Raw genomic sequence first — 72,089 nt, 5'->3', positions numbered from 1 at the left:
AAAACACCACCTCCATTGGGGCCTAATCCTACTTTGAATCAAATAAGGATGCATGAAGAAGAAGTGACCAAAGGTTTAAGAGCTTTGTCCACTATCCACCAAATAGTGATTGAAGTAGTTTTTACTAAAATTATAGCTTGTGAAACTACCAAAGATGCATGGGACAAACTCAAAGAAGACTCCCAAGGCAATGAGAGGTCAAGGCAAATGCTTGTTCTCAATTTAAGAAGAGAGTTTGAAGTCTTGAAAATGAAGGAAGCAGAAACAATCCAAGAGTACACTGATAGGACTATGAAGGTTGTAAATCAGATTAGGTTGATGGGAGAAAAACTATCTGATCAGAGAATTGTTGAAAAAATATTGGTATCCATTCCTGAAAGGTATGAAGCCAAAATATCTTCACTTGAAGATTCAAAGAATTTTTCAAAATTGACTTTGTCTGAGGTAGTAAATGCTTTGAAAGCTCAATACCAAAGAAGAGCTTTAAGGCAAGAAGAAACTGCTAAAGGAGTCTTCAATGCTAAGCTTACTAGAAAACAAGTAAGCTGCAGCTCCAGCAAGAAACAACCTGGAGAAAAGAAGGAAAAGTGGAAGCAAGGGAATGATGGAAACAAAAGTGGTGAGAAAAAAGGAAAATATCCTCTTTGTCCTTACTTCAAGAAAAAAGGGCACTCACCAAATTATTGTTGGTACAGACTGAATGTTAAGTGCAGGTTTTGTAATCAACTTGGACACATTGATCGAATGTGCAAGAACAAAGGAGGAAACCAAGTACGACAGATTCAACAAGCTCAAGCTGTTACAAAACCAGAAGAGCTAAGTGAAAATTTGTTTGTTGCAACATGTTATACAACTAATAGTAAAAACAATATCTGGCTAATGGACAGTGGATGCTTTAACCATATGACATTTAATGATGATTTACTTAAAGACTTGGATGTGACTTACTCATCCAAAGTAAAAATTGGAAATGAAGAGCTCTTGGAAGTTAAAGGAAAGGATGCAGCATTCATAGAAACTCTAGTAGGTACTAAAGTCATTAAAGATGTGTTCCTAAGATTAATCATAATCTGTTAAGTGTGGCACAAATGCTAGAAAAAGGGTATTCACTATATTTTGCAAATAAGTCATGTTTTATAATTGATCAACATGGGTGCGAGCTAATGACTATTAAAATGCAAGATAAAAATTTTGTAATTAAATGGATGCAAGCTGGTGATCATGCCTATTAACACACTGAGAGTAATTCAACTCTATGGTACAAAAGACTTGGTCACTTCAATTACTCAACTTTGAAACAAATGCATTCCAGGCAAATTGTGTTAAACTTACCTGCTATGAAAAATTATGAAACTGTGTATGATGTATGTCAGTTTGGAAAAAAAACTAAAATTCCATTTTCCAGCAATAATTCAAGAGCTACAGAGAGGCTTCAATTAGTGCACTCAGATTTGTGTGGTCTAATGAGTATTCCTTCTCTGAATGGAAGCAGATTTTTTTTACTTTTTGTTGATGATTTCTCAAGGCTGAGCTGGATTTATTTCTTGAAACAAAAATCTGAAGTTTTGGACTTGTTTAAGAAGTTTAAGGCAAAAGTTGAAAGACAAATAGGATGCAAACTTAAAGTGCTTAGGTCTGATAATGGCAATGAATACACCTCAAAGGAATTTATTTCTTTTTGCAATACATAGGGAATAGTGCATGAATTGACCACCCCTTACACTCCATAATAGAATGGAGTTTGTGACAGAAAAAACAGATCAATTATGGAAATGGCTAGATGTCTTTTGCTTGAGAAAAAGCTTCCTAAAAATTTATGGGCTGAAGCTGCTAACTCTTTAGTGTATCAACTGAATTTACTTCCTAATAAGACACTGAATAATATAACTCCTTATGAAAAGTGGTTTGGATTAAAACCCTCAGTTGAGCACTTAAAAGTGTTTGGGTGTTTATGTTATGTGTATGTGCCTAATGAAAAAAGAACTAAACTTGATAAGAAGTCAGAAGTGGGTGTATTTGTTGGTTACAATAAGGTCACAAAGAGGTATAGGATCTTCAATCCCAAGACCAAAAAGATAGTAATCAGTAGGAATGTTAAATTCAATGAGCAAGCAGCCTAGAACTGGGAAACCAAATAAGAGAATAAAGGTGACTCTAGCCATCAACATAAAACCAACATTTGTCCAGATGATGAAACTTATTCTAGTGATGAAGAATTTGGTCCTGCAACTAGAATGAGATCTCTTGAAGACATTTATGATAGGTGCAATATTGCAAGTGTTGAGCCAAAGTCATTTAAGGAAGCCACCAGAAATGAAGAGTGGAGATCTGCAATGAGGACTGAAATAGAAATGATCAATAAGATTTCCACATGAAGTCTTATTGAAAAGCCAGAAGATCAGAAGGTGATTGGTGTAAAATAGATCTACAGAACTAAATTCAATCAAGATAACTCTATAAGTAAGCTTAAGGCTAGGTTAGTTGCCAAAGGATATCAGCAGCAACCTGGCATTGATTTTTTTGACACCTTTGTACCTGTAGCAAGATATGGCACAATCAGATTGCTTGTGGCTTTGGCAGCTAAGCTGAGCTGGACTATATACCATTTAGATGTCAAATCTACATTCTTGAATGGTATACTAGATGAAGACATATTTGTAGAACAACCTGAAGGCTTCAAGGTTCCAGGCAAAGAGCAAAATGTGTACAAGTTACATAAAGCACTTTATGGCCTGAAACAGGCTCCAAAAGCCTGGTATTCTAAAATTCACTCATTCTTACTAAGCCAAGGTTTTCTATGCAACCTAAATGAATCAACACTTTACATAAAAAGACTTGGGAATGAAGTAAAACTTATTGTCTCCTTGTATGTAGATGATCTCTTGGTGACAGGAGGAGATATAAAAACTTTAGCTAAATTCAAGAAGATCATGCAACAAGAATTTGAAATGTCAGATTTGGGAAAAATGAAATATTTTTTAGGCATGGAAATAGATAAAAAAGGTGTGGTATATTCATTTCTCAAAAGAAGTAAGCTCAAGATCTTTTAAGAAGATTTCAAATGGAGAATTGCAAACCAGTTTCTACACCTCTAGTTGTAAATGAAAAACTGAAGAAAAATGATTCAGAGAGTGAAGCAGAAGCCACTACATACAGAAGCTTAATTGGCAGCCTATTATATTTATTTTCCGATAGACCTGACATTATGTTTCCTACATCTTTCTTGTCCAGATTCATGAAATCACCAAGCAATGCTCATATGGTTGTTGCCAAATGGATTTTAAGGTATATAAAGGGAACATCAGCTTATGGTTTGTGGTTTTCTAAACAAGAGAGCAACAAACTTGTAGGATTCTCTGGTAATGACTAGGCAGGAAGTTTGGAAGATGCAAAAAACACCTCTGGTTATTGTTTTTCATTTGGAAGTGTAGTGTTTTGTTGGAATTCAAAAAACAAGAGGCTGTTGCTTAATCATCTGCTAAGGTAGAATACATTGCTACTGCAAGTGCAGCAAATCAAGCCATTTGGTTGAGAAAACTTCTCAAGGACTTGGGCCATGTTTAAGATGAAAGTGTAGTGCTTTTTGTGGACAATAAAGCAACCATTGCAATTACTAAAAATCCAGTTCATCATGGTAGAACAAAGCATATCAATGTGAAATTTCATGCAATTCGGGAGGCAAAAAAATCGAGAGAAATCAGCCTAAAGCATTGCAACTCTAAGGATCAAGGCAAAAGCAAATACAGGAAAAATGACTTCTCAAGGCAAAGGCAAAAACAATAATAATAATAATAACTGTTGACTGACCTGCTTATCATTTATCAAGGATTTGATTGACGAAGACCTAAAAAAGGTTGAACAGTCCAAGGCAAACAGCTAATCAAATTGATTAATTTTCTTTGTTGATTATATTACTCCTACAGTTGGGCTCATGTGACTGAATAAGCCAATTCAGGAAATTAATTATGCACTAATGAAGCTAAGTAAAGTATGCAGTGCTGCTGAAATTTATTTTTGATATATTGAATATGTTGACAAACTTTCTTATCCATTTTGAATTGTTTTAGTTTGAATTTAGTTGGAATGTAACCAATGCAGCTTGGAGTTGTTAGAGCAGGTAAGTTTTTGGTTTGCTTTGTAAGAAATTGGATGGTTTAACTTAATTTGAGCTGCTGTGTACTTGTATTTAGTAAGATAGGATGTATATAAATGTATTATTAAAGTAATGAAAATAGCAGTGACTTTTCACAGCCAAATAGACTTCCTCCGTTCCAGTTCTGATTTTTCTTCTTTTCTCCTCTGTTTTTTGCGTTTTTTCATGCTTTCTTTGCATACAAATCTCCATTAAAAACCAACAATTGGTATCAGAGCCTTCTGTCTTTGTAAAGGCCTGTGTCAAGGAAGATTTGTAGAAGTGTTAGAAAGAAGGAACTCAGCAGTAACCATGGCTTCCAGCAACTTTACAGGAGTGACTGCACCAGTTTTTTCTGGTGAAAACTATGCAACCTGGGCAGTAAAAATGAAAGCCTATTTGAGAGCTTTCGATTTGTGGGATGTAGTTGAAGTGGATAAGCAGCCAAATCCACTGCCTGAGAATCCAACACTGAACCAGATTAAACATCACTCTGAGGAGACAGCAAAGAGGTACAAAGCTTTGTCTTGTATCCATTCTGCTGTTACAGAAATTATGTTTGCAAAAATCATGGCTTGTGAAACAGCAAAGGAGGCATGGGATAAGTTAAAACTAGAGTTCCATGGCAGTGAAAAATCAAAGCAAATGCAGATTTTCAACTTAAAGAGAGAGTTTGCTTTACTTAGAATGAAAGATGGAGAATCAGTCAAAAGTTTCATTGATAGATTGATGAAGATAGTGAACCAGCTCACTCTTCTTGGAGAAATCACTTCTGAAAGTAAGGTTGTGGAGCAAGTGTTAGTAAGTTTACCAGAAAAATTTGAAGCAAAGATTTCCTCCTTGGAAGATTCAAAGGATATGAGCACTATGACCATTTCAGAATTGTCCAATTCATTGCAAGCTGTGGAATTGAGACAAGCCTTTAGAGATAATGTTACAATCTCTGAAGGAGCATTTACAGCAACCCAATCATCAAAAACACAAGCTGGTTTCAGTTCAAACAAGCAGTATGTTAACAAGAAAGGAAAGGAGAAGAAGGATGGATATGATAAGAGGCAAAGAGGAAAGAAAGGCAGGTTCCCACCTTGTCTGCACTGCAAAAAAACTAGCCATACAGAAAAATATTGCTGGTATAGGCCTAAGATTCAGTGTAGGGGATGTAAGGAGTTTGGTCATATGGAAAAGGTGTGCAAGAACAAAGGAAAAACAACTCAGCAGCAAGCTCAAGTTGCTGAAAATTTGCAAGAGAAGGAGGAGCATTCTGAAGAGCAGTTGTTTACTGTGGACTGCCATAATGCTCAATTTCATTCTCGAAATTGGCTACTAGACAGCGGATGCACTAATCATATGACCTTTGATAAAAGCCTTTTTATCAACCTTAGAAAGAGCAAAATTTCCAATGTCAAAATTGGAAATGGAGAGCTATTACAAGTGCAAGGAGTGGGCACAGTGGCTGTCAAAACAATTTCAGGTACAAGATTGATCAATGATGTGTTACTTGTTCCTGGTATTGCTCTTAATCTTCTGAGTATTGGTCAAATGTTAGAAAATAATTATTCTCTAAAATTTGACAATAAAAAATGCCATGTGTATGACTCAAAAGGAGTAGAAGTAATGATGGTAGATATGATGCATAGAAGTTTTTGTTTAGAGCTAAATGATGTGAATGCTCAAGCACTTGTTAGTAGTGGTGATGAATCAATTAAATGGCATAAAAGATTAGGCCATTTTCATGAACATGGAATCAAATTGATGACTGAGAAAGAACTTGCTGTTGGAATGCCAAAGGTGGCAATGATGAGGAAAATTTGTGAAGCTTGCCAATTGGGAAAGCAAACAAGGCTTGCTTTTCCAAAGAGTGAAGCATGGAGGGCCAAGGAGAAGTTGCAGTTAGTGCACACTGATGTGTGTGGCCCTATGTCAGAAAATTCCTTAAATGGCAGCAAGTATTTTGTATTGTTCATAGATGATTTTAGTAGGATGTGTTGGGTGTATTTCATCAAACAAAAATCTGAAGTTATTGATGTGTTTGTGAACTTCAAGAAGTTTGTAGAAAATGAATGTGGATGCAAACTAAGAATGATAAGAAGTGACAATGGAGGAGAGTATACTAATGAAAAATTTGAGAAATTTTGCAAGGAAAATGGCATCAAACACCAGCTCACTGTCCCATATACTCCTCAACAAAATGGGGTGAGTGAGAGGAAAAATAGGACTGTTATGGAGATGGGAAGATGTCTTTTGTTTGAAAGCAATCTACCAAAGAAATTTTGGGCAGAAGCAGTAAATACTGCAGTCCATTTGCTCAATAGGCTGCCAACAAGAGCATTAAAAGATAAAACACCTTATGAAGCTTGGTTTGGTTCAAAGCCAAATGTAAGATATGTGAGAATATTTGGTTGTGTTTGTTGGACTTTTATTCCGGAAATGAAGAGAGAAAAATTGAGCAAGAAGGCTGAGTTAGGTGTATTAGTGGGCTATAGTGACAAGTCCAAGGCATATAGAGTATATCATCCTTCAAATGGTAAAATTGGCATTCACAGAGACTTAAAGTTTGATGAAGAATCAGTGTGGAATTGGGAAATAAATGCAGCCCAAAGGAAGATAAAGGAGGAGCCAATTGTGCACAATGAAAGAAAAACAGAAAGTGAGCAGCAAAATAATTGTGATGATGAAGATAAAGCAGTCAAGATGAAATCACTTGCTGATATTTATAGCAGGTGTAATTTGGCAATGATTGAACCTACCAATTATGAAGAAGCTTCAAAGTTTTCTGGTTGGAGGGCAGCCATGCAGGAGGAGATAAAAATGATACAGAAAAATGAAACCTGGAAATTGGTTGATAGGCCACTTGATAAACATGTTTTAGGTGTCAAGTGGATTTACAGGACAAAACTAAATGATGATGGTTCTGTAAACAAGTTAAAGGCAAGGCTTGTAGTGAAAGGCTATGCACAAAAGGAGGGTGAAGATTATTCTGAAACCTTTGCACCAGTTGCAAGGTTTGATACTATTAAACTTCTAATTGCATTGGCTGCTCAAAAGGGCTGGTTTCTTCATCAATTAGATGTCAAGTCAGCTTTTCTGAATGGTGACTTGAATGAAGAAGTGTACATAGAGCAGGCTCCTGGGTTTGTAAGAAAAGGAGATGAAAGGAAAGTGTGTTTGCTGAAGAAAGCCTTATATGGCCTGAAACAGGCTCCAAGAGCCTGGTATAGTAAAGTAAACACTTATTTGGTGAAGCTTGGTTTTGTGAAAAGCTTGAATGAAGCTACATTATATGTGAAGTCTGAAAATGATGATGTGTTAATAGTGTCCATTTATGTGGATGATCTTCTGATTACAGGTAGCAATGCAAATCTAATCACTTGGCTGAAACTGGAAATGCAAAATACATTTGAAATGACTGACTTAGGAAGACTCAATTTCTTTCTTGGCATTGAAGTTTTGCAATCAGAATCTGGTATTTTCATTAGCCAACAGAAATATGCTAAAGAATTAGTGAAAAGGTTTGGTATGGAGAATGCAAAAGGGGTTGACAATCCTCTTGTAGTAAGTCAGAAACTGAAAAAGAATGATGGATTTCCAGAAATTGAATCTGCTGTCTTCAGAAGTTTGATAGGATGTTTGCTTTATCTAACAGCTACTAGACCTGATATAATGTATGCAACAAGTTTGCTTTCAAGGTTTATGCAAAGACCAAGCCAAGAGCACTTTAAAGCAGCAAAAAGGGTCCTCAGGTATGTTAAGAACTCTACTGATCTTGGAATATTATACAGCAGAAATTTGGAGGTCAATCTACATGGTTTTGTTGATAGTGACTGGGGTGGCTCAATGGATGATTTAAAGAGCACCTCTGGTTACATTTTCTCTCTTGGATCAGGATCAATCTGCTGGAATTCAAGAAAACAAAGTGTTGTTGCTCAGTCCACTGCAGAAGCAGAATATATAGCTGCTGCTTCTGCAGTAAATCAAACCATTTGGTTGAGAAAGATATTAGGTGATTTGCATGAAAAACAAATGAATGCAACACCTATTTATTGTGACAACAAGTCTGCTGTGGCTATAACTAAAAATCCAGTTTTTCATGGCAAAACAAAGCATATAAAGATCAAGTATCATGCAATAAGGCAAGCAGAAGAAGAATCTGAAATCCAGCTAATTCACTGCAGTTCAGAAGAGCAACTGGCTGACCTGTTGACAAAGGCTGTTAGCACAAATAAATTTGTTCAACTAAGGAACAAATTGGGAATGGTAAGTAAGTTTGTCAAGGAGGAGTAATGAAGCTAAGTAAAGTATGCAGTGCTGCTGAAATTTATTTTTGATATATTGAATATGTTGACAAACTTTCTTATCCATTTTGAATTGTTTTAGTTTGAATTTAGTTGGAATGTAACCAATGCAGCTTGGAGTTGTTAGAGCAGGTAAGTTTTTGGTTTGCTTTGTAAGAAATTGGATGGTTTAACTTAATTTGAGCTGCTGTGTACTTGTATTTAGTAAGATAGGATGTATATAAATGTATTATTAAAGTAATGAAAATAGCAGTGACTTTTCACAGCCAAATAGACTTCCTCCGTTCCAGTTCTGATTTTTCTTCTTTTCTCCTCTGTTTTTTGCGTTTTTTCATGCTTTCTTTGCATACAAATCTCCATTAAAAACCAACAATTGGTATCAGAGCCTTCTGTCTTTGTAAAGGCCTGTGTCAAGGAAGATTTGTAGAAGTGTTAGAAAGAAGGAACTCAGCAGTAACCATGGCTTCCAGCAACTTTACAGGAGTGACTGCACCAGTTTTTTCTGGTGAAAACTATGCAACCTGGGCAGTAAAAATGAAAGCCTATTTGAGAGCTTTCGATTTGTGGGATGTAGTTGAAGTGGATAAGCAGCCAAATCCACTGCCTGAGAATCCAACACTGAACCAGATTAAACATCACTCTGAGGAGACAGCAAAGAGGTACAAAGCTTTGTCTTGTATCCATTCTGCTGTTACAGAAATTATGTTTGCAAAAATCATGGCTTGTGAAACAGCAAAGGAGGCATGGGATAAGTTAAAACTAGAGTTCCATGGCAGTGAAAAATCAAAGCAAATGCAGATTTTCAACTTAAAGAGAGAGTTTGCTTTACTTAGAATGAAAGATGGAGAATCAGTCAAAAGTTTCATTGATAGATTGATGAAGATAGTGAACCAGCTCACTCTTCTTGGAGAAATCACTTCTGAAAGTAAGGTTGTGGAGCAAGTGTTAGTAAGTTTACCAGAAAAATTTGAAGCAAAGATTTCCTCCTTGGAAGATTCAAAGGATATGAGCACTATGACCATTTCAGAATTGTCCAATTCATTGCAAGCTGTGGAATTGAGACAAGCCTTTAGAGATAATGTTACAATCTCTGAAGGAGCATTTACAGCAACCCAATCATCAAAAACACAAGCTGGTTTCAGTTCAAACAAGCAGTATGTTAACAAGAAAGGAAAGGAGAAGAAGGATGGATATGATAAGAGGCAAAGAGGAAAGAAAGGCAGGTTCCCACCTTGTCTGCACTGCAAAAAAACTAGCCATACAGAAAAATATTGCTGGTATAGGCCTAAGATTCAGTGTAGGGGATGTAAGGAGTTTGGTCATATGGAAAAGGTGTGCAAGAACAAAGGAAAAACAACTCAGCAGCAAGCTCAAGTTGCTGAAAATTTGCAAGAGAAGGAGGAGCATTCTGAAGAGCAGTTGTTTACTGTGGACTGCCATAATGCTCAATTTCATTCTCGAAATTGGCTACTAGACAGCGGATGCACTAATCATATGACCTTTGATAAAAGCCTTTTTATCAACCTTAGAAAGAGCAAAATTTCCAATGTCAAAATTGGAAATGGAGAGCTATTACAAGTGCAAGGAGTGGGCACAGTGGCTGTCAAAACAATTTCAGGTACAAGATTGATCAATGATGTGTTACTTGTTCCTGGTATTGCTCTTAATCTTCTGAGTATTGGTCAAATGTTAGAAAATAATTATTCTCTAAAATTTGACAATAAAAAATGCCATGTGTATGACTCAAAAGGAGTAGAAGTAATGATGGTAGATATGATGCATAGAAGTTTTTGTTTAGAGCTAAATGATGTGAATGCTCAAGCACTTGTTAGTAGTGGTGATGAATCAATTAAATGGCATAAAAGATTAGGCCATTTTCATGAACATGGAATCAAATTGATGACTGAGAAAGAACTTGCTGTTGGAATGCCAAAGGTGGCAATGATGAGGAAAATTTGTGAAGCTTGCCAATTGGGAAAGCAAACAAGGCTTGCTTTTCCAAAGAGTGAAGCATGGAGGGCCAAGGAGAAGTTGCAGTTAGTGCACACTGATGTGTGTGGCCCTATGTCAGAAAATTCCTTAAATGGCAGCAAGTATTTTGTATTGTTCATAGATGATTTTAGTAGGATGTGTTGGGTGTATTTCATCAAACAAAAATCTGAAGTTATTGATGTGTTTGTGAACTTCAAGAAGTTTGTAGAAAATGAATGTGGATGCAAACTAAGAATGATAAGAAGTGACAATGGAGGAGAGTATACTAATGAAAAATTTGAGAAATTTTGCAAGGAAAATGGCATCAAACACCAGCTCACTGTCCCATATACTCCTCAACAAAATGGGGTGAGTGAGAGGAAAAATAGGACTGTTATGGAGATGGGAAGATGTCTTTTGTTTGAAAGCAATCTACCAAAGAAATTTTGGGCAGAAGCAGTAAATACTGCAGTCCATTTGCTCAATAGGCTGCCAACAAGAGCATTAAAAGATAAAACACCTTATGAAGCTTGGTTTGGTTCAAAGCCAAATGTAAGATATGTGAGAATATTTGGTTGTGTTTGTTGGACTTTTATTCCGGAAATGAAGAGAGAAAAATTGAGCAAGAAGGCTGAGTTAGGTGTATTAGTGGGCTATAGTGACAAGTCCAAGGCATATAGAGTATATCATCCTTCAAATGGTAAAATTGGCATTCACAGAGACTTAAAGTTTGATGAAGAATCAGTGTGGAATTGGGAAATAAATGCAGCCCAAAGGAAGATAAAGGAGGAGCCAATTGTGCACAATGAAAGAAAAACAGAAAGTGAGCAGCAAAATAATTGTGATGATGAAGATAAAGCAGTCAAGATGAAATCACTTGCTGATATTTATAGCAGGTGTAATTTGGCAATGATTGAACCTACCAATTATGAAGAAGCTTCAAAGTTTTCTGGTTGGAGGGCAGCCATGCAGGAGGAGATAAAAATGATACAGAAAAATGAAACCTGGAAATTGGTTGATAGGCCACTTGATAAACATGTTTTAGGTGTCAAGTGGATTTACAGGACAAAACTAAATGATGATGGTTCTGTAAACAAGTTAAAGGCAAGGCTTGTAGTGAAAGGCTATGCACAAAAGGAGGGTGAAGATTATTCTGAAACCTTTGCACCAGTTGCAAGGTTTGATACTATTAAACTTCTAATTGCATTGGCTGCTCAAAAGGGCTGGTTTCTTCATCAATTAGATGTCAAGTCAGCTTTTCTGAATGGTGACTTGAATGAAGAAGTGTACATAGAGCAGGCTCCTGGGTTTGTAAGAAAAGGAGATGAAAGGAAAGTGTGTTTGCTGAAGAAAGCCTTATATGGCCTGAAACAGGCTCCAAGAGCCTGGTATAGTAAAGTAAACACTTATTTGGTGAAGCTTGGTTTTGTGAAAAGCTTGAATGAAGCTACATTATATGTGAAGTCTGAAAATGATGATGTGTTAATAGTGTCCATTTATGTGGATGATCTTCTGATTACAGGTAGCAATGCAAATCTAATCACTTGGCTGAAACTGGAAATGCAAAATACATTTGAAATGACTGACTTAGGAAGACTCAATTTCTTTCTTGGCATTGAAGTTTTGCAATCAGAATCTGGTATTTTCATTAGCCAACAGAAATATGCTAAAGAATTAGTGAAAAGGTTTGGTATGGAGAATGCAAAAGGGGTTGACAATCCTCTTGTAGTAAGTCAGAAACTGAAAAAGAATGATGGATTTCCAGAAATTGAATCTGCTGTCTTCAGAAGTTTGATAGGATGTTTGCTTTATCTAACAGCTACTAGACCTGATATAATGTATGCAACAAGTTTGCTTTCAAGGTTTATGCAAAGACCAAGCCAAGAGCACTTTAAAGCAGCAAAAAGGGTCCTCAGGTATGTTAAGAACTCTACTGATCTTGGAATATTATACAGCAGAAATTTGGAGGTCAATCTACATGGTTTTGTTGATAGTGACTGGGGTGGCTCAATGGATGATTTAAAGAGCACCTCTGGTTACATTTTCTCTCTTGGATCAGGATCAATCTGCTGGAATTCAAGAAAACAAAGTGTTGTTGCTCAGTCCACTGCAGAAGCAGAATATATAGCTGCTGCTTCTGCAGTAAATCAAACCATTTGGTTGAGAAAGATATTAGGTGATTTGCATGAAAAACAAATGAATGCAACACCTATTTATTGTGACAACAAGTCTGCTGTGGCTATAACTAAAAATCCAGTTTTTCATGGCAAAACAAAGCATATAAAGATCAAGTATCATGCAATAAGGCAAGCAGAAGAAGAATCTGAAATCCAGCTAATTCACTGCAGTTCAGAAGAGCAACTGGCTGACCTGTTGACAAAGGCTGTTAGCACAAATAAATTTGTTCAACTAAGGAACAAATTGGGAATGGTAAGTAAGTTTGTCAAGGAGGAGTAATGAAGCTAAGTAAAGTATGCAGTGCTGCTGAAATTTATTTTTGATATATTGAATATGTTGACAAACTTTCTTATCCATTTTGAATTGTTTTAGTTTGAATTTAGTTGGAATGTAACCAATGCAGCTTGGAGTTGTTAGAGCAGGTAAGTTTTTGGTTTGCTTTGTAAGAAATTGGATGGTTTAACTTAATTTGAGCTGCTGTGTACTTGTATTTAGTAAGATAGGATGTATATAAATGTATTATTAAAGTAATGAAAATAGCAGTGACTTTTCACAGCCAAATAGACTTCCTCCGTTCCAGTTCTGATTTTTCTTCTTTTCTCCTCTGTTTTTTGCGTTTTTTCATGCTTTCTTTGCATACAAATCTCCATTAAAAACCAACATGCACAAGCTTGATAATATGAATGATCTGATAATCTTGCTGTCATGCACCGAACAATTATAGAAGAACTTACTCTCAGAAATATCTCCATTCAAAGTTTCTGGTTGGAAACTCCATGCCAAGTCAACACAGGAAACAACCAAGTTATTGTTCCATTTGTTACTCATGCACGTGCTTAATGTGATGAACACAATGCCCCTTAATTGGCCTCATATTAGTAATTTAATTGAAAAGAAAATTGTAACATCTTTACACAAATCTTATATCAAGAAAATTGTATACCTCATATTACTTTTGGGATATTAAAATAAAATTAATTAAATAACTGGTAAACTTCTAAACTACAAGATGTTTTTTAAGTTGAACCATTTGAGTTCTTTTAAACAATGGTCCACATTGCTCGGGAATGGATTAATATTCATTCTAATCTAATTGCTAATTAACTTGATTACTAACGAGCTTCTTCTAGGAAGGAAAGGGTATAGCTAATTTCCGTATCAGTTTTCAGAAATATTGATCTTTACCCAAAATAAAATGCATGTTTTAATTTTGTTCCAATCACAAACATCTGAAAGGAACCGGAAATTTTAGAAAACTTTGGTCATGTAGATGTAGAGGGAAGGGCAGGAGATGAGAGAATTAAGCATTCTCACAATATTAGCAAATTACAAGAATGGAAGAGAAATAATTTATTCACTGCTACAACAAAACTAAATCCTCTGGGAGTTACTGCAAAATAAAAACGGCGATGTGATACATAGAACAAGAGACAGAAATGATGTGTGGAAAGACAAAAAGATAATTATTGGAAGCAGAGTTATTAAGCGATAACTAAAGGAGTTGGAGATGGAGGAACTGGTACATCCATAGTTCCTTCTAACATCAACATCACATTTTTCATTGCAGGGCGGAGATTCGGGTCATCTTGAATACACAACAGTCCCACCTTCACCATCCTTTCTAAGGTTTTCATGTGTACATCTTCCTCCCCAACAAGCTTGTTTAATTCTCCAGCAACAAAGCAATTATACACCCAAGTAGCTAGAAGCACTTCATCTGCTGTTGAAACATTCACTTCCAAATAGCTTCTGCAGCATACAATTTCCAACAGTAAAACTCCGAAACTATAAACATCAGACTTCACCGTTATCAGGCCATTCTTCTGCCACTCAGGTGCCATATAACCTCTACTCCCTCTAGCACCTGTATCGGTTACAGATTGATTTGGCATTGAGAGTCTTGCTAAGCTGAAATCACATATCTTAGCAGTCCAAGAATCATCCAGAAGTATGTTTTGGGGCTTAATATCACAGTGAATGATTTGGATCTCACTCTCCTCATGAAGGTAAAGAATCCCTCTTGCAACCTCTAGCGAAATTCTCACTCTTTCTTTCCAAAGGGGACGTCTTTCAGCTTTGAAAATAAAATCTGCAAGAGAGCCATTACTCATGTATTCATAAACAAGCAACTTTCGGGAGCCCTCCATGCAAAAGCCAAGCAAGTGAACCAAGTTCCTGTGATGTGTTCTGCGAACTGCAGCCATTTCTGCTCGGAACTTCTTTTCTCCCTCTTCCCCAACACATTCTAATTGCTTCACAGCAACCTTCTTGTTACCCACAGGTATAGCCCCTTTATAGACTGCTCCAACACGACCTCTTCCCAATTCTTCCTCAAACCCGTTTGTAGCTTGCTCCAATTCATTATAAGAAAAGGATTGCAGTGAAAATTCTTGGGTTAGGCCCAAATTCGAATTTCCAGGAAGCTTTCTATATCTATGAATTCGGTGTTGGTACACAATGTAACTAGAAATTGCAATGAGAAAACAAATAAATACCACAGAACCCAAGCTGGCTGCAAGAATTGTAACAAGGGTTTTCTTGCCTTCAGAAATAACTGTTTGATCTTTTTCTGGAGTTTGCGGACTGCGGACGACTTTTTCATTTCCCAACATCATCTTGATTAGGACTGTAGCTGATATATTTTTATCTTCCATCCCGAACATCAGTGGATGTTTCAGTTTACTGCAAGTTCTATTCAAATACAAAGCAGCTGCACAATAACAATCATTTAGGCAGAGTTCTCTGCACTCTTCCTTATTTACCTGTAGCAAAGCATATGGAAAGCCTCCCAACGTTGTATTCTCAATATCAGTGATATTGTAAAAGGCTGCTGGCTCTTTCCTTTCACAACCTTCATCATCACTGAAGCTCTTGTAGCAACCCAGATTCCTCACATCAGGATTTATGTAAGTAAATCCTGGAAAGCAGTAACAGTCAGCCAGGCCATCTGTGCTAGAACAGAAGCTATTAAAACCACAAAAACCAGTCACCTCACACTGCTTCCGTATTGCAGACCACTCAATGGTAACATGAGAGTTACCACTGATCTCAAAGCGATGTGAATATAGCCTTAAAATTCCATCAGCGTCTAGTGTTGTACGGTAAATGACAGTCTTGCTGGTTGTGGAAAAAGAGCTGTTGTTTATAGCTTGCAAGGTTTTATTTCCCACGGTTAATTGTAGAGTGCCACTGAGACTGAGATTTAACTGCAAGGAATTTACATAACTAGGAATTTGTTCTACTTTCCAGTAGCATTCCTCTGGTAAATCGTTATGGTTTACTGGGTAAGCAGCTAGTCCATAACCACTTAATTTCAGATAAAATCGTCCACTTGAGCGATCAGATAATGATTTGCTTGCCATTAGTTGAGAGTTTATGCCTTGACCACCTAATATGGTGTCAGTTGGGCTATCGAAGCTTTCCCAGATGATCTGAGATTCGTTACCATAGACAACAAAGTTACCAGAATCCAGCATAGAAGCCGAAACAGGCTGCTCAAACAATTTAATAATGGCTTTCTCATCACCTTGCATTGTTCGAAGAAAAAAACCTTCATTGGTGAATTCAATAGTAGAATTTAAGGGGACTGGCGGCCCATCACGATTAGCTGTCCACACAACGGTGATATTAGGCTTATCACCCAGCCAAATTCCAACTGCAAATCCATTACCTTGTTGATAGAAACCAAATGCAAAATGACCTGATCTCGAGCCCCAAAAACTGCCGATAGTGTTGGCAGATATTGTATGTCCTGGGTTTATTTTTTCTGGTTGAGCTTGTGTATGAAGAAAGAGTAGAGAGAGTAATGAGCATATGACCAGTACAGAAGCCATGAGAGATCATTCAAGAAATATGTTGGATATTTAACAAACGCAATTCTTCACAAAAACCACGGACAAAAACTTTTTTTTTTTTTTCCCTCTGGTGGCAAGGGGAGGAACTCCACAGCTCACGGAAATAGACTTGTTGGTTCACTGTCTGGTAATTAAACTAGTCAACAGTAGAATACAGATTGGTTCTAAATTCAAAAGCAAAGTTGCAATTGACTGTGTTACCTGCCACCATCTTGTCGAAGACTTGACTTGGTAGCAAATTTTTGCTGCGAGTTAAAATTGTCAAGAATTTAGCCAAGCCAACTTGCAGTGTAAATTTGGAATGAGAAACATTAATAACAATGAATATCTCATACAAGATTTATATGGTAAAACCCTCAACTGATTTCGAGGGAAATACCGACGGGACAAGACCGAAAAGATTTTATTAAAAGCACAAATGAATTATAATGATAACCCCTCTTTAAAATAAGGAGAGCACAATAGATCATTTCTCTCACAAAAGAGGAAACACTTTGTGAGAATACAAGAGAAAAAAGGCTAGTGTTTTGGTCACGATGTTGATACGATTTCTTGTTACAAATTGATGTACGCAATTTAGAGTTTGCACAAAATAGATTACAATAGCATTGATTAAAATATAAAAACCACTTAGATAAATTTGTCACGGATGTATGAGAGGATAAATTGAAATAAGTAAAAATAAAAAAGATAAGGGACAAGATTTTTAAAATTGTTTGATCTGATGATCGAAATGTTTAACGTTCATGATATTATCACTAATATGAGTATAATACAAATATATAACTAGATATTATCTTATATGTTGTCACAACCCTTCCTTTATCTTTTCTCACCTTTAATATTAGTTTTTTTTTTTTAAAGTAAAATTACATTTGAAACTCCCCCAATTTCAGATCTTAATTTATTATTTGAATTTGAATAAATTGAAATTGTGTCTATATTAACGATACTTTATTTATGAAAAAAGTTAATATCTTGTTAAATAACTATTATAAAAGTGTTATGTGCGTAAAATCTAGATAAACCCCTCTTTCAATAACTGCAAGGAATCTATCTTCTTTCCGAAGTTGTAGAGTCAAATATGTCCCATTGTTCCTTGCAAAGATTGAAAAACGGATCGAACTGGTCGGTCAAACCATGAACCAACACTACAAACGGTTACTATAGAAGACAAAACTATCTTGAGTTTAAAATCAGTTTGGACCTCAGCTGAACCGCAGCTTCGCACCTGAATCGCGGTCCAACCCAGTTTAGGTGGTTCCGGTCCAAGGTTTCATATAGAATAAAAGTTTTACTTTTTTTCTTCTTCCTTGTCGTGCACACAGGACTTCAGTTGTTGCAGGAGATGGCTTTCTCCAACTTCACAAGTTTAAACCGCCATTGATTCATGTTGCAAGCGTTCACGCCGTTGATTCAAGTTTAAATCTTGCATGCAGGACTACAATTGCTGCAGGCTCCCAAGACAACAGTGAATAATAATAATAATAATAATACTGTTGGTTTAAATTAAAATGTTTATTTTATATTATGTTTGTTTAAATACTTACTGTACAATTTTTTTTTTATTTTTCTTCTTCTGATTATTTGGTCAAATAGTGCACAACAAGTCAACATTGTAATTTTTTAAATTTTAATTCAACCAGTTTTGGCGTTTGGTGTTTGTTAATTTGTGTTATGGCCATAGTGCTTGTCAATTTGTGTTATGATTTTTGGTGTTTAATAATAGGTTAATGCATATATTAGAAATATATTTTGTTTAGGTGTTTAATAATGCATATGTTTGTTGAATTAGATTTTTTTAATGCATATATTTGTTCAATAATGCATATATTTTGTTAATTGTAAAAAGTATATATAACATAAAATTTAGTATGTAAAACATATGTAATTAGATATAATTTTTTTAAGTTATTACATAAAACTATAATTTCGGTCGAATTGATCAATCTAAACAGTTCAACCAAAACTAATATTCATAACGATTTTTACTCTGATCCGGTTCTAAAACCCTTAGGTCCTTGTTTATCAAGGTGTTTAGGCCTTGGAGTGGGTTCCATTAAACTCTGCTACTTGTTTTCTCGTTAAATTAAATACCACAATAATTGTTTCCATTATCTAACTCTTTTTGTATGAAAGTGAATAGACTAATAAATTACACCACATCAAATCTTCTGTTAAAGAAGTAAAGATTAAATTCGCTCTCAATAATAAAATAAAATTATGTTTATAAATAATTTATAAAAATTTATAGGTATAAAATATGATAATTTGTAATTGGATTTTTTTATTTATTTCAAAATCTCTTAATCAAATTTTATCACTTTGATTTATATAAATAAATTTATACTATTCATTTGTAGATATAATATTTATCAATAATAATAATAATAATAATAGTTATAATAATAATAATAATAATTACAAATACAAGGGAAAAAATCCTTCATGAATGCCACTGTACTGATGTAGAAACTAATTTTCAAACATCTAGCAATTCTCTACGTGGTAGATAGCTCAAGAAATAATATTTAATTCATGAAGTCTAATTGAATGGATGATGGTAAAACCAACTTGCCAGTTAAATCATTTTTCAAATAAATTTTTTATTGCTTCAGTATGGGGCACCACAAGACTTGAGAAAAAGTCTAAATAATCACAGTTGAAGACTCTGTCAAAGCGAATTCGACATGGTTTGTTGCGCCTAAACTTGTGTCATACATATGTTAAGGTTTGTCAAAAGGACAAACTTTCGGCCAACACGGTAACACAGTAGGACCCATATATAAATAAATAATTTTTCTTGGTTATATTAGGTTGACTTGCAAGTCAGGTCTTTCGACCCATGGCTGGGGTTATATATAAATTTTTTCTGGGATATGTTGGGTTGACGTACAAGTCAGGTCTTTAGACCACTGACATGGGTTAGACTACCCACAGGTTTGACATATATCACAAAATTGTGAGTTGTACTCTCATAGACTATGTCTTCCTTTTTTTAATAGGCCAATCTAGTCTTACCCATTGATATGTATACCTCTAATTGACGAAGTTAAAAAGTGAGCATGGTGTAGAAAAAAGAAAAACTTTCAATAATAGAAGAGATATGTTATAAAGCCAGATGGCTTTCCACCAAAGCAAGTCAAAAAAGGCGGTGGAAATTCATTTATTAGAATAAGAAGAAAATGGCAAGGCTTACACAGGATAAACTAAAGGAGTGTGAATACATTAATAAAATTGGAAAATTTGCTTGGAAATTTGCTTCCTTTGTTGACTAGAGGGGCGACAAATTGCCTATAAATCCCCCCTCCCCTCTTCATGTAAATATAGATTTCTCTTCTCTTTTCTTCATCCGGAAATAAAGTTTCATAGCCTTGCTCTCTTCTCCTTCGCTATTTCTTCCTTTCATTTCTTTATCTTTTATATTTGCTTAATTAATTTTATAATACGTTATCAGTACGATTAGCTCAGGTATATTATATCTTTATATTATGCTGTTATGCTGCTTAAATATTATAAATACGGATATCCCAATTGTGATATCCCAGTTGACTTTTAATTTCTGTTATATTTCTGCTTAATTTTTTTTATAATTATACAATATTTGCAACCCAAAATTTGTAAAATTGTAAATCTGGACTTAAAGTTCTGAAACTCTTGAATCTAGACCTAAGTCTGGAATATCATAAATCTGAACCTAAAGTTCTGAATCCTATTTGTAACTTGAAGTTTACAAAATTATAAATCTGGACCTGCAATCCTGAATATCATGAATCTGGATCTAAAATCCTGAATATCATTCGTAACCTGAAGTTTACGAAATTATAAATTTGTGACCTGAAATCATAAATATTATTTGTAACCTAAAGCTTACAAAAACCAAAAATCTAGACCAGAATTTCTGATATTATTTAAATATTTATTGTGTTCCATTTATTTGAATATTTATTTATTTGCATCTTTAATTATTTGTATCTTTATTTATTTGAATTTTTATTTTTATTTATATCCGATTTACAACTTGAAGCTTGTAAAATCGTGAGAATATATTTATATGAACCCGAAGTTCTAAGTTTTACGATTTACAACTTGAAGTTTGTAAAATCAAGAGAATACATATATATGGGACAGAAGTCCCAAGTTTCATCAAAGTCTTTATTTTAATAATGATATCACCTGTGCAACCTGAAGTTTGCATAAAGTGTTAAAATTATGGACTTGAAGTCCAAAACATAATCAGAATATGTATTATAATATTGTAAATACTAATTACAAAACCAGAAGTTTTGTAGATTTGGGATAATATATGGACTTGAAGCTTCCAAAAATTAATCCCAATATTTCTCCTACAAAATTAGCTATTTTGTACATATGAGATAATATTTGAACCTGAAGTTTCAAAGATTAACTCATATATATTGTATACAAAACCAAAAGTTTTGTAAATATGATAATAATTGAACCTGAAGTTCCTAAAATTGGATGTATAATATTAAATGGGCTTTTTACATGAGTCACCACCTAGAATTTGTGAGCCTTGAAAAACTAACTAAATATAATGTCCCAGAAGGACAAATACAAGACTATTATTTTTCGGCATCATATCCCTGAAGGATTGCAAGCCGAAATATGGATATAATGATAAATCTATTAAATTTGTGGAGAAATTTGAAAGATAGATTTGAACATCAGATTCAATAATACTTCCAGTGACTCTATATTTAGTATAACTCTGTAATATTCAGAATCTTTTCCTGAATGTGAAAAATATTTTGCTCCTGTAGTAGCAATATCAGAAAAAAAATTCTGAATTAATATTTTCTCGTTATACATTGTTCCCTGAAGTGAACGCAACTACCAGAAGTAGTTATTATGATTATAAAATGCCTAAAATTTTTATAATTAAATCCATCATATATATTTATTTTGGAATCATGTATATTATTTTATATTTTATTGTCATGTTCTCTTCCTTTCAATATTTTGTATACGTTATAACTAACGTAATTTAAATGAAAGGAAATGGACTCCAAAATTGAAGCATTGACTTCAAAAGCTGATGTAGGAGACGTGTTTGGTGGACAGTGCAACAACGTATACAATTCTAAAGGAAAAGAAATTTTTCTTATCTTTAGCATTAATTGAAGCTAAAGTAACTACTATATTAGGATCAATTGATTTGATAGAAGGCTCCAGAAGAGCCACAATTATGTTAAACAATGAGACCAAATTAAGCATCAATGATGCATTATATTCAAGTAGATCCAGAAGAAATCTACTGAGTTTTAAAGATATAAGAAAAAATGGTTATCATCTTGAAACCATAAATGAAAATGGTGCAGAATTCATTTGTATAACTAGTAATGCCTCCGGAAGAAGGCTTATACTAGAAAAGTTGTCTGCTTTATCATCTGGATTGTATTATACAATCATAAAGACAATTGAAACCTACGCAGTATCGAACCAGAAGTTCGTTGATCCAAAAGCATTTATGCTTTGACATGATCGTTTAGGCCACCCAGGATCTACAATGATCCGTAAGATTATTGAAAATTCACATGGACATACATTATAGAATCATAAAATTTTATTGTCCAGTGAACAATTCTGCACCGCCTGTTCTCAAGGCAAATTAGTAATAAGACCATCCCCTTCCAAAATTAGAGGTGAATCCCCATCATTCCTACAAAGGATTCAAGGGGATATATGTGAACCCATTCATCCACCAAGTGGGCCATTTCGTTATTTTATAGTCTTAATTGATGCATCTGCACGATGGTCTCATGTTTGTTTATTGCCTACTCGAAATGTTGCATTTGCTAAACTGTTAGCACAAATTATCAAATTAAAGGCACATTTCATAGATTATTCAGTCAAGTCAATACGGCTAGATAATGCTGGTGAATTTACATCCAAAACATTTGATGATTATTGCATGTCTATAGGGATTGAGGTTGAACATCTAATCCCACATGTCTACACATAGAATGAATTAGCTGAGTCTCTTATCAAATGACTCCAGGTAATTGCACGTACTTTATTATTAAAAAGTCAATTACCTACTTCTATGTAGGGACATGCTATATTACATGCTACAGCGTTAATTTGCTTACGACCTTTTTCTTATCATCAATATTCTCCCCTACAATTGGTTCTTGGTCACCAACCTGATGTATCTCATTTAAGAATTTTTAGTTGTGTTGTATATGTCCCATCGCGTCTTCTCAACGCACAAAAATAGGACTCCAACGTTGTTTGGGAATATATGTTGGATATAATTCACCATCCATTATCAGGTGCCTGGAACCATTAATAGGTGATCTTTTTACTGCACGATTTGTAGATTGTCACTTTGATAAGACAACTTTCCCATCTTTAGGGGAAAAGAAAATGCCTCCTGAAGTTAGGCATGAACTTACTTGGTATGTACCTACCATGTCTCATTTAGATCCTCGCACATCCTAAAGTGAAACTGAAGTGCAAAGGATAGTGCGATTACAAATTATTGTCAACCAAATGCCCGATGTATTTATGGATACTATAAAAGTGACAAGATCACATGTTCTAGTTGCTAATGCACCAACAAGAATCAATGTGACTGTTAAACAGTCCATTCGAGCCGTGACTGATCCATCTACCTCACGCCAGAAGCATGGTAGACTTGTTGGATCAAAGGACACTGTTCCTCGAAAAAGAAAGGCAAATAATCAAACAAATATTCCTCCAGAAGAGGTTATGGTCCTTGAAGAGACTCAAGCCCCTGAAATGGCATAAACCTTTGAAGTGGCACAAGCCCCTGAAGTGGCACAAGCCCCTGATGTGGAACAAAATCCTGAAGAACAAGAAAATGAGAATATTGAAATATTTTTAAATTATGTTCATACACAAGAAATGTGGAATCATGAAACAATTATAATTGATGATATATTCTCATTTGCAGTAGCTACTAAAATTCTGAATGATGATGATTTTGAACCACGTACTATGGTTGAGTGCAAGCAAAGACATGATCAGCCTAAATGGGAAGAAGCAATTTAAGCAAAATTAGCTTCTCTAGCAAAACGTCAAGTGTTTGGGCCTGTAGTTCCAACACCTCAAGACGTACAACCCGTTGGATATAAATGGGTATTTGTAAGAAAAAGAAATGAGAAAAATGAAATTGCTAGATATAAAGTCAGGCTTATAGCCCAAGGTTTTGCCTAAAGGCCCGGTATAGACTTTGATGAAACATATGCACCTGTGATGAATATAATCACATTCAGATATTTAATCAGTTTAACAGTCTCTGAAGGACTGGATATGCGTCTAATGGACGTAGTTACTGCTTATTTGTATGAAAATTTGGACACTGAAATTTACATGAAACTCCCTGAAGGATACAAATTGCCTGAAGCAAAAAGTGTCAATTCAAGAGGCTTGTACTCAATTAAATTACAACGATCATTGTACAGATTAAAACAATCCGGACGTATGTGATACAATCGCCTCAGTGAATGTTTAAAAAAAGAGGGTTATGTGAATGATCCTATATGCGCATGTGTCTTTATCAGAAGGTCAGAATCGGGATTTACTATTGTAGCAGTTTATGTTGATGACATGAATTTAATTGGGACTCCTGAAGAGCTCTGAAAAACTACTGAATATCTAAAAAATGAATTTGAAATGAAGGATTTGAGGAAAACAAAATATTGTCTCGGCCTACAGATTGAGCACAATTCAAATGGAATACTTATTCATCAATTAGCGTATATTGAAAAATTATTAAAATGCTTTAATATGGATAAGACTTATCCTTTGAGCACCCTAATGGTTGTTCGGTCTCTTGATCCAAAAAAGGACTCATTTCATCCTAAAGATGAAGATGAAAAGATACTTGGTCTTGAAGTACCACATCTTAATGCCATTAGAGCCTTATTATATTTGGCCCAATGTACAAGACCGGATATATCCTTTGCAGTCAATTTATTGGCCCGATTTAACTCTGCACCAACCCGTTGTCACTAGAACGAAATCAAACATATACTCTGTTACCTATGTGGGACTAGAGATTTGAGATTATTTTATTATGTCAAATCCCCTAAAAATCCTAGTTTGATTGGATATGCAGATGTTGGTTATCTTTCTGACCCCTATAAGGCCCGTTCACAAATGGGATATGTTTTCACTTATAATGACATAGCTATATCATGACGCTCCACCAAGCAGACCTTGGTTGCAACTTCTTCAAATCATTCAGAAATTTTAGCTCTCCATGAAGCTAGCCGAGAATGTATATGGTTACGGTCTGTCATCCATCATATTCAGAATGCATGTAGTCTTCCTTCTACAACAAACACTCCTTCCATATTATATGAAGACAATGTAACATGTATAGCCCAAATTAGAGGTGGGTATATCAAAGGAGACAGAACCAAACATATCTCACCGAAGTTCTTTTACACTCATGAGTTCCAGCAAAGTAAAAAGATTGATGTCAAGCAAATAAGATCCAATAAGAATCTTACAGATTTGTTCACTAAGACACTACCGATATCAACATTTAAGAAGTTAGTGTATAACATCGGTATGAGGCGGCTCAACAAGCGACCAAGTTAATCCTACTACATTGTACTCTTTTTTCCTTCACTAGATTTTGTCCCACTGGGTTTTCCTAGTAAGGTTTTTAATGAAACGGTTTAAGCACGTCCAACGCCAATTTACAGGACATTTAATAATTATGTTCCTTTGCTTTGGTTTTTATCCCATTGGGTTTTTCCTTAGTAAGGTTAATATAATTATCTGTAAGTAATGAAAATCCAAGGGGGAGTGTTATAAAGCTAGATGGCTTTCCACCAAAGCAAGTCAAAAAAGGCGGTGGGAATTCATTTATTAGAGCAAGAAGAAAATGGCAAGGCTTATGCAGGAGAAACCAAAGGAGTGTGAATGCATTAATGAAATTGGAAAATTAGCTTGGAAATTTGCTTCCTTTGTTGACTGGAGGGGCGGCAAATTACCTATAAATCCCCCCTCCTCTCTTCATGTAAATATAGATTTCTCTTCTCTTTTCTTTATCCGGAAATAAAGTTTCATAGCCTTGCTCTCTTCTCCTTTGCTATTTCTTCCTTTCATTTCTTTATCTTTTATATTTGCTTAATTAATTTTATAACAAGATACACAGATTAAACAACGAAGAAACATACTTCAAATTGAAAGCGTCTAAAATATGAAAAAGTAGGACCATTAAAAATTTCTAAGAAGAATTTCAATATAATTAAACAATGTTTCCCCTAGAGTTAGGTAGATAGAATGGACTTTAACTAAAGGCCCAAGTTGACTTTAACTTTTCTACTTTTCTTGACAAAATGAGTGCTCCTACTTAGTGCCAGGAATTATGATAAGCTCCTGCTACAGTACCAGCATGTAAAAGAATACAATATTTACAAATTATAAAAATTAGTATAATAATAATATTCATTTTATTGAATATTGAAAAAACATACTACTATTTTTTTTAGGATTTTTATTATATGTTTTTTATTAAGTGTAGTGAAAACTTAAAAGCTTATTCTTTATATGATTACCAAATGCCAACAACATAATCAAACTTTGGTGGAAGAAGCTTATTCTTTACATAATTTCCAAGTACCAACAACAAAATCAAACTTGGTGGAAGAAGCAGCATTTAGCGACAAGCTTGATCAATATAAGCAGAGATGATCGAGAACCATTATTATTCAATTTTGTTGGTGATTATGAGATTTGCAATAACAAAAGTATGTTGAACCATTGTGGAATTCAATGCAAAAATCAAAAGAGATATGGGAGAAAAATAGATAATAAGTTTTTAATTTGATCAAAAATACAAAGGACGTACGTCCATGATAACATTATTATCTTAGTAATGCCACAAAAAGTCGTATTACAATGTTTTAATACTAAATGAGCTAGAAGTGTCTCTCATTAACTCTCCCACTACTAAGAAATTATACTAGTGGAGGCTAGGATAATATGTATAATTGTTTTTGTGAAGTGTGTGAGTACATAACTTTTAGATGATATCATGTTTCAAGTTTTCTTCTTGAGTTAGGGGTTGGTGTGACATTTGTCTATTATTTTTTGATCATATTCAAGAATGTCATATCTACAAATTTTAAGGGTATGCATGGTTTGGTTTAGTACAATTTGAGAGTTTTTTCAAACCAAACTAATAAAAATAGTTTGAAAATTTTTCAAACTAAACCAAACCAAATTGAAAAAATATGGTTTGGTTTGATTTGGATTACAGTTTAAACTTTTTAAAATTATTCACTTCTAAATATATATATTATTTAGTAAAATTAATTGAATTATAGTTTTTAGACATACTATAAACATGCAAAATAAATATGAAATCTAAATACAATATACATGTAAATAGAATAACAAAATAAATATAAAAAAAACAAGTTGTACACCTAATTGCTTATTGAAAAATTTTGTCAAACATAGTTATATATATGTATTTTAAAAAATATAGTTTATGGTTTAGTTCAATTTGAAATCACCCAAATCGCAATCTAAACTGAAAAAAAACAGTTTGAAAAATTTTCAACCCAAACCAAACTATGTTACAAACCAAAACAAACCATAATTTTTATGCGATTTGGTTTGGTTTTATAGTTTAAACTGAAGTATTCACACCTCTAGTGATTTTGATTAAGAAGCAATTTTAATTGCATAACAATTGCCTCCTAATTTCTAAAGTGCATGCAGTGTTGTGGAAACTTTTTCACTTCTCTACATAGATGAACAATATGTGGATGATCAAGATTCTCCCATTGTTAACATGGCAGTCGGTATTAGGCATTCAATATTCCACATGCACAAATTGTGTGCTTGTTGAGTTGATTCAAACATTTGTGATATCTTATGGGTTATTTTTTGTGCCTGTAAGTGGATTGGCAACATGTGCTTTCATGTTGTCTTGGATGGCTTAAATTACTTCCCACCTTTTCGCAAAATGTCTACAAGATAGTTGGTGAATGCATAAGTTGTTTATAAAGTTTTTTTGCAAATATTCTCTTTTCCTTAACAAAAATCCTAGGCTTTTTAAGGAAAATTTTGCCAGGATTTACATTTTGATTAGTAGTGGGTGCAGGGAATTTGTAGCCTTTAAGCAACGGAATATGAAATTAAAATTTTAAAAACTAACAAAAATACCGCAAATCCTTTTTTTATGAATCACTCTTATAGTAAAATTAAATCACAAACATGTATAAACACACATAGGGCGTTTATCGAATTCATACCTACATTGGCAACTCCTTTGTCTTTCATTGTGGAGAGAACACTAGGTTTCGCTTTCAGATCAAGCGTATGCCTAAACCTTGGTATCCATATAGAAATGAAAGGGAATGGAGGCTAAAATCGCACTCAGATGTTTACCAGAACTTGAGTGCAAAACTAATGTTTTGGTTGGGAAGTATGAATGCGGCTAGGGTTAAAAACAAAAACCATAACTATGTATGTGAGAAATACGAGTGGTCTTTGTTCTTGGACTGCCCAGCCCAAATGCAAGGATTGGGTAGTTTTTGCCTTTCATCTATCTAGGCCTTGCATAAGTCCCCGATAGTCCTTGCTTTGTTTCATTTAAGCTTTATACAAGTCTCGAGTAGTCTTTGCATTGTGCCACTCATATGTTTCATAACATACGGGTGGTCCTTTTGATTCCCTATCCCATGATTTTTGGCAATAAACCAAAATCACAAGTGTGGATAAAGATAAGACAAAATCTTTCTCTATCATTAACACATCATTAAAAATTTGGGCATGGCCTAGATGATCCATTTGGATATATCTAACAACATGCATTCTAGCATACACCTCCAAACACCAAGATTATTACACTTTAGTCTTTAAGTGTCATAAACCACACTTTGGTTCCAAAGACCATTCCGAGACTCAAGACCTTCTATCCAAAATCTAGACCAGATTTAACTCAAATAATTTTATGCCTTTGAAGTTTGATCAACGCCTTAATATGTGTGACCTATAGGCTCTCTATTGAGTCAAAAATATATAGATTTGGGTTGAATCCAAATAAAGAAAAAGATTGGCCTTTAGCAAGACATCTTAGCTACCAAAAAAACGTAGGATTATTGAACAACTCTAAGCCTTGTCAATTCTATGATTACGTACAATACAATCATTTCATCAACCAATATCTCTTGAGGCTAAGACACATATATAATGTCTATCTCAAGGGCTACTCTATATGAGCTGATATCCATAAGCAATTGAATAATTTAGATCAGGTTATGATTCGATTCCATTATGGTCATATATTAGAGTGGTTATCAATGCCTTTTAACATATGTATTTGAGATTTTTTTTTTTGGTGCTCAAGAATGATGAATCTTATATTAATCTACCATAGCCTTCGTACAAATCTTAGTATGGTCAATCACTATTTTTATGGTTGCCCTTTTCACAGTGGCTTGTTAGGTACCATCAAACCATTGATCCTTGTATGAAACGATTCAGTGACCTCAAGTCAAAAGATCACATATACTCTTGAGTTATAAGATGTATATCATAGACACTGAAATAACTATCTATATGAAAATGTTTGAGTCAAGTTAGTCTGATGATGTGTTACCAAAGGCACCGAGGTAAAGTTAAGTACGATTGATGACGTGCTAAGATTTTGAGGTTGGACTTGTATTCCCTATGTTGATGATTTGAAGAGTATGATCCTCATAGAGTTTTATAGTTTCCTTTATATTGTCTATCCTAAGAGTGTAAAGATGTATTAGGATTTAAGAAAGTCATTTTAGTAGTCTGACATGAAATATAATGTGGTCGATTTCATTACTAAATGTTTGGTGTATCAATAAGTTAAGGCTAAGCATCAAAGACTATTAGGTTTGTTACAATTGTTGAGTATTCCATAGTAGAAGTGGGAACACATCTCTAAGGATTTTTTTAGTTTGTTTACCAAGGGTCAAAGGTGGCTTTAATGCTTCGTGGGTCATTGTAGACCGTTTGACCAAGTTGACTCATTTTATCCTGGTCAATGACAATATAATATTGATCAGTTGGGTCAGATTTATGTTAAAAAGATTGTGAGACTCTATGGTATGCCCAAGATAATTTTATTGGATAGAGACATAAGATTTGTTTCAACATTCTGACAGAGTTTGCAGAAGTCTATGGGTACAAAATTAGCATTTAGTACTATTTATCATTCTTAGATTGATGGATAGACTAAGAGGGTGAATTAAGTGATTAAAGACATGCTAAGGGCATGTTATATGGATTGAAAAGTGAGTTGGGTCAATGGGTTACCACTTATAGAGCTTGTGTATAATAATAGTTATTAGGAAACCATTTAGATGGCTTTATTGAAGTACTTTATGAGACAAAATTCAGATCGATTCTTCATTAGGATGAGATAGGTGAGAGAGATGCATTGACATAGGCTTTGTGGCTAGAAATGACCTAAAGAATGATTGAAGATGTGATATTGATCAGGGAAAGAATGAAACATGCTCAGTATCATTAAAAAAGTTATGTAGATCAAAAGAGATGAAAGTTGGAATTTGACATGGCTGATATGGTTTTTGTGACATTTACCCTTTACTATTATATGATGAAGTTTGGATAAAAAGGTATATTAGCTTTAAGGTTTATGGGACCCTTTGAGATTTTGGAACATATAGTAAGGTCATCCACCAACATGCATTGCTAACAAGTATGTACCATATTTATAGTGTGTTTCATGTGTTGTTGTTACATAAGTATATAAGTGACTCAACTCATGTGTTAAAAGCTGAGGATGCGAAGCTTAAGGATAACCTAATTTACGAGGACTGCCTAATTCATATATTGGATAGATAGGTTAAATAGCTTAGAAACAAGTAAATTCCATGAATGAAGGTTTTTTTGAAAGAACCACTGGATTGGGGAGGCCACTTGAGAGGTGGAGCAAGATATAAAACATAGATTCTCATATTTGTCTCAATAAATTTTAGGGACAAAAGTTTTTTAAAGAGGGAGAAATATAACACCTACAGGTACATCCAAGGTTAATTTGGTCTTTTTATCTCTTGATTATGCTTGCTTTGTTGTGGTCAAGTGTTTTTGGAGTTGCACGATTGTGTGGGAAGGCCACACACCCATGTATGTGTTAGAAAGGGTAAAATAGTCTTTTCTTGTATGATATCAGGAATTAGCTAAGTTTGGGAGTCATAAATGCCCATATATATTTGAGTATATGCTCATGTATGATCAACATGTTTGAATTATGGATAAAAAGCAGTTTCGTGATGATTTATAAAACTATTATTAATGGGTAACGATATAAAGGCCCGTGTATATGGTATACATGGTTGTGTATTACAATTTTCAATGAAAAATAAAAGAACCCAAATGCATTTTGGCTCATTATTTAGCTATTTTATTTTAGACAAATAAAGAAAAAAGTGAGGGATTTTGAAGTTGGTGAAGCTAGAAAACGCAAAGAAGTCGTGAGGGATTAACTTTGTCATACAAAGACTTGCTAAGTACCATCAGATGAAAGGTAAGTAGTGCAAACTTTTTTGTTCTCTTGATTGAACTAGTTTATATAATCTCTAAGATGTTATGTGATTGATCATATAAAATTAATGAATTCAAGTTATGGTTGCATTAATGTTGATGATGGAATTCATTTTAAAAAGGTTATGAGTTTATATACATGTATATGTGTGTGGTACTTCTTTGATAGATGAATTCATATGAATTATTGTTGGATGTGTTGACTAATAAATATTTCAAGTTAGTGTAATGTTATGGAATAGTAATGATGACTTTCTTCAAACCTCTTTTTGATTCATTACTGAGATTGAGACTTAGTTTATGTTGAAATATTGGCTTGTTGAATCGATATAAGATATGCATAAAAATTTCAATAAATAAGTGTGTTTGGTTGCCTTGGAAATTAGTTTTAGTTGATTGTTGGCTTAGTATCATGTTATGAGTGATTACTAACGAATTAGCATAAGTTTGAAATTTAGAAATGGAGTGGTAGCCAAAAGTTTATAAGTTTAGATGAAATCAAAATTATGAAAAAAGTTGCTACACATTTATCTATAAATGAATAAACAATGTGTATATTTAGGGATAAATAGTCCCCATGTAGAAGAAATCCATAGACATGTTAATTTGAGATTAGGTGCATGCCTATATGGTATAGGACACATAGTTTACCCCACAGGCATATGTCTAGATCAAAACACACCCTTGTGTGACGAGGGTACACTAATGTATACATTTGTAAAATATGGGAAGTAAACATGTATGAAGTTAATGACGTACGTGGAAAGTTGTAATATTCATATATGGTTAATGAAATGAGTAATTTACCCTTACGAGTGACAAATATAGGAAAACTAAAGATAAGGCCCTAATGAAGGCAAAATAAGGTGGAAAGCATTTTAATATGCCTAACTATGTGTTTGATGGCACGAAAGGGAATTGGCAATGCCCAATTGTGTGTTTGATAACACAGACCCTAATTGGAGCAATTTTGAGTCAAAAACTAAGAACAATATGTCCTCCTATCTTGTAAAAACATTAAGGCTAGTTTGTGTAACATTGATGCCCATTTGATTATTTTGCACCAACACTAGGGGTCTTAACATTTGAGATATTTGTGCAATATTAAGAGAGATTTGGGTGTTACTCCTCTTGTGATATGGTATTAATAACTTGAAGCCTGATCGATAAGTTTGTTGGGTGCATTTTATGATTAACATATGAGATGTTTTATGCTTTTACTAGGTGTTCAGGATGTCAATATGCATCATTTGACATTAGTCATCTAGGATAACAACACCATTGGGATTCAGCCTTAGGTACTAAGATGACTTAGATGAGCTTCTAACATGCTAAAAAACATTCAAAATATCACAATAAGATTGGATATGAAACACCAATTGTAATTTATGATTTTTATTTATGTTGTGTGTTTGGTGTTAAGAGGTTACCTACTTATTGATTATGTTTCACTCACCATGTTTCTTTTGTGGTTTTGCAAGCAGGACTGAGGAGCAGTGGGTGGTGGTAGGGGAGCCAATAGGTTAGCTCAAAACAATGCATGAGGCGAGACAGTTTAATTACTAGGACTTATCATCATTCAGTAAGGAGTTCAATGCTAACTTTAGAAGACAAAGTTAGGGTTAAGGGCATTTTGGGGAATTCAAAAAATATACTAATTAGAGACTCTTACTTATTGAGTTTTTTACCACTCATCCCCTTACTTATATATGTGCAAGTACATATGATCGTGATGGTTATGAGACTAGTGGTGGTCTGAGGGCACAGAGCTAGAGGGCAATTCCGTTGTCTACCAAAAATCTAATTACTTCTCCTTCAGTTTATGCTAGTACTATGTTATACTTCATGTTTTAAATTGTTTTAGTCTTATGAACAATTTTTGACGCTTTCCAACATTAGTTATTATTTTAAAGGGCATTTTGGTCTTTTTTCAATAATATTAATAAAGAAGTTTTATTCAAATATTAATTGTATGTTACACTTTTTTTAAGTCATGATCAATTAGTCAATTTAAATTACACTTTCTTTTGGAGAGCAATACTTCTAGAGGGGGGCGTTACAATGCCCATCATTAGACTTAAGTGAATGATTGAGTTTATCAAAACCTAATTCTAAATAAACCCAATCAAGATTTGCAGAAACAATGTTACAAACATGTGAATGTTTACCAAAAAGTTATTGCATTATCAATGGTGACTGAGAACATACATGTATATATGGATGAATGTGTGCGTATATTGATTCAAGATTTAATGATATTTCGATGAAAATGTGTGTGATACATATGAACTTAATAAAACATGCATGAACATGCTAAATTTTTCATTTTGATGATAATTACAATGTGAATGGATGAAGGTTAATATGTGTACAATAGTTGTATATTTATTATAATGAAAATTTTGGTTGTTGGTATACTTAAAAGATGTATATATATGAATTTATATAAATGATTAGCTCAATGCATTTGAGATCATCTTTTAATGGTGATTATGGATGATATCTTGCATTTTGATTTATGCTTGTCAAGCCATCCTTTAATGTTTATTGATGAATAATTTGATGTATTACACATTTTTATTTATGTTTGACAAGTTATCATTTAATGTTAATTGATGGATGGTTTAATATATTGTCTATTTTATTTATACTTATCAAATTATCCTTTAATGTTGATTGATAGATGATATAATAGATTGTATATTATATTTATGCTTATGAAATCATCATTTAATGTTAATTGATGGTTAATGTAAATATATTTAATAAGTTTACTATTATCTATATATATTTGGATGGCAAATGTTGCATATACCCTTTGGTGTATCTAATGTAGATGTTTTCAATTTGCAATAATGCCCTTATTTATTTTAATATAATATCTTTTTAATTTATATAAAATGTGTATGATGAATGTGTTTATTTATATGTGAGCATGTGTTGAATGAATAGTTCATTAGTGGATGATCATGAAGGCATATTTGGATTTTTCAAAATTTTTTATTTTGGACATGCAATATTCTTTTAATGGTGACATGTAATAATTAATTTATTAATTTTACATATGGGCGTATGTGCCTTAATCGAATTGTAATTTGAGCTTGCATGTCTAAGACTCAAGCCATTGATATAAGATCACTCTTTCTTTCCCTTAAAGAAAATTTTCTTCAAAAAACTCTTCATCAATCCATTGAAGAACCCTTGTGTAGATGCTAACACCTATGTGTCTCTTTGTTGTTGTAGAACCCTTGTGTAGATGAGTAAAGCCTTGTAAAGTTTAAGAAGGAAGCACTTCAATTTGGGATAGATTCGGAGCAAATTCAAAAAGAAAGTCTCCAAACGTTGGTATGAGGTTTCTAACATTCTATTTTTATATGTATATTTAAACTTTACTCTTGGGATCAAGTTTCTCATATTTTTGTAACTAATTCTATTGTGACTTTCTTGTATTTTTGTTTTATAATGCATGAAAAACCTATAATGAGAATATCAACATATATGACAAAAAAATACATAGTTCAGATCACTCGAGAATATATAGAGTTTTAGTGAGAATAGGTTATCGTTTGATGAGAAAAGTTTCAGATTCAGTCACAAATTGACATTAACAGAAAAGGTTTAGAGTTTGTCATAGAAAAGATAAAACAAATATCAACATGTAATCAAAACAGAGAATAATTTAGCATGCAACCTAAGGTAGCAAGAACAACACCTTCATTTTAAAGTCACCGTAACATCACTTTGGACTTATATAAAATGATGTAGTTTGGAATTTGACTCATGAGCCGTATCAAGTATGGCCACTCCTAGTTCGAACTTAGTTTATTAGACTAAATGAGTCCAGCTCCATGTTTAGGCTCAAATCAAGTTCAATCTATTTGAGCCTGATGCAAGCGAATTTGAGTCGAGCTATGAGTCAAACTAGAATAACTTGGTTTGAATCCAACTTTAATTAAATTAAAAAGAAAGAAAGTAATGAGAGATTATGAAAGAAATTATATGAAGAGATATTTTGAAGATTAGGTGAAGAGACATCCAGTTTAAATGAATGGAGGTGAGAAAGAGATTGATGAAATTGAGGGAGAGAAGTTGCAATGGGGTGGACAAAAAGTTACTTTCATCTTTTTAATGTAAACTCCTCACATATTAATATTTAAACTTAAGATATTTTTGTATATTTAATTTTTTTTAATTTCGTAAAAGAAAGAGCGTATTTTCTTGTCGAGCCCATGGGGGGCTGACGATATTGACGCTGTCAAGATGGCCTTGTTGTATATTTTTCACATTGTTTTGTTGGGGAATGATCGACGAAAGAAGGTGTCCACGAATTACTTCCAGTTAGTTGATCATTTGGACGGGTTTAATTCCTATCCGTGGGGCGTTGTTGTGTGGCAGATGACATACGATTCTATGTCACAGGCGAGTGAGAGAGTCTGTTCTGGACGGATGCCGAAAATCCGTAAATACGACCTTTACGGATTTCCGTTCGCATTTCAGGTAAGTTTTACATTATCATTTATATATATTAATTGACAAAAATATAAATTGATTTATTTACATCGTAAATAATTATATTACAGTTTTGGATATACGAGACTCTAGAGACGTTACACGATTGGATTGACCTTGTCGATCTCTATTCGTCCCCCCGGATGTTGAGGTGGCGCACGCGAGACGTCCCTAGTTGGACTCATATAGGGCGTATTTTCAGTGGTGATCCGGTATGTACTAGTTAATTAATAAGTTGATTAATTCATTATATGTTACAATTATTTTGACTTATATATCTTCATCATTAGGAGGATGTTACATTCCCTCTTGAGCCATCATCGATCGAGGAGGGTTTACCGTGGTATGCTGAGATTCGTGAGTACACCGGTTTACCCGATGCTGATTCTTCCTCATCTTCTTCGGTTCCGATCGCTACTACAGACGGGGCTTCTCCATCCTCAGGCCCTTCAGATGTACCCGTGGAGACTTCTGAGACACATGAGGAGCCCATTCAGCATCCTGTTATGGATCAGTCGATATGTTCCCCTGTTGTGCAGACAGACCATCCTGCAGTGGAGGACCACCCTGGACTACAGGACGATTCCACCCATCATGCCACCGAGCAATGTCCCCCATTCGTATCACCCAGTTTTGCTACATTAGATGCTACATTAGCATACTGGAGTGCTACGATTTTACGTGAGATATCGAGTTTTCGTGACGATATCTCTTCCCAGATGACCCGATTACGTGACGATGTCTCTGCCCAGATGACTCGATTAGAGGATCGTATGACTCGTTTGGAGGACATCATCATGCGTACATATCCAGCCTCCGTCGCTCAGGTTGTAAAACCACTTTTAATTTATTACTTACATAAAATGTCTACAGTGTTATTATTCTGACAACTATTATTACATTCACACAGGAGAGGGACGAGGATATCCCACCGACATCCCCTGTTGATACCGCAATACCATCCCGTCACCCACACGAGGTCCGTATGATGTTTGAAATTTATATTTATTGTTAAATGTCATTATTATATTATATTTTTGTTATATATGAAATATCACTAATTAAGTTATTATTACTAATATGTTAGGGTAGTCGCCCGGAGGACGCATCGGTTAGTCCTTCTGTTGCATCGATCGAGGGTTCTCCCCGAACACCTTCCCCGGAAGTTCATGTTAACTTTATTTTTAAATTGTCATTGATTGATCTGTCTTTTCAATTATATTATTTATTTGATGATGTTTTGACTGTTTTTCAGGACGAGCGATTATGGTTACTTGCTGATATCCCGAGCTCGACCAAAAAAATAGTGGATATTGGTTCACAGGAGGAGGACTTCCAGGAGGACGATTTTGAGGTCATCCCTATTGAGGTATATCAATCATACTTAGTATATAAATAGTTGTATATATTGGTCATTGAGATGTTCAAAATTTATATTTTCTAGTCTACCGAGGGAGCACGCGTGGTGGACTTGACCGTGATTCAGGATTATCCAGCTAAACCTCCTCCCGCATACTTGGAGAAGGTAAGATAAATCGATTAATGCTAATTGTTACGTAGGATGAATGACGAATTAATTATTTTTTTGGGATGATGCAGATGATTCGTACAGCACGTGGCCGGATCATTCGGAAGGGTCCGCTGGTTCGCACCCCGTATACGAATCCACTCAAAAGAAGGGCGAAATGGTAACCTACGACCATTCCATCATCTGCCTCTGAGCGTGAGGAATCTTTCCTCACATGGTACACCAGCGCTGCAGCTTCCGACTCACATGATGTATACTTCATCGGGTCGAAGTCGAAGGCCAGCTTCTGGAGGCTTGTTGTAGAGTTGCGCGAGTGGTTGACTGACGATGTGAGTTGCCTATAATTTCATAAAAAGCTAGATATATTTATTACTAACTAACACGTGAACTTGTTTATACCATTTTAGCATGTGGATTCCTTTTTGGCTTTATTACGTCGGCAGCAGGACGATCACCAGTCGACTATCTCACAGCGTTGGACGACTGCCCACACATTCTTCGGAGGCCATATTGAGATGGCCTGGCAGAGTTGGCAGACCACCCCGATTGGCGAGTTTGAGTTTTCGGGGCTCTTCACGAGGATGGTTGATGCAGCGTACACCCTAGGATTGTTATACAAACCATGGGGGCTGGTCGATCAGGTATAGTTTATATATATTTCTATTACATTCAAGAACATAACAACAACGATAAGTAACTAAAATGTCTCATTGTTTATAGGTTTTCATCCCTATAAACTTCGAGAACGCACATTGGGTCACCGGAGTTATAGATTTCCGTGAGTAGTCGATTACAGTGTATGATTCAGAGGTTTCATTCACAGGGAATATAGGGACTCTGGAGCAGTGCATGCGACCATACATGACCTTTATTCCCGCGTTATTAGAGGCGACGAGTTTTTGGACAGCTTCTAGGATTACTCCACGACGTGATCCCTTTACTTTGCGTCGAGCGTCGGATGTCCCTCAGCAGGGGATAGGCTCCGGTGACTGTGGCGTATTTATGTTACGATTTTTTGAGTGTTTGGCGTTGTCACGGAGCTACGTTTTCCCCCGGGAGTCGTCTACCTCTATGCGTCGACGATTAGCGACGCAGTTGTACTTTCATTGTATCGAGTAGCTCACGGATGTATATTTATCGTTATTCCTATGTTTAGATGTATATTTTAGTGTATGTTCATATGTATATGATATACTTTATTTGTGGTTATATGTGGATGTGTATCGTATTTGAGTTCATTTTTTACTTAATCTTGTCATGAAAAAACAATAAAAACGTATAATTACTCAAACAATTACACAATTGAAACAATTAGAGAAAATAAAGTAATACTGAAATAAATTAACACTAAATTTATTACATCAAATGACAATACAATTACACAGTTGAAACATAATAAAAATACATCGGTTACATAAACCTGAAGTACAACAATGAAGAATCATATAAAAAAAAAAATTAAGTAGCAGCATGTCAAGATCTCGTTCCTTTGCCTTTTGTATGTGAACGCTGGGGGGCAGAGCTTGGGACCGGTGCTGGGGATTTACATTGGGTTCGTGTATGCCCCGGTTCATGGCAACGACTACAAATCCTCTGTGTAACAATTTCTCCTTGTGATGGACGCCGATTTCTATTGGCTGGACGACCTGGACGACGACTATCGAGGACGGGGGGCAATATAACTCTGACTTCCGGTGAGTGTAACCAATCACATTGATTTCCAAGAGGATTGTTTGGTTCCTGGTATATTGCACGATAAATATCGGTGCGAAAGAATGGATGAACCCATGCGTGCACATTCGTCAGTCTCATATGTCGTGCAACGGCAATGGCATGCTTGCACGGAATACGTGAAAGCTGAAACTTTCTACACGTGCATGACATGTCACCAAAGTCCACAATACCCATGAATCCATCAAATCCAACAACCTGATACCGAGTAGGTGTAATCGGTCGAACATCCAGACTTGCAGATTTTTCAAGACGATTACTGATTTTATCTTCCGCCTAAGGGGTGAGAAAGTTATAACATTCACCTGTAATTCAGAAAAAATATTAAGAACACATTTGGTAATATGATTAACAAAGTGGAAAAAAGTATATGAGACAACTTTTAATTAATATCGATTTGATACTTACTTGCATGGGTTCTCCTCTCGTAAAACCATCGTTGCATTGTACCACGAATAAACTCCAAGAGCATGGTTATAGGTAGGCCCCGTGCATGCCTGACAAAGGCATTAAATGACTCAGCAATATTTGTGGTCATGATATTGTATCGATGCCCTGGAAAGTACGCTCTGCTCCAACGGTGAAAGCCGACATCCCGTAGATAAGCTCCAGCTTGGGGATTCATTGAGTCAATGGATTGCATCATCTGCCCAAATTCAGACTCTGTGTATGATTTAGCGGCTTTCCAATATGCACCCTCGACCTGTAAGAGCAGAAAAAATATGAAAACTCATTGTAAGCAAAATATTTGAAAATGATAAACTGTTATAAATTTAATAACTTGTTTACAATATACCTTTGAGTCTCGTTTATACTTTGCCCGCATGTTACACAGAAGGTGATGACAACAACATCCATGGTGGACATCTGGAAAGACTTCAGCCATTGCCGAGTAGATAGCATGATATCGATCGGAGATTATTGCAAGCTCAGAGAGGTCAGGGATGCATTCTTTAATTCTCATAAGAAACCAACACCACGTGTCGTGATCTTCTTTTTTGCCGACACCGAAACCAATAGGGTATATTTGATTATTACCATCAAGAGCCACCGCAATAAATAAATGCCCCAGATATCGACCTTTAAGGAAAGCAGCGTCAATGCAAATAACGGGGCGAAGATATTGACTAAACGCACGAACGGAACATCCTAACGCCATGAAATATTTGTAAATCGATGCTCATCGTCTGTTTCAATAGCAGTAATGGTGCCCAGATTAGTACGTTGTAAATTGTAGCAATAATCTGGTAACAACATAAAAGATTCCTCCGGTGAACCCCTCAATGAATTGATAGCCCAATTTCTTGCCCGCCAAGCCTGTGAGTAGGAAATATCAATTTTATATCGGTCGGCGATGTCTACAATTATTTCTTTAGGTCGATAAATTCGATCAATCATCACAAACTTTGATCTCATTAATTGACCTAAAGCTCGGGCCCCAGCTTGTCTGTGATGTGGCATGATTTGATCAACTAAACATGTGTGGGTAGGATTCATAGAGTTGATCCCCCATACATCACCGACAGTGGACTTGGTTGCATGTATATACCACTTACAATTTTCAGCCTTGCATTTAATTTCCCACCGTTTCTTGTCAGACTTTTTGACACCAAATTGAAATCCTTTGAGTAAGGCGAATTGTGTCATGGCGTCAATCAATTGGACTTTACTGTGAAAAATATCACCAATCTTGACCCCATTCTCCTCTCGGGTTGATCTGGAACCACTTGATGATGCTGATGGTTGTGGAGGAAAATCAGGAAGCCACCTAAATGGATCAGTGGGGACATTGTCAAAAAACGGCCCAGAATAATTTCCACCACCTGAAGTAGGATTTTCAAGCCGTAAACTATCTATACCCTCGGTTACTGATGCCATATACTTAGGCTCTACATCGTCTGAAGGAATATCGGGCATATCATTTCCATCGAAGTCACCCCAATAGGGAACTATATCTTTTTCTCCATGAGCCCATGAGTTTGCAATATATAATGGGTCATTACTGAAATCAATCAACTTTTCCAAATCGTATTCTTTTTTGACCCAACTGCTTTCTTTTTCATCTTCATCCTCATCTTCATCTTCATCTTCATCTTCATCTTCTTCATTCTGCCCTTCAATTGGGGTACATGTAACAAAAACAGGAATACATTCCTGAAAGCACTGAGACATCTTAAGAAGACCTTGCACATCTTCATCATTTTGGATCTGGATGGGACAGTCGAGCTCAATTTTTCTTGGCTTCATTGATACTTGAATGTAGTTTTTCATTGGATCAATACTGCAATACTCCGTCAAAAGCTCAATAAATCCCTCGAATGTTGTTCCATAAGGGATTTTAATCAATTGTTTGGCTCCTCCAACATATTTCATTGTGTTGTTGCGACCTTGAATCCATTCTCCCTCGTAACGAACCGATGCATAACCCTCCATTTTAAATATCAATCCTGCAATGACAAGTTTTTGAAGATAATTATTCAGGTATAAAAAAAAAATCAATAATAACTATGTAAATCAGCCGTACAATTATTAATAGTTAAAAAAAACTCCTCATATTTTTCTAATATGTTATTTATCCCCCTATAATTATTTAACAATTTATATAACGCTTTCGTATGTTATCTTATATCAAAATGCATCTATCTGTTTGTAACGTTCTATTTAAAACGTTTTTATAATATCTATACTTTGAAATAGATATTCAAATTCTATACTTTGAATTACTTTAAAATATCAATAATAAATAATTTTTGCAGAAATCTGAAAAATACTAGTGGATATATCCTAAAACGATAAATTAAAAAAAAAACTGAGCTTAAATTCGAATTCTAAAAATTGAAATACCCTAGAATGGTAATAATCGAACAATTCTAAAAAAATCTGAAAAATTAGAGTTGATATATGCTAAAACGGTGAAATTCAAAAAAACAAAACTGAAATTTGAATCCTAAAAGTTGAAATACCATAGAATGACAACAATCGAAAAATTCTTCAGAAATAAGAAAAATGTGCATTGATATATCCTAAAGCGGTGAAACTCGAAAAAACCTATAATTTTAATTATAATGCGCCTACAATGTTTAATATGAAAATACGCCCTAATTTTAATAACATTTCATTTGACACCCTTGTATGTCGTCTTGTATCAAAGCAATCCCTATATATTTTTAACATGTTATATAAATCCTGTATATATTGTAAAATATCTAAAACCCCCATAACAATGTAAAATATCTAAAAACCTCCTATAGTTATCCTAAATTATATTTAACCCCCCATACTTGTCAAATATTACATTTAACCCCCTAATTACGACATAAAAACTTTACTTAATAAATAAAATGAAGTTTTAGGGTAAGATTGACATAAATACCTTTTTTTGATGAATAGTGCTTTTCGAATCGAATTCAGAAATACGAACTTTCTTCGTCCGAACGAATCCCTACTAATTGATGTTAACAAAAAAAATGAAAGTGAGAGTGAGTGTTTGAGTGATATGAGAAGTGTGTGGAAATAAAATGAGTGAGGAGGGTTTATATAGATGAGGGGAAGGGTAATTTTGACATTTTAGAAAAAGTAATGAAATATATAAATAAATATGAAAATGTCTTTACAATATAAAATATCCAAAAACCCCACATATTTATCCTAAATTACATTTAACCCTCAATACTTGTCAAAAATTACATTTAACCCCCATATTACGACATAAAACTATACTTAACAAATAAAATGAAGTTTTAGGATAAGATTGACATAAATACCTTTTTTTGATAAATAGTATTTTTTCGAGTCGAATTCAAAAATACGAACTTCCTTGGTCCGAACGAATCCCTACTAATTGATGTTAACAAAAAAAATGAAAGTGAGAGTAAGTGTTTGAGTGATATGAGAAGTGTGTGGAAATAAAATGAGTGAGAAGGGTTTATATAGATGAAGGGAAGGGTATTTTTGACATTTTAGAAAAAGTAATGAAATATATAAATAAATATGAAAATACCTTTACAATGTAAAATATCCAAAAAACCCCCATATTTATCCTAAATTATATTTAACCCCCAATACTTGTCAAATATTGCATTACCCCCCATATTACGATATAAAAACTATACTTAACAAATAAACTGAAGTTTTAGGATAAGATTGACATAAATACCTTTTTTTGATGAATAGTATTTTTTCGAGTCGAATTCAAAAATACGAACTTCCTTCGTCCGAACGAATCCCTACTAATTGATGTTGAAAAAAAATGAAAATGAGAGTGAATGTTTGAGTGATATGAGAAGTGTGTGGAAATAAAATGAGTGAGGATGGTTTATATAGATGAGGGAAGGGTATTTTTGACATTTTAGAAAAAATAATAAAATATATTAATAAATATGAAAATGCCTTTACAATGTAAAATATCCAAAAACCCCCCATATTTATCCTAAATTACATTTAACCCCCAATACTTGTCAAATATTACATTTAACCCTTATATTACGACATAAAAATTATACTTAACAAATAAAATGAAGTTTTAGGATAAGATTGACATAAATACCTTTTTTTGATGAATAGTATTTTTTCGAGTCGAATTCAGAAATACGAACTTCCTTCGTCCGAACGAATCCCTACTAATTGATGTTAACAAAAAAAATGAAAGTAAGAGTGAGTGTTTGAGTGATATGAGAAGTGTGTGAAAATAAAATGAGTGAGGAGGGTTTATATAGATGAGGGGAAGAGTATTTTTGAGATTTTAGAAAAAGTAATAAAATATATTAATAAATATGAAAATGCCTTTACAATGTAAAATATCCAAAAACCCCCCATATTTATCCTAAATTACATTTAACCCTATAGTGAGTGAGAAGAGTTATATAAATGAAGGGAGGGGTAATTTTGTCATTTTAAAAAAAGTTTTAAATAAATAAATAAATATCAAAATCTTTTATAGTGTAAAATATCTAAAAACCCCTCATATTTATCTAAAATTTCATTAAAACCCCTATAGTGAGTGGGAGAATTATATAAATATGAGGGAAAGGGTAATTTCGGTATTTAAAAAAAGTCATAGGCATTTTTTTTTTGGAACAGTGATTTTGGGCATTTTGGCTTGAAAATAGTGATTTTGGGCATTTTGGCTTAATGGGAGGGCATTTTGGCTATTTTTTAAAATTTCCCTTGATTAATTATCTTTGTTGATTATATTACTCCTACAGTTGGGCTCATGTGACTGAATAAGCCAATACAGGAAATTAATTATGCACAAGCTTGATAATATGAATGATCTGATAATCTTGCTGTCATGCACCGAACAATTATAGAAGAACTTACTCTCAGAAATATCTCCATTCAAAGTTTCTGGTTGGAAACTCCATGCCAAGTCAACACAGGAAACAACCAAGTTATTGTTCCATTTGTTACTCATGCACGTGCTTAATGTGATGAACACAATGCCCCTTAATTGGCCTCATATTAGTAATTTAATTGAAAAGAAAATTGTAACATCTTTACACAAATCTTATATCAAGAAAATTGTATACCTCATATTACTTTTGAGATATTAAAATAAAATTAATTAAATAACTGGTAAACTTCTAAACTACAAGATGTTTTTTAAGTTGAACCATTTGAGTTCTTTTAAACAATGGTCCACATTGCTCGGGAATGGGTTAATATTCCTTCTAATCTAATTGCTAATTAACTTGATTACTAACGAGCTTCTTCTAGGAAGGAAAGGGTATAGCTAATTTCCGTATCAGTTCTCAGAAATATTGATCTTTACCCAAAATAAAATGCATGTTTTAATTTTGTTCCAATCACAAACATCTGAAAGGAACCGGAAATTTTAGAAAACTTTGGTCATGTAGATGTAGAGGGAAGGGCAGGAGATGAGAGAATTAAGCATTCTCACAATATTAGCAAATTACAAGAATGGAAGAGAAATAATTTATTCACTGCTACAACAAAACTAAACCCTCTGGGAGTTACTGCAAAATAAAAACGGCGATGTGATACATAGAACAAGAGACAGAAATGATGTTTGTGGAAAGACAAAAAGATAATTATTGGAAGCGGAGTTATTAAGCGATAACTAAAGGAGTTGGAGATGGAGGAACTGGTACATCCATAGTTCCTTCTAACATCAACATCACATTTTTCATTGCAGGGCGGAGATTCGGGTCATCTTGAATACACAACAGTCCCACCTTCACCATCCTTTCTAAGGTTTTCATGTGTACATCTTCCTCCCCAACAAGCTTGTTTAATTCTCCAGCAACAAAGCAATTATACACCCAAGTAGCTAGAAGCACTTCATCTGCTGTTGAAACATTCACTTCCAAATAGCTTCTGCAGCATACAATTTCCAACAGTAAAACTCCGAAACTATAAACATCAGACTTCACCGTTATCAGGCCATTCTTCTGCCACTCAGGTGCCATATAACCTCTACTCCCTCTAGCACCTGTATCGGTTACAGATTGATTTGGCATTGAGAGTCTTGCTAAGATGAAATCACATATCTAAGCAGTCCAAGAATCATCCAGAAGTATGTTTTGGGGCTTAATATCACAGTGAATGATTTGGATCTCACTCTCCTCATGAAGGTAAAGAATCCCTCTTGCAACCTCTAGCGAAATTCTCACTCTTTCTTTCCAAAGGGGACGTCTTTCAGCTTTGAAAATAAAATCTGCAAGAGAGCCATTACTCATGTATTCATAAACAAGCAACTTTCGGGAGCCCTCCATGCAAAAGCCAAGCAAGTGAACCAAGTTCCTGTGATGTGTTCTGCGAACTGCAGCCATTTCTGCTCGGAACTTCTTTTCTCCCTCTTCCCTGTTACAGACCTGAAGTAGACTGACTCAACTGAAGTTGCTGCTGCTCTCAAATGGCCAAGAAGTCACAAAGTTTTGGAGTGCTGCAGATGTATTTATGTATTTTGGATGATAAACTATATAGCAAAAGCAAAACACAACCTTGAAATATACTAAACTGATATTTGTATTGATGTAATGGATTTTTTTGAGTTGTTTTTCAATAACAGAAAGTCTTACAAACTCAGACTAGCATCATTTACAAAGCATTCAAAAGTTTAAGAGAATAACAGAGAAATCAACAACCAAAATATAATCGATAAGCCAGCTTTCGAGAGGCTGGGTCTCTCCCTCCTGCCTATTCTTCTATTTTCTTCTTCAGCCTTTTCTTTCTTTCCCACGGCTGTTATACACCACCCCCCCCCCCCCCCCCCCCCCCCCCTCTTCCTTGCAGTGCCCCCTCCATTCTTATGGTGCCACTTCATCTATGAATACCCCTGTGGTCCCCTCTGTTAGTTGTGTGTCTATTGTGCATAATATTAGCATATGGCTTTCTGTTGCATGCTCCTTTACCTTATTGCCATGTGTTTTTAGAGACATTTTCTTCTTTTGATTATTCTTCCTGCAAGAGTGATATAAGAGTTCTAACATTCCCCAACACATTCTAATCGCTTCACAGCAAACTTCTTGTTACCCACAGGTATAGCCCCTTTATAGACTGCTCCAAGACGACCTCTTCCCAATTCTTCCTCAAACCCGTTTGTAGCTTGCTCCAATTCATTATAAGAAAAGGATTGCAGTGAAAATTCTTGGGTTAGGCCCAAATTCGAATTTCCAGGAAGCTTTCTATATCTATGAACTCGGTGTTGGTACACAATGTAACTAGAAATTGCAATGAGAAAACAAATAAATACCACAGAACCCAAGCTGGCCGCAAGAATTGTAACAAGGGTTTTCTTGCCTTCAGAAATAACTGTTTGATCTTTTTCTGGAGTTTGCGGACTGCGGACGACTTTTTCATTTCCAACATCATCTTGATTAGGACTGTAGCTGATATATTTTTATCTTCCATCCCGAACATCAGTGGATGTTTCAGTTTACTGCAAGTTCTATTCAAATACAAAGCAGCTGCACAATAACAATCATTTAGGCAGAGTTCTCTGCACTCTTCCTTATTTACCTGTAGCAAAGCATATGGAAAGCCTCCCAACGTTGTATTCTCAATATCAGTGATATTGTAAAAGGCTGCTGGCTCTTTCCTTTCACAACCTTCATCATCACTGAAGCTCTTGTAGCAACCCAGATTCCTCACATCAGGATTTATGTAAGTAAATCCTGGAAAGCAGTAACAATCAGCCATGCCACCTGTGCTAGAACAGAAGCTATTAAAACCACAAAAACCAGTCACCTCACACTGCTTCCGTATTGCAGACCACTCAATGGTAACATTAGAGTTACCACTGATCTCAAAGCGATGTGAATGTAGCCTTAAAATTCCATCAGCGTCTAGTGTTGTACGGTAAATGACAGTCTTGCTGTTTGTGGAAAAAGAGCTGTTGGTTATAGCTTGCAAGGTTTTATTTCCCACGGTTAATTGTAGAGTGCCACTAATAAGACTGAGACTTAACTGCAAGGAATTTCCATAACTAGGAATTTGTTCTACTTTCCAGTAGCATTCCTCTGGTAAATCGTTATGGTTTACTGGGTAAGCAGCTAGTCCATAACTACTTAATTTCAGATAAAATCGTCCACTTGAGCGGTCAGATAATGATCTGCTTGCCATTAGTTGAGAGTTTATGCCTTGACCACCTAATATGGTGTCAAATATGTTCCGTTGTTCCTTGTTTATCAAGGAGTTCTTCTACTACTTGTTTTCTCCTTAAATTAATTACCACAATAATTGTTTCCATTATCTAACTCTTTTTGTATGAAAGTGTAGAGTAATAAATTACACTACATCAAATCTTCTATTAACGAAGAAAAGATTAAATTTGCTCTCAATAATCAAATAAAATTATGTTTATAAATAATTTATAAAAATTTATATGTATAAAATATGACAATTTTTAATTGGATTTTTTTATTTATTTCAAAATCTCTTAATCAAATTTTATCACTTTAATTTATATAAATAAATTTATACTATTTATTTGTAGATATAATATTTATCTCTAATAATAATAATAATAATAATGACAAATACAAGGGAAAAAATCCTTCATAAAGACTAATTTTCAAACAGCTAGCAATTTCTACGTGGTTGATAGCTCAAGAAATAGTATTTAATTCATGACGTCTAATTGAAGGGATGATGGTAAAACCAACTTGCCAGTTAAATCAATTTTCAAATAAATTTTTTATTGGTTCAACATGAGGCACCGCAAGACTTGAGAAAAAGTCTAAATAATCACAGTTGGAGACTGTCAAAGCGAATTCGACATGGTTTGTTGCGCCTATGCTTGTGTCCTATGTTAAGGTTTGTGAAAGGGACAAACTTTCGGCCAACACGGTAACACAGTAAGACCCATATATATATATATAAATAATTTTTCTTGGTTCTGTTAGGCTGACTTACAAGTCAGGTCTTTTGACCCATGGCAGGGGTCATATATAAAATTTCTCTTAGACTATGCCTTCTTTTTTTTTAATAGACCAATCCAGCGCTACCCATTGATATGTGTACGTCTAATTGACGAAGCCAAAAAGTGCGTATGGTGTAGAAAAAAGAAAAAACCTTCAATAATAAAAGAGGTACACAATTAAACAACGAAGAAACATATTTCAAATTAAAAGTGTGCAAAATATGAAAAAGTAGGGACCATTAACAAATTTCTAAGAAGAATTTTAATATAATTAAACAATGTTTGTCCTTCCCCTAGAGTTAGGCAGATAGAATTGATGAAGAGATATTTTGAAGATTAGATGAAGAGAAATAATGAATGGAGGTGAGAAAGAGATTGATGAAATTGAGGCAGAGAAGTTGCAATGGGGTGGACAAAATGTTATTTTCCTCTTTTTAATGTAAACTCATCACATATTAATATTTAAACATAAGGTATTTTTGTATATTTAACTCTCTTTTTTTCGTAAAAGAAGTGGGGAACAATCTTCCCCTTGGAGAAAACTAAGAAAAGTCGTCATTCGGTGCAAGTCGCAAGTATCATATTTATTCAATGGCTATGGGTGACTGTAGAAAAGTCTTTTGAGGGGCTTGACTGGGGAGACTTTGGAATTTCAAAGAAATTATAAATTTGAACTTAGCATTTTCTTTGTCATTCAGCTCCAAATCCAATCTCGACAATTACAATTATAATTCTTCTTTCCAAATAAAAATGCAGAGATTTAATTTTCTTTTAATCTGTTCTATCTTCTTCTTATTTGCATCTTTTACCGTTACAGCTCAACAAAGACAGTCTAATATAAGCCTCGGATCTTATCTTACACCCACCACAAACTCATCATGGCTGTCAGGTTCTCGTCTCTACGCCTTTGGATTTTATCAGCAAGGCAATGGCTACAAGGTTGGAATTTTTCTTGCTGGGATTCCTGAGAAAACTGTTATCTGGACAGCGAACCGCGATGACCCACCAGTCTCCGTCAACGCTACTTTGCTGTTGAATACAGAAGGCAGGCTTGTCTTGCAATCAACGCAAGGCCAAGGTACTGACATTGCTGAGCAGATTTTGGAGTCTGCCTCTTCTGCCTCCATGCTTGACTCTGGAAACTTCGTGCTTTACAACTCTAGTGGAGGAATAATATGGCAGAGTTTTGATTACCCAACTGATACTATTTTGCCAACTCAACGTCTTCTGGCGGGAGAGAAGCTGATTTCAAGTATTTCAGAGACTAATCCTTCCACGGGAAAATTTATTCTAATAATGCAAAGAGATGGAAACCTTGTGCAGTACCCAAAACATCAAATCAGAATTCAATCTGCCTATTGGGCATCTGATACATCTGGGAGCGGTGATGATGTGACTCTAAACCTTGATATGGATGGCCATCTTTACCTTCTTAACGCCAGTGGCTTCAACATAAAGAATATTACAGGAGGGTATCCAACAGGAGGGATAATCTATTTGATGAGAGTTGATTCGGATGGGATATTCCGGTTGTATTCTTTTAATTTGAGACAAACCGGTATACGTTCAGTTGTGTGGAATTCTTCGGAAAATAAGTGCGCGCCTAAGGGTCTGTGTGGCCTAAACAGTTATTGTGTTATAAATGGTCAAAAAGCTGATTGTAAATGTCTTCCAGGATTTGCTTTTGTTCACCAAGGCAATTGGACGTCTGACTGTGAAAGAAATTTCACTGAAGAAAGTTGCAGCAATGGACGTGGACCTGTCAGATTCAGTATTCAAATATTGGAGGATACTCTCTGGGAAGATGTTTCATATTTTGATCTCTCAGAAACAACAAAAGAAGACTGTCAACAAGCATGTTTGGCGGACTGTAATTGTGAAGCTGCACTCTTCGATAGTGATGATCGTAAGTGCAGAATGCAGAGGCTTCCTTTGCAATTTGGGAGAAGAGATATGAGTGGTGGATCAAAAAACTTTGCTTTCATCAAGGTAGGAATCAAATCCTCGGATGGTGACAGTTTTCCCCAAGAAGAGAAAAAGGGCCACCAAAATGATTTGATAATTCTAATAAGTTGTGTAGTTGGTGCTTTTACATTTGTTATTTTGGCAATTTCCTGGATTTTCATCCACAGATATCAAGTCAAGTCATACAGAAGAATCCCTGGAAATGGTAATTTCAGGTTTTGTGAGGATATCGCTCCGATATCATTTAGTTTTGTACAGATTGACAAACTAACTAATGGTTTCAAGGAAGAGGTTGGCAGAGGATCTTCAAGTATAGTCTATAAAGGAATTTATGACAAAAAGTTTGTAGCTGTTAAGAAATTAGACAAGGTGTTAGCTGAAGGGGAAAATGAGTTTTTAACTGAGATTAAAGTTATTGGGATAACCCATCACAAGAATCTAGTTCGTTTGCTCGGTTATTCCACTGATGGACCCAACAAGGTGTTGGTATATGAATACATGAGCAATGGTTCTCTTGCTGATATACTCTTCAAACGTGAGAATAATCCAAATTGGATGGAAAGAATGAACATTGCTCATGATATAGCTAGAGGAATTCTCTATCTGCATGATGAGTGTGAGGCACATATCATCCATTGTGACATAAAACCTCAAAACATACTCATAGATGGGAATAGATGCGCAAAAATTGCTGATTTTGGATTAGTAAAGTTGTTGAAGCCAGATCAAACTAACACTTTCACTGGAATCAGAGGAACAAGAGGGTATGTTGCACCAGAATGGCATCAAAATCTGCCCGTGACAACAAAAGTAGATATTTATAGTTTTGGAGTGATGTTATTAGAGATCATATGTTGTCGGAGATTTATGGACCAAACCTTTCCAGAGGATCAAATTATTCTAGAAGATTGGGTTTATCAATGCTTTGATGCTGGTGAGTTGAGGCAACTCATAGGCAGTGAAGAGGTTGATCTAAAACAATTGGAAAGGATGATCAGAGTTGCACTTTGGTGCATTCTTGATGAGCCATCAATGCGCCCTTCAATGAAGAAAGTCTTACTTATGCTAGAAGGATCTGTCGATATTCCAATTCCTCCGAATCCTACTTCTTTTCTTACTAGCATCTAATTCCTTGAAAAGAATATGTAACTCAACCCATTTGCCATTTTCATTTACGTCTTCCAAGTGTGTTTTTGTAATTTTAAGAGTTGATTCTTGTTCCACTTCCTCTCTCATTTACTGAAGATGATAATTGTTTTTTAATTTAATCTTATAGACCCTTTGGCTACTTCTTTATATTTTATTTTAATTGGTAATTAAAATAAGGTAACATTGTCGCACATAGAACAGCTTTTACTCCAAGAAATTTGTATGGGATTAAGTTATTAAAAAATGTCTAGGTCAGGTCAGCCTGTATATTTGACTAATTCAAGTTCATTTGAAATACACCGTCAGTTTCGGATGCTTTAATTAATACCTGAACTTAAACATGGGCTTAAGATATGACCACTATTTGAAGACCAACCGAAGCCTCAGAAGAGGGGTTTTGTTAAATGAGTGGTCCAAATTCAACGAAAAACCATTGAACAATCCGCTTCAAATGTTGATTATTTTATGGCTTTCTGATTTGAATGGGAAAATCGTAATTCAGGAATAAGCAAATGTTTTTCTGATACAAAAGAATAAAATGAACTCCTTTATATTGAATAGGTTGTGCAGTAAAGAAGTATTCCCATTCCCATACCAGAAGAGGAAGTAAAGCGGCTGTTACTTCTTACCGATATAAACAAAAGTATTATCCAGTTTTACCTACGGAGTCATCTGGCGAGCGCAAAATGAATTATTCTTTCGTCACTTACAGTGGCAAACGCCTATTTGTGGAGGAGCATAATGCCCCCAACAAAAATTTTAGTTTAAATTTTGAGAGCCATACCATCTCATCCCATGGCCTCTAATGTGTGAATTGGGAAATAGCTTCATCAGTTCTTCAATTGCAACAAATTTATCCATGATTATAAATTAAAAGAAAGATATGAAATTTGTTTAAGTTGTAATGTAGTGCAAAAACAGAAAAGCGAAAACAAAAACAATAAAAAACATAAAAAATAAAAACGTGCAAAACTTATAAATATGAAAGATATAAAAGTTTATTTTTATAAATATCAAATTTTTATAACCAAAAAAATAAATCTGTATATTATAAAAATAAATAATAAAAAAAGAATGAAGATAAAGAATATAATAAAATGACATTATAGAACCCACTTTAAATTGTTCTCTCTTAAGTACATGTAGATATAAAAAAGAAAACAACAAACACACGCTGATCTATCTAACACATCGGAGAGGAGATGAGTAACATGCTCAACAGTGGAGAAGAGATAAATTCAATATAAGATTTAGGGGCACTTAGGGTTTGAAAATGTAAAAAATGTGTGTTTAATCGATTTTACAAATTTTCTTTTAAAAGAAATGTGTTTCTTTCCCTAAAACGTGTTTTAAAACTTTACAAAAATGTTGAACCGCTAAAATATTTTGTACTAGTTTGGGGAGTTTTGGAAATGGAAACATTTGAAATGCAAAAAGCAACCCCATGGTGAGTTTATATGCTTCCTAAGTTGTAAGATATGAATAATAATTGCTCTCAAATACGAGGCTTAGCACAAAGGAGTTTTCTCTTACATCAAAAAGGAGAGGAATAGCAAAAAGGCTCTTCAACTTAAATTATTGAGCAGTCCAAATTTTTGAAACCCTTTCATAGGCGTATGCATATGCAGTATGAAGAAATTATGGAGCAATCTCTATCTCCAAGTATTAAACCATCTGGTGCTATTAAAATACTCGGATCTCCAACAATTATGATGACTGAAAATTAGTTGTGCTTGACCAGCTCTACTCTATTTTTTGCTGGTTATTAGGATTAGTTTGTTTAATTGCATTGTAACTCCCTTATAAAAGGGTGATGTAGATCATAGGAATTTGAACAAGAGATAAGAGAATTCTAGTTTGTTTCATACATAATTAATTTTAAGCCAAAGAAGCTGACATATTCCTATTCCTATTACTTAATTCATCAGCATGTTTCGGTTCAATTTTTTTATTGTGAAGCACCCACCCATAAGATTTTAGCCAGAGGAAGAACTAGGGCAAGAAGTAATGAGACATCAGTAATCCCTTCTAACATCATCACTACGCTCTTCACAGAAGGCGAAAGAGCTTGTTCATCTTGCACACACTAGAGCCCTACCTTAACCATGTTCTTTAAAGTCTTTTTTTCCACTTTTTGGTCACAGATGAGCTTATTCAACTCTTTATTAATGAAGCACTTGTAAACCCAATTAATAAGAACGATTTCCTCTGGTTTTGATAGATCCATCTCCATGTTTCTTATGTAGCAAACAATTTCTAAAAGCATAACTCCATAACTGTAAACATCTACTTTCACTAATATTGGCATATTTTTAGACCATTCCAGTGCCATGTAGCCTCTAGTTCCTAGTCAATGATAACACAAGTATTGATCAGTTAGGTTAGATTTATGTTTAAAAGAGTATGAGACTCTATGGTATGCCCGAGAAAATTGTGTTAAACAAAGACATGAGATTTGTTTCAACATTCTAGTAGAGTTTGCAGAAACCTATGGGCACAAAATTAGCACTTTGTATTGTTTATCATCCTTAGACTGATAGACAGACTGAAAGGGTGAATCAAGTGATTAAGGGCAATCTAATGGCATGTTGTATGGTTTGAAAAGTGAGTTGGGTCGATGTGTTAACACTTTTGGAGCTTGCGTATGATAATAGTTATTAGGAAACCATCTCGATGGCTCTATATGAGGTAATTTATGAGAGAAAATATAGATCGCCTTTTCGTTAGGATAAGATAGGTGAGAGAGATGCTTTAACATAGGCTTTGTGGTTGGAAATGACCCTAAAAATGATTAAAAATATGATATTGATCAGAGAGAGAATAAAACATGCTCAATATAGCTAAAAAGGTTATGTCGATCAGAAAAGATTAAAAGTTGGAATTTGATATGGGTGATATGGTTTTCGTGAGAGTTACCATCTACTATCATATGATGTGGTTTGGACAAAAAGGTAAATTAGCTTTGAGGTTTATGGGACCCCTTGAGATTTTGGAACATGCAATGAGGTTGTTTACCGACTTGCTTTACTAACTAGTATGTACCATATTCATAGTGTGTTTTATGTGTTATTGTTGCATAAGCATACTCGACTCATGTGTTAAAAGTTGAGGGTATGGAGCTTGAAGATAATATGATTTACGAGGAGTGCATAGTTCAAATATTAGATAGACGAGTTAAATAGCTTACAAACAAGTAAATTCCACTGGTGAAGGTTCTTTGAAAGAACCATTGGATCGAGAAGGCCACTTGAGAGGTGGAGCAAGATATGAAGTAGAGATTCCCATAATTGTTCGAGTAAATTTTAGGGACAAAATTTTTTTAAAGAGGGAGAAATATAACATCTACAAGTACATCTAAGATTAATTTGGTCCTTTTATCCCTTGATTATGCTTGCTTTGTTATGGTCAAGTGTTTTGGGAGTTGCACGATTATGTGGGAAGGTTGCATGCTCGTGTATGTGTTAGAAAAGGTAAAATAGTCTTTTCTTGTATGATATTAGGAATTGACTAAGTCTGGGAGACATAAGTGCCCATGTATATTAGAGCACATGTTTGTGCATGATCAATATGTTTGAATTATGGATAAGGATTAGTTTTGTGATGATTTTGGGAACTATTATTAATGGGTAACAACATAAAAGCCTATGTATATGGTCTATATGGTCATGTATTGCAATTTTCAGTGAAAAATAAAAGAACCCAATGCATTTTGGCTTATCATTTGACTACTTCCTTTTAGCCAAATAAAGCAAAAAGTGAGGGATTTTGAAGTTGGTGAAGCCAAAAAATGCAAAGGAGCCTTGAGGGATTAACCTTGTCATACAAAGACTTGCTAAGTACGATCAGATGAAAGGTAAGTAGTGTAGACTTTTTTGTTCTCTTAATTGAATTAGTTTATATAATCTCTAAGATGTTATGCAATTGATCATGTAAAATTAATGAATTCAAGTTATGGTTGCATTAATATTGATGATGGTATTCATTTTAAAAATGGTATGAATTTATATACATATATATATGTGTGGTACTTCTTTGATAGATGAATTCATGTGAATTATTGTTGGATGTGTTGACTAATAAATATTTCAAGTTAGTGTAATGTTAAGGAAGAATAATGATGACTTTCTTCAAACCTCTTGTTGATTCATTACTAAGACTGAGACTTAGTTTAGGTGGAATATTAATTTGTTAAATCAATATAAGATATGCGTAAAATTTTCAATAAATAACTGTGTTTGGTTACCTTGGAAATTGCTTTTGGTTGTTTGTTGGCTTAGTATCTTGTTGTTAGTGATTACTGACGAATTAGCATAACTTTGGAATTTAAAATTAGAGTGGTAGCCAAAAGTTTACAGGTTTGGTTGAAATCAGAATTATGAGAAAAGTTCCTACACATTCATCTATAAATGAATAGATGATTATGTGTATTTGGGGATGAATAGTCCTTATATAGAAGAAATCCATAGACATGTTAATTTGAGGTCAAGTATATGCCTGTATGGTATAGGACACATAGTCTACCTCACAGGCACGTGTCTGGATCAAAGCACACCCCAATGTGTTCAGGGTAGACTCTTATATACATTTGTAAAATATAGGAAGTAAACATGTATGAAATTAATGATGTACGTGGGAAGTTGTAATACTTATATATGGTTATAGAAATGACTAGTTTACCTTTGTAAGAGACAAATCTAGGAAAATTGATGATCAGGCCTTAATGAAGGCAAAATAAGGTTGAAAGCATTTTAATCTACTCGATTGTGGGTTTGATAACGCGAAAGGGAATTGGCAAAACCCGACCATGTGTTTGACAACACAGACCATAACTAGAGCAATTTTGAGTCAAAAACTAAGAACAATGTATTCCCTTGTTCTGTGAAAGCATTAGGGTTTGTTTGTATGACATTGATATCCATTTGATTATTATGCACCAATACTAGACATCTTAACATTTGGAATGCTTGTACAATATTAAAAAAGGTTTGAGGTGTTACTCTTTTTGTGATATGGTATTAATATCTCGAAGCTCGATCGATAAGTGTATTTGGTGCATTTTATGATTGACATAGGAGATGTCTTATGCTTTTACTAGGTGTTCAAAATGTTATATACATCGTTTGACATTAGTTATCTAGGATAACAACACCACCATTAGGATTGAGCCTTGGGTACTAAGATGACTTAAATGGGCTTTTGAGATGCTAAAAAAGCATTCAAAATATCATGATAAGATTGGATATGAGACACCAATTGTAATTTGTGATTTTTATTTATGTTGCATGTTTGGTGTTAAAAGGTCACCTACTGATTGAATATATTTCACTCACTATGTTTCTTTTTTGGTTTTACAAGTAAGACTAAGGAGCAACAAGATAGTGGCAGGGGAGCCAATGGGTTAGCTTAAAACAATGTATGAGGCAAGACATTTTAATTATTTTATTTATTTGGATTGTATTCTTGTATTTTGGGTTTATTCATGTTTACTTATGCACTATGGTTTCATGATATGGATTTTAGGCATTTCAATACATAACATTGGGTTTTGTGTTATGAGTTCTATTAATAAACGAACCTTTTAGGGATTGTGGGAGTATTTTATTTACCCTACATGTTTGGTATTAATCGTTGTGTATGTGGTGAAAAAGTTTTAAGTTAACATATCTCTTCAAATACATATTCCAAGTAAGGTTATATATTTAGAGATGGGTGTTACAATAATTTTACTTGTGAATGAATTCTACTTCTAGAAAAATCTTATTTTATGTACTTGAATTCCTTTATAAGATATATGGAGATTGCTTGCTAGATGATTAAAAGCAACCAAGAATTGACCAAAGCCAATTTTTGAGACACCATGTATGGTCGAGACTCAAAAAGTCATAGGCATACATGAGTTGGAATTATGAAAACTATTAAAGGTATACACTTATGCATGGAAACATGCATACCCATATGTCCTTTTGTTGAAAATTGATTTCACTAGCAGATGAACACGTAACAATCTAGCACGATCATCTGTGGTGTAGAGAAAAGATATCGATGTTATGTATTCTTGTGTAGTGAGCCTATACGACTATGCATGGTAGGTTAGAATTATAGAATACATTAGGGTTTGTTAGAAAAGATGATGAATAGTGAAAAAGGATGTATGCTCATACACCTACTATTTACACGTCCATATGCCCTCTTTATATGCATGTATGCCTTTAAGAATAAGGAGAGATCGTGCATGTTGAATTACAAAGAAGTACATTCATGCCTTTGGAAGGATCATGCCTATACCTCAATGAATTTGGAGGACATACACTTGGGATAGACTTGGAAGTGATCATACATCCATATCATTATGTATGCCTATGCATGGCCAAACATACGCTTGTACATAGAAGAAAAATATGGTTATGACTTGGTTATGTACAAGTCATATATAGAAACAATTTATATGATTTTAGATGATGATTTAAGGCTCGTTGAGGTGTTAAGATATGTCTGAGGGGTAGATACCTAAGTGGATACTTAGATATGATCGAGAGTACCCAAGTAGATATAGATTAGACTAGAGATAAGTTCGAGAGAGCTTTGAATGACAAGGTATCGATAAGGATGAAGTATATTGATGAGATAAGAGATGAGATGTTACCTATAAGACAAATAGATGGTGAGGTTATAGGTTTATTAAGGGAGTACTTGTGACTTAGGTAAACTTGTAGATAAAGTAAGTCTATTCATTAGTGTCTTTAAATAAAAAGATAATTGTCAAAATCGCATGTATGTAAATTGGCTTAGACCTACCTAGTCATAAAAAGTCAAACTATTAGGTCCATAGATTGATAAGCTAGGATCTTAAGTCTGTCAATTGGCAAAAAGAATAGGACAACTAAGACTAGATAGCCTTAAAAATTGGTCACTATAATAGGCACATCAATTCCCTTAGATTCAGTTAAGGTTTAATAGCCTGAGATTGAGATAAAAAAACTTGGGTTAGTAAAGGAAATGGAATAAATTTGATTGAGAACTGTAAGGTAGATCATTCTTACTTACTGACTGTTTTTCACTCACTCTCTTTCTTTGCACTTTGCAAGTAATAGAGTTAGAAGAGACGATGATGAGGTGACAGGTTAATGATAGAGTGACATACGATGAATGGGCTCATAGGCCCAATAATTGCCTTAAATGTTTATGATTTATGAGTTTTGATAAGATATGATTAATTGATTTTATTATAGTACATATAATTATTAAATCAAGTTTTTATTATATAATGCTTAAGAGGATTTTAAGATATTGTTTTTATTATTAATTAATAAAGACATGAGGTTTATTTAAGCTATTAGATTCTCAGTATGTTTATTTTGATTTACTTATATTTATTAGAGATTGTCACACATGTATGATATTGATTAAGTAGCACTTTACCCCAAGAGATAGAACTTTTGGGGTGGGGTGTTCATAAGAGGTACAATGCACTATAGTTGATGGTTGATCGACTTACCAATTTTGTGCATTTCTAACCAGTCAAAGATACTACCTTTATTGATTAGTTAGGACAGATTTAAGTTCGAGAGATAGTTAAATTACATAGAATACCACACACGATAGTACATAATCAAGATACAAGATTCATGTATACTTTTTAGAGAAGTCTATAGTAATCTTTTAAGCACAAATTTGTTTTTCAACACCATTTATCACCCATAAACAATGGTTAGACAAAAAGGACAAATTAGATTATAAAATATATGATGCAAGCCTACTATATGGATCATAGGGCTAATTAGGTTGTGATAGTATCATTGATAAAGTTTGTCTATAACAACAGTACCAAGTAATGATAAAGATAACACCTTACAAATCCTTATACTGTAGAAGATGCAAGTCACCTCTCTATTAAGATGATTTAGAAGAGAGAGCATCACTAAAGCAATCACTTGGGCTTAAGATGATTGAGAAAATGATAGAAGGCATTCATTTGATTAGACAATAAATGAAGCATGCTCAAGATCAATAGGAGAGCTGCACAAACAAAAGAAGAAAGGAACTGAAGTTTGTTATAGGAGATAAAGTCTTCATCAAAGTGGATCCCTATCGACAGATGATGAAATTTGGAAAGAAAGGAAAGTTTACCCTTAGATTTATTGATTTGTTTGAGATCTTGAAGAGAATCAGTAAGGTAGCCTATAAACTTGCCTTACCAATGAGCATGGATCACGTGTTCCATGTCTCATTGATTTATAAGTATGTGGGATACTTAAACCATGTGTTGAAGACAAATGAGTTAGAGTTGGTTGAGGACCTTGTGTATAAAGAGTGATCGGTAAAGATCTTGGATGGAAAAGTAAAGGTGTTGCAAAACAAGTAAATTACCTTTATCAAAGTTCTATCAAGGAATCAGAAAGGTTAAAAGGTTACTTTTAGGTCCTTAACATCACACAAGAATTGAATACTTAATCGTTAATTCAAAACATGAGGAATTTTCTATTGAACGGATAATAAAGACAACTACATAGTTATAAGGATTGAAAGATCTCGCTTAAGCCCTAGAAAATAATGTTTAACCACATATGTTAATGTCAAGAACACATATTAATGAATGAGAACAATCCATAATATGTAAAAGAATTAGAAGACAATGTTTAGAAATCCTGATAGAATATTCAGTCCTGACCTCCTTGCTTCTTGATGTAAATTCATAGTTCTTAATCTTTAATCTTATGCTTTTTGCTTTGAATTCTTGATCCTCAATATGTCCTAGGCAGTTGGGAAGATAAAATGGGAAAAGAGTGATAAAGATGCCTAGGGATGCATGAAATACTCTTTAAATACTCAGGCTTTAACAGTTATGTGAAGATTAGATTTTCACAATTCTTAGCAATTTTGTCTAATAAAGGAATATTGTGTGCCTATAATAGCTCTCTAGAATTTCAAGTAGAAACGAGATCAACTTATCCTTAGGTTTCCAATTTTGATTATCCCTATACTTCACCAAAATACCTACAAACATAAATTAAACCATAAGATAAGAAAATATCATAAAACAAACATAAAACTAAAAGAAACTTAACAAAACTGAATAAAAATCTACGTAAAAACCTAATAACCAAACTCCAAATGAGTGTAAATTAGGCACACATCAATATCATGCACAATCGTAAATAGCTTCATGAGATCAAATCCTCGATGATTCCTAGCTTGTATGCCTCCAATTATGAGAGTAAGTATGCTTGAATTAGCTTGTGTAAGCGTGTGCATATCTTCTATACAAGCATACATTCAAGCGTTGACTTGAACTTCGATGCACCATTTATAGATGAATAGGAGAAACTAATCGTGACTCCTTTTACACGAGATGCACAAGTGTTCATGGAAGTTGACTTAGCCTTACCAATGCATGGGTGGCCTTGACGATTCATGGGTTGCCTTGAACGAGGTGTTTTGCTTATGCTTCCTTTATATAGCAATGCATGGGCATTCATGCATCACATGGACGAGTATGCATCATTCATTGACCAAATCTTGTGTTGTCATTTGCTATTCATGAATGGGATAATATGCACAGGAAGAGGGTTGCTTGTGACTAGCCTTATATAAGCAATGTACAAGCATTCTTCAAGCATGCATAATCATACATGACATGTTTGATGCAACCCCGAAATCCAGTAGATTGAACGGGCACCATGCACGGTCTTTGCCTTGGCATGTACAATTGGGATTTTAACTATGCATAGGGCGCATGGTTGTACATCTGCTCTGTACCTACATTTTCAAATGTTGTCCAAATTGGTAATTATCTAAGTCATGCACAAAATTAGTGATTTTAACTTGTTTTTGTTATTACCAAAATACATATGAGTTCAATAGTAATAAAAAATATTAAGATATTTATTTACTTAAATGTCCTTAAAATATTCTTGGTTAAAAATTAATAGTGTTCAGTTAAGCAAATATGTCTTATGTATTTGTTTTGTGTATTTTTTTAAAAATATTATCCATGTTAATAATATATTCAGATTAGCTTCATATTGTCAAACTATGAAATTAATTAATAGAATTATTTTTTTAAGTTGTTATCTTATTGTTAATAATATATATAATTTTTAATATATTCTTTATGCAACTTATTTTTATTGAAAATGAAAATATTTTTGTTTTAAAATTTAATAAATATAGAATTGTAGTAAAATTAATATTAAAATTTTTTAATACCTAAGATTGAAGTGATAACAAATTATTTTTTATATTACTTATCACATTACCATTGGTAATACAAGATTACCGAAATTTTTTATTATCAATAAACTAAAAAAGATAATGTCAGTAGTAAAATATAAAGTATCTAAGTAATAAAAAATTACCCTAAACTAAACGCCATTTTAGTTATTAAAAAATTGTTAAAGAAATTTTAATTTTATTGCAATTTTATCCTTATTTAATAATTTTAAGATGAAAAACTTCATTTTTAATTAAAATAATAAGCAACATGAATAATATCTAAGAAAATATATTGGCAATAAAATAAAAACTTAAAAAATAGTTTAATTAATTGATTTCATAATTTAATAATATAAAAATAAATTGATATATTATTAAGATAGAAAAAATTTAGAAAATACACAAAACAAATATTTAACATAAAATATGTTAGTTTAACGAACACAATATTAATTTATATCTAATAGTTTTTCGATGGCATTTTAGTAAAGTAATGTATTAGTATTTTTTTTTATTATTGTCAACCATGCACAATAATTATTTATACATACTAATAATTTATACTTAATAATCTTTCAATTAATTTATCTTTATAGTAATTTTTTATTTTTGGTAATTAAAAAATGTCTAAACTAAACACACCCTTAATACATATTTTTCTATTTAAAAAAAAAAAGGCTTGATTTAGTTTTTCACCTTAACCTTCTATTAGAAAATTGAATTAATATTATTAAATGTTTAGAAGTTAAGAAGTTGAAAAGTGAAAAAAATATGGCAAGTTACGGCATTGAAAGGTGAAAAGAACTAGCTTTACAATTAAATTAAATTTGATGTTCAATGTATTGTCCCTTTGGAGTGGTATAAACAGGGCTCCTCCTCTCATGTTTCATGACTCAAGAATTTGAGTGGTCTCTTTTTTTTTTCTTCTTTAGTTTCTATATTAAAATGTTATTTATGTTGTATTTGTTAGTAGGTTGTACTTAGTTTGGAGAAATTTTGAAAAAAATATTTAAAAAACCATGAATATATCAATAAAACTATGTGTACCCACTTTGGTACACAAATGTATACACATTTATATGTGTTATCAGGTGATTAGATGATTTTAAATTAAAAATAAAATAATAACCAATCATATGATAACACATATGAGTATGTATATATTTGTGTACCCAAAATAGGTACATATAGTATTGCTCTGAATATATATATAGTTTAGTAATAACTCTCGACACTAGATATGATCTCACAAAAATAGACATGACTTTTATTTTCAAAAGTTACATTATTTCAACTTAAACTAAAAGTTGTGATTATTTAAGATTAGACATATCTTTTTGGAAAGTTATGTTTTTTCAAAACATAACTTTTGGCTCAAAATCTTGACTTTTGGTGTCAATAGACATGTTGTTTCCAGTATATAAATTGAGGTTTGAATCAGATTTTCTAATGAATTCCTACTTTTTTCATGCAATTCTACTTTTTCTTTAGTTCAACATTCTCACATCAATATTATTCATTCTTGTATTTTTGGAAGAATATTTAGTAATGTTGGCTATTACTCTGGGGGTTTTGTTTTATCTTGGAGTTAATTTGTCATATCCTACAACATCATGTAACTAGTGGAGACAAATATCATCTTTAAAAAAGTGATTTACATATCTCAAAATCTTTCAACATTATTTTATTCAAGCACATTTCTCTAATAATATTATAGGAGAGTTCAGACTTAATTTAGTTTGTTAGAATAGAATAATAGTGCCTTTTTAGCTATTCTTCCATTGTTGCATCATGAGAAACAGACATTGTTCACATCTTTGTACACTTGAGTGAGAGAAGTGAATCTATTAAGGAAATTGTGTTACACTTACACAAGCAACAATGTTCAACAGAAGTTTTTTATAAATTTTCATTGTTAATATGTATGAATGACATATTTACTGCTACTAATATAGTATAAGTGGTAAGATAATTGATAAAAGTCATATTTCTCATTCCAAATGTATATCCTAACTTCAATAACCCAAAAAAGGTGTCATCACATTGATCTTGCCATATAAGTTAATTCTTCATCACTTTATTTACATGCTAATTCTACTTTTAATGACGCATCATTTTGGATAAATTTAGTTGAAGTAATATTAATATTGAAACAATCTGAACTAATATAATTGAATAAATGATTATGAAAAGTCGAATGAACACTTTATAATATTATACCATTACTCCATTAATTAATACAAGTGTCATCTATCAAATATTCCCAAATTACTACTATGAAGTATTGGTACGGCTTTCTAATAATACAATGCATAATATTATAATACAAATAATTTACATAAACTATATTTGATTCATCATAAGTTATTGATTTCAAATTTTAATAACATAAACTCTTCTGCACTTAGAACCATTTACATACAAACATTCTCATATACTGAAATTTCTATATTATTTATATAACAAATTTATATAAATCATACAAACTTCATTAAATACAACTTTATACGACTATTAATAAATTATTAATAACGAGAAAGAAAGAGTGCAAACTAATGAATTTGTTGAATGTTGTGATTTGAAGTTTGATGGAGATATGAGAGGTTTATAATTCACTTCTGGCTTTTAGTTTTAACTTTTGATAGAAGTCTAGCTCTGGCCAACAATGTTAAATTAAAACTCACAATTCCCCCCACCTGAAGTTTGAAAAATCAAAATTTTTCTCTTAGGGTTTACAAACTGTTGTCAAAGATGGTCATCACCAATAGCATTGACTCTTCCTCCTGACTTAACTCTCCCTGTCGATCACTTTCCAGTCACTGACAAAGCTTATTTCCTTTGACGAAAACAATTTCGTCTTTATCCGAGACAAATACGACTATCAGAGGTCTCAGATAGTCACATTGTCTTAGTTTGAGACCTTTGATGGTCGTCTTCGTCTTGAACAAAGATGAAAATATCTTCATCTGAAATGAAAACACTCTGACAAAGACAATTTCATCTTCATTGGAGGAAATAGGCTTTGTCGGTGGCTAGAAAGTTATCGACAAAGAGAGTTAAGCTAAGAGAGAGAGCCAATGCCATCAGAGATGGCAAAATTCGATGTCTCTGATGACAATTTGCAAACCCTAAAGGAAAATTTTTTATTTTTCAAACTTCAAGTGGAGAGAATTGTGAGATTTTCAAATTGAAGGAGGTAAACGTAATAAAACTTTAGTTTTTTTCAAAGTATTTAGAACCGGATTGTAGTAAAAACCGTTTTGAATATTGGTTTCAGTTGAACCGGTCGAACTATTTGGATCGGCTAGTTCGACCAGAATTATAGTTTTATGTAATACCTTAAAATAATTGTGTCTAATTATATATGTTTTTTATGCTAAATTTTATCTTATGCATACTTTTCACAATTAACAAAATAATAATAACAATGCTTGATGTGTTGTGAGCTTGCAGGGAAAAACTAATCAAGAAAAGATCAGTTTTCTCACGCTAACAGCTGATTCAAAAGTTCCAAGAATTTCCCATAAAAAACCAAAGAAATCCTGCAAATAGTTCTTCCTTTACCCATCTTAGCTATCTTTACAGAATTTGTGGATGCATCATGCACACCCTTCTCTTTACCACAAAAGTTAGTTAAAATTGTTATAAAGTCTGAGACAATACCTTGTACCAGATATACTATGCACTGTACCACAAACACGATGATATGGACGACCTACAATGACATGAGGATGCGTAAATCATCTATGCTGACGTCCTTTTGATCCTTTCTCGTTCTTCTAAAAGCTTCCCTTGCCAGTTTCTCCTTCCTCTCCTGCAACTCTAATATCCTCTCTTCAATACTGCTTCCAGCAATCAGCCTCATAATTTTCACCTCTTCCTTCTGATCTATACAGTGGATCCTGTCCATAGCTTGTTCTTCAACAGCTGGATTCCACCATGGCTCCAACAAGAAGACTCGAGAAGCGGCTGTAAGGTTGATGCCTACAACTGAAGCTTTCAGACTTGTAAGTAAAACAGTTGGTCCACCCGTTCCTTGAATTTGAAACTCCTCGATTACTTCAGCTCTCTTTCTTGGATTCATTGAACCATCTAGGTGTAGGAACTTGAAACCAGCTGTTTTTAATGGCTTTCAAGTAATATCGACGTCTTACGGAACTGTGAAAACACAACTGATTTTATAGAAGGGTTTTGGTTCTTCAGTTCAAGTAGTAGCTTTAATAGAGTAGAGACTTTTGAAGAGGCGGAATTTCTAGAAGAAGAATTATAAGTATTGTCAGAGTCAGATAACTCTGGGGGTGATGAGAAAAGTTCAGATTGCAATAAAGGATGGCAACAAAGAGGGATCGGCAAAAGATGTGAGCACAACATGTAATTACAATATCAGTTAGAGGAGAGATGCAGATTGGACAATCAAAATCTTCACCATATAATTTAAACCAACAATATTATTATTATTATTATTATTCACTGTTGTCTTGGGAGCCCACAGCAACTGATGTCCTGCAAGATTTAAACTTAGAATCAACGGCGTGAAAGCTTGCAGCATGAATCAACAGCGGTTTAAACTTGTGAGGTTGGAGAAAACCATCTCCTGTAGCAACTAAAGTCCTGCATGCACCGCAAGGAAGAAGAAAAAAATAAAACTTTTATTTTATATAAAGTCTTGAACTGGAACCACCTAAACTGGGTTTTAAACTCAAAACAGTTCTGTCTTCTATAGTAACCGTCTACAGTGACGATTCACGGTTCTACCGATTCAATTGGCTGGTCCAGTCCAATTTTTCAATCCTTGGTTTTTTTGTTAAATGATATTTTTACCCTTATTCTTAACTAAGATTTTTAACAGATGAGTGAGACTTTTAAATTTTTAAACCTCATAGATGTAACTTTAAAACCGCACTTAAACTTGAGTGAGAAATAGTTGTTTGACTATTATAACTTTTTGCTTTGTAATTTTAAATTTTAAATGTTTTTAATTTTAATATTAAAATATGGCCAAAGGACTATTTCCCATCGAAGTTATGCTGTAACCTCAAGTTTTCCCCCTTTAATTTTGATAATCCCAAATACCCACCTATGAGCAGTTAAAATTAACAGAACTCTAACCTCTTAAAATTTTATTTCTTTTTGCCCTCCTAAACTTTAAAAACTAAAAGTTTCTCTCAACCTAAGTTTTCAAAGTATTAAAACTAAAAGTTTCCCCTGGATTTCATCTTCGTCTTCATCTTCGATGCATCCTTCGACACTAATTGGGCGTTCAAATGGGAGGAGAGAGACCACTGAAGGGAGAGTAAACTTTGGGAGGAAGAGGTCGTCGACAATGGCATTGGAGATGACGTCAAAGATCTCGAAACTCTCATTTTTTAAAACTTAGGTTGAAGGAAACTTTTAGTTTTTAAAGTTTAGAGGGGCAAAAAGAAATTATATTTTAGTTTTTTTTTAATATTATAGACAAAATGATGATTTTACCCTTACTACCGTTAATTTTAACTACTCATAGGTGAGAATTTAGGATTATCAAAATTAAGGTGAGGAACTTGAGAATGCAGTATACTTGGGTGGGAAATAGTCCTTTGGCCTTAAAATATTACTGTAGTTAAAGTGAAAAGTTTGAAACAATTATTTTGGTTTAAAAAAAATTTGCGGGTCAACTGTCTTTTATCAAATTTAACTGGGTTTTCTGTTGGTCAAAAATTACAGACAGACCAGCCGAATTAAAGATCAGTTCCAAGTTGAACCAAGTCAACCGAACAGACCAATCCAATTATGATAACACTAATATGTTCTTCTTTGGTTTAAAATGTCTTAAATGAAGATTTAGGTTTTTTTATTTGTGATAAAAAATCATTTAAAAATTGAATTCCATCTTCCTATTTTTATTATTTGAAATGTGTTTAAAATGCTATTTAAAAACTACAGAAAACAACTTATAATAGTTACTCGAATTTTAGACTAAATTTTAGAATTATATATGACAATTGATTTTGAACATAGTTCAACTCATTTTGACCAAAGGCATTTTCACAAAGATTTATTATATCTCATGTTTTAAAAATACTTATGATTTAAATTTTGTACAAATCAAACTCTTAAAGTTTTCATGTAATTACCCACAAAACAAACCATGTAGGATTCCTTAATGTAGTTGCAATTATTACAGAAACGACCAAAGGACTATTTCCTACCCAAGTTTAGGTGTATTTCCAAAGTCACACTCACTGGGTTTGAAAAACCTAAAATCTCATCTATAAATCAACTGCTTTTAAAATTTTTTGTTAGAGACGAAAGTAAAATCGTTTTTTTATTAGTAATATTAAAAAAATAAATTGATTATATTTTCCCTCTAAGTTTTGAAAACTAACAACTTTACCCCTATCTAAAGTCTTCTGATTTTGAAAAGTCACAATTTCCCCACAAACTAGAGGTTTTTTCCTTCGCTGCCCCAACCACCAACTCTAACGTTGATGACCTCCTCTCTTTACTTTAAAACATTGGCCAACAGTCCCCGGGGCATGACGATAAAGAGATTGTCTATTCATCGGAGATAAACAAATCTGAAAAGGAGAGGAGAGGAGTCAGCCAACGTTTTAGATTAGAGAGAGGAAGTCGTCGACACCTAAGATGGGGGTTAGAGGGGAGAAGAAAAAACTCTAAAATTTAGAGCGAAACTATGATTTTTCAAAGTTAAAAAACTTTAGATAAAAGTAAAATTGTTAATTTTTAAAATTTATAAAAGAAAATATAATGAATTTTATATTTTTTTAACACTATTAATAAAATGACGATTTTACTCCTACCTCTAACAGAAAATTTTAACCCCAGTTAACTTATAGGTGAGACTTTAGGTATTACAAAACCCATGGGTATGACTTTGGAAACATACCTAAACTTGGGTGAAAAGTAGTCTTTTGGCCTTACAGAAACTGAAGGGTGTTTTCTACTTCTCTATGTTTGATAAACATTATTCCCAAGTACAACACATTCAATTAAATCTCAAACCAAATTTTGGTGTGAGCATATTGAATCCTAAACCTCTAGCTCCACCACAAGAGATCTAACTGTTATCAAATCCTTTAGAGGACAAGTCTAAACGGGAACTGCAGATATCAAATTTTAATTTAATCAATTGAATTAAGAGTGCAACAACATCCATTAACTAAAATTGAAGCAATAGTAAATTCTCAAAAAGAAGAAATTAATATTAAAATTTTGAATGTGTCTAAGGCTTAGAACAAGAAAAATGTTCCTAGAAGCAACCTCACCCTGAGCAGACTTGACAAACACTAAAACTGGTTTACAAACTCCAGAACTCGCTATACTGAAATTTGATAGGCATGATAACATTTTCACCTGCTTTACTCTCTTCGAACAAAGTAAAGCTTACCCATGACATGAAGAATAGCAACAAAAGCAATGAAACCAATGCTCATAATAAGCACAACATTGGGTGAGATCTTGAGTCCTGGCGCATCATCAGTGTAAAACTGGAGCATTGTACCGGCTGCACCTCCTGACGCACCAGCCCCACTGGTTGTCCTCCTCCTACGCATGCTGGCAGCCGCTGCTGCACTTCCTCTTGGGGGAGCTGTTCCAGTCAAAGCCATTCCTGGGCCATTCACCCACAAAGTTTTATGAAGCCTAATTCAACATTTCAATAACAACAACTTTACCCAAATCAACCGCAAGCAAAATCTCCTTTTCAATAAACAAACAATTTACAGATCAACCCACTAAGTGAATTCAATTTCCAAAAATAAAAATCAAGAAATCAATATGCTTATTAATTAAACCTAAATTCTAAAAACAAAACAAACACAAAAGTTCACAAATCAATCCCCGCAAAAACAAACAGTTTACCGATCAACCCTTCAACGATATCAAAAATCTTCTTCAACACAACACATTTAACCGTAATTTTGATTTTCTGTTCGAATTTCTATATATTAAAATCGATTATAAAACAATACTTTAAACGACAAGACTGTACGAATTTAAATGTTTGAATCAGATCTAGACATTAAAAAACTAAGAAAATCAAGAGATGAATTGGCGAAAAAGGAAGAGAGTGAAAGATTAACTCACCGATCGACTCGAGATTCAGATCTTTGAAGAACTCGTTTGAATATTTATTTGAAAAAACTCTCTCAATCGTCTCGTTTTATACAGCCTACGGTTTGGCAATGTCAACCACGACGGCTCTATTTTCATAAGCCAAGAATATTAGGCCACGTCATGATATTATTTTTTGGGAAATTATATAAATGGCTAAAATTAAGGGGGTCTAAGAGAAATTATCTAAAATAACCAGGTGAAAACAAAAATGCCCAATATTTGTGAAATGACCAAAATGCCCCTATACATAAACAAGGCAAATTTTCATTTTTTCCACGGTGAAATTGTCATGGTCACTGTGTAAATCCAAAGAAAAATCGCGCACTATCCCATTGTCAAGCAGATTTCTGACGATTTTCTTGCTTTTTAGTGACCGAAAATAGTAAAGAAGGTTAGTATATCTTCCGTAATCTTGTTTGAATCAAGTTATTGTTCATATTATTGAAATTTGAGTGAGATTTTTTGGTTTGAAACTTTAGGGTTTCGATTTTGAATAATATTTAACATGTTTTTATTCTTGATTGTTTTCGTTGAATTTGTTGAAGGGTTTTGTGTTATAGCTTATGTAGATTTGATTTATGTTAAAATTAGAGGCTGAAATGACAGATTTTTGATTGAAAAATACATCTAAAGCATTCGGTAGTCCGACAGTGGGAACAGTGGATCCCACTGTCATGACGAATAATCCCACTGTCAAGAGACATTGATAGTGGAATAGGGGGTTAAGTGGCTTTTTTAAAACATTAGGGAGTTGGCCCTCATAGATTAGTCCACTGTGGGCGTTTCTGAAATTTGTCATGTGACAGTGGGCTACTACCGTGAATACCAAGGGTTGGGGGGAAAATTTACTTTTTTGAAACTGTAGGGGCGGTAATGGATTCGAAAATTACTGAGGGGCAAGGGATAAATATTGGACTTGTTTGCAATAAAAATTTTCTCAGGGGGTAAATTGATATTTTTCACATCTAGGGTTTCTCGTCGTATAGTTTTTGAATTTTATATCTGTTATATCGATTCGTTTTTTCCAAGTTTCTGAACGATTTTTTCGATTAGTGACATTCTTATGTATTTTAATTGATAGAATTCGAATTTCAATTCCATTTTTTCAATTTTTCACATTCTAGGGTATATCAACGTATAGAATTCGAATTTCATTTCCCTTTTTTTGAATTTCACCATTTTAGGATATATCAACTCATATTTTGAAGATTTTTGAACGATTTTTTGATTATCAACATTTTAAGGTATTTCAAAGTATAAAATTCAAATTTCAGTTTCGTTTTTTCAAATTTCACCGTTTTAGGATATATCCACTCGTATTTTGAAGATTTGTGAACGATTTTTTGATTATCGACATTTTAAGGTATTTCAAAATATAGAATTCGAATTTCAGTTTCGTTTTTTTGATTTTTGTCCTTTCAGGATATATCAATTCATATTTTCATATTTTCGACTGATTTTTTTATTGTTAACATTTTATAGTATTTCAACGTATAGAATTCGAATTTCATTTTCATTTTTTCGAATTTCACTGTTTTATGATACATCGACTCATATTTTTTAAATTTTTAAACGATTTTTCGATTGTTAACATTTTATGGTATTCTAACGTGTAAAATTCGAATTTCATTTCCTTTTTTTTGAATTTCACCTTTTTAAGATATATTGACTCATACTTTCCACATTTTCGAACAATTTTTTGATTGTTGACATTCTAGGATATTTCAATGTATAAAATTTGAATTTCAGTTTCGTTTTTTTATTTTAACCGTTTTAAGATACTAAAATCTTATTTTTTAAATTTTGTGATCACCTTTTTGATTGTTTTCTATTTTTCATCTTTTCATGATTTTTTCATGAAGATATTTGTTTACATATTTGCTATTTATGAATGACTTACGAATTTTCTAAATTTTTGTAGGATATTTCTCGCAAAAGAAAATGTGTTGAAGGCGAGCTGCGAATCCTCGATGAGTCCAGACACTTCTGGGCAAATCTGATATGTCATGCACAACGCACAACATTATCTAGGATTACGTCTACACTGACCCCGGATCAGCTACAACTATTTGAGAGGACATGTTTTGGGTATCTCTTTCATTTACCCGAAATCAAATTCTCTGGGATATTGGTTCATGCATTTCTACTAAGGCAACTACATCGGCCCTTTGCCAGAGACGAGTTTTGGTTTAGGATTAGTAGGGTTGATGTGAGATTTAGCCTGTTTGAGTTTGCTCTGGTGGTGGGCCTTTCGTTTAGTCGACGCACTAATATCTCTTCATATATTCTTCGCTCCTCTCCACATAAGATTAGGGATATGTACTTTCGAGGTTGTCCAAATGTGCAGTATCATGACTTAGAGCGTGTTTTCTTATCGAGGCCATGGGGGGATGACAATATTGACACCGTCAAGATGGCCTTACTGTATGTTCTTCACATGGTTTTGTTGGGGAATGATCGACAAAAGAAGGTGTCTCTAGAATATTTACAATTGGTTGATCATCTGGACGGGTTT

General features: G+C 33.8%; 3 protein-coding genes and 2 pseudogenes across 4 annotated transcripts; 1 reads left to right on the top strand and 4 right to left on the bottom strand.

Moving 5' to 3' along the window:
- Positions 1 to 13,865: 13,865 nt before the first annotated feature.
- LOC123217202 (G-type lectin S-receptor-like serine/threonine-protein kinase LECRK2) lies at positions 13,866 to 16,531 on the bottom strand. Its single transcript, XM_044638031.1, has one exon. The coding sequence runs from the start codon at positions 16,404 to 16,406 to the stop codon at positions 14,055 to 14,057; it is 2,352 nt and encodes a 783-aa protein (XP_044493966.1). The 5' UTR covers positions 16,407 to 16,531; the 3' UTR covers positions 13,866 to 14,054.
- A 28,143-nt stretch (positions 16,532 to 44,674) lies between these two features.
- LOC123215871 lies at positions 44,675 to 47,334 on the bottom strand (annotated as a pseudogene).
- Positions 47,335 to 48,851: 1,517 nt separating this feature from the next.
- LOC123193195 (G-type lectin S-receptor-like serine/threonine-protein kinase LECRK3) lies at positions 48,852 to 51,322 on the top strand. Its single transcript, XM_044606010.1, has one exon. The coding sequence runs from the start codon at positions 48,884 to 48,886 to the stop codon at positions 51,224 to 51,226; it is 2,343 nt and encodes a 780-aa protein (XP_044461945.1). The 5' UTR covers positions 48,852 to 48,883; the 3' UTR covers positions 51,227 to 51,322.
- Positions 51,323 to 64,959: 13,637 nt separating this feature from the next.
- LOC123195243 lies at positions 64,960 to 65,901 on the bottom strand (annotated as a pseudogene).
- Positions 65,902 to 68,640: 2,739 nt separating this feature from the next.
- Positions 68,641 to 69,677, bottom strand: LOC123214305 (protein transport protein Sec61 subunit beta-like). 2 transcript variants are annotated; one of them, XM_044634066.1, is made up of 2 exons: positions 69,545 to 69,643; positions 68,641 to 69,100 (listed from the first exon to the last, which is right to left on the bottom strand). In XM_044634066.1, exon 2 carries the CDS (start codon positions 69,064 to 69,066, stop codon positions 68,818 to 68,820), a length of 249 nt encoding a protein of 82 aa, XP_044490001.1. In that variant the 5' UTR covers positions 69,067 to 69,100; positions 69,545 to 69,643; the 3' UTR covers positions 68,641 to 68,817. The 2 variants fall into 2 exon arrangements, 1 of the variants encoding a protein (XP_044490001.1); XR_006501834.1 differs by having other exon boundaries at positions 68,641 to 69,068; positions 69,545 to 69,677.
- Positions 69,678 to 72,089: the final 2,412 nt, after the last annotated feature.

This window comes from Mangifera indica, chromosome 1 (assembly GCF_011075055.1).
Source record: "Mangifera indica cultivar Alphonso chromosome 1, CATAS_Mindica_2.1, whole genome shotgun sequence".
Taxonomy (NCBI): Eukaryota; Viridiplantae; Streptophyta; class Magnoliopsida; order Sapindales; family Anacardiaceae; genus Mangifera; species Mangifera indica.
This window is presented reverse-complemented; position numbering and strand designations above follow the sequence as displayed.

Excerpts from the sequence above, each read along its gene's own strand:
- LOC123217202 (XM_044638031.1), bottom strand. The coding sequence starts at position 16,406 with ATGGCTTCTGTACTGGTCATATGCTCATTACTCTCTCTACTCTTTCTT.
- LOC123193195 (XM_044606010.1), top strand. The coding sequence starts at position 48,884 with ATGCAGAGATTTAATTTTCTTTTAATCTGTTCTATCTTCTTCTTATTT.
- LOC123214305 (XM_044634066.1), bottom strand. The coding sequence starts at position 69,066 with ATGGCTTTGACTGGAACAGCTCCCCCAAGAGGAAGTGCAGCAGCGGCT.